Below are 67,042 nucleotides of genomic sequence, written 5' to 3'. Positions count from 1 at the left end.
ACTAAGTGCCGCTGAATGGAGAGCACTGAGCAGTCCATACGTTGCTCAAGCGCACACCCCGAGAGCTGAACCAGTTCCTGAGCAGCACAATTTAAGAACGACTTTCTATCCAGTGACGTAACAACTTTTGTAAGCGCCTGTAAATCATTAACCAACCAGAAGCTGCGCTACGCAAACTCATTGAATATACACTGTATATTTTGCATCCAAATATAAATAAATGACTGACCATGAATTGCTCCGATGCTGCCTTATCTTGCAGTCGCTTCATTCGTAAAGCCTGACCACGGATGAGTCAGGCGCTTAACTTACTGTGCTATGTATAATATGAATATTATTTTTGAATAAGCTTAACTGAAGATGCTCTGGCTGATCGAAATCCATCTTAGCTCTTTTTGATAGAACTGACTCGTGTAAAAATAAATTCGTTTGTATTACAAAACATGTAACCGAGTCGTTCATATCAAGCATTGTTGTGGGTTTGACACCTGTCAGAAGATATTTCATTTTCTTGATTTTTACACTAAGCTAGCTTTTTTTAAGTGTTAGTGCCATGGCGACTTATAGATCGTCATGACTAAAAATTACAGTTTAGAACTTATATATTTGAGCTGCATGAAGGTGGATTTTATTTTAATTGTAAAAATACGAAAAGAGGAAATTTGTGAAGTGCTTAGCCTAGGTATACCCGGAAGACATGTCCTCCAAAAAGCAGACGTATCATGGCAACTCCAATCATGTTGTACTGACGATTGAGAACAACCAGTATATTTGGCGTCATTCGAGAATGAAGTAGAAAAGGCAAGAAAATAACGTTCTATGATGGTTGAAAATGAATTAACAGTTTAAAATTTCCTATAATGTAAGATAGGTAGTTTTAATAAATAAAATAAAAATAACAACAACCGTTAAAAGTCTGCAAATTATTGTTTTTCGAGTTAACACGTAACAAATCATCAAAAAGGTGCAGAAAAATGAGTGCCTTTCCCCATCACTTTCTGAGTGCAATAACAAAATCATTATCCCACAAATAGTTGAGTGATTTTCCGCGGAAAACGGCAGCATTATTCAATACATGAACTGAACAGTGTGAATAATATGGAAGAGCACAAGCCATTCGAATTGCCTTTCGAGTGCTAGCAACCCAAGTTGCATCCCATTTTCCCGACTTTTTCGAATCAAAAACTTGCAAAGGAGATGCAGCAACCACTTCATAGCGTCCTGTTTGGAGCTGCCAGTTTATGAAAAATTGGAACTGCTGAGATTTATTGGAAGTAGGCTCAAAGTTACTGTTGAATCGATAATGATGTTCTTGAAGTTTAACTTTTCCTTTACGGGGAGAAACATTCAGAAGGGCAACAATTAAAATCACTACAGAATGCGTATTAGCACAAGTGTCTATAATTTGAACATCATAGTCTATGAGGTAACCAAATTTGTAAGTAGTGTAACAACGCGTCCTCAACACATCGAAAATCACATGTTCAACATCTAAAACAAGATGTTGACTGTATGCAACTGGCGGATGAAAGCAGTCAGATTTGACAGGGCTCAAAGGCATTCCACCTGCACCTTCGAAGGTGACCGGACCATAGAATAAACTATTTTCACCAACTGGGACCGTGTCTTCGCTGCCAATCACAGGCAAACCTCTGGAGCAGCCATATAAAGTTTCAAAGAATGAGACAATTCCATCCGTCCTGTGGCCGTTTCCTGACTTGTAACTGATTTGAGAAGCTGTGTCACCAGTACAGTACACACTTCCACTGCTTTCGCTTGCAGATGGGCTTGGAGTGGGGGCATTTAATTCTAAATAGTTTTCTTGAGCCTCTCGTGTATTACGAATTGAGGAAACAATGAGAAGTTTAGATGGATTTCTCCCAGGTGAGCCAACCAATGGTGAACGAACAGAAGTGGCGGGGATCTCTTTCTTCTTTGTTTTCCAAGCTTCTTTAACCGCGCTTTGCTCACATATTTTTAAGCCACAATAGGTGCATGTTCTTTTGGAAGACTTGGCAGAAGACTGCTTGGTATTTTGTAACAAAGTGACACTTTCTAAGCACTGATTTCCATTGGCATTGCTTTTAAGAACAGCTTTCTTTAATTCTTGCTTGGCTTTTAACTTGTCGGGCTTGTTGTTTTGAAATAATGAAACACCGTGCTCACTGCACCTGCTATTGGGGGAATAGCTGCAACAGCAATTCTCACTTGTCTTATCAACTTTTGAGATAAATTTCAAGTCTGCTTGATCATAGGGATTAGCATCTGCTGCAAATGAATCAAGGCCTGTTCCATCACACATATTTTCATAACCCCTTTGAAGTAGAACTATGCTTTTAGGTTCTGGGTCAACATATGGATCAATACTGTTTGTAGTGTCTGTTTGTTGCAGCCGTTTCTCTGTTGTATTGTCTGGATCGTCTGACCTCTTGCAACTGCAAATCTTGGAATAGTTAACAGTTTCATCAACTGGGATGCAATGTTGTGTCAGTGACAAGCTATTTGAAGATGCAGAAACTATTGAATCATATTCTTTAAATGGAGGGGAATTGGACTGAGTAGTTGTATAAGTGTCTTCAGAGCTTTCAGAACTTAATTGAAATGAATTGGAAAATTCTGCCATAAATCTATTACCATTATTATTGAGACACAAGTTCGGCTCAGCATCGAGAGAGTATTGAAAAATTGCATTGCAAAGATGGTTTGCATTAAGCTGGGAACTTCTACTAAAATCCAATGCTTTATCTATGTTGGAAGGAAAAAATAAATCTTCATTTTCTGATAAATCAGGTTTGTCCTCATAAGCAGCTCTTTTGATTGAACTGAGTGGTAGATTTTCAATATCCTTAGTGTCATTTAATAAACCCAAACTTATCACTCCAATAGAATGACCCATGTTTAAGACCATTAAATTGTTTATTTGCAAACCACTTGCATTCAAAACAGAAGATAATGAAGAAACAGATGTATACTTCATGTGAGCCATAAATCCATGTTCTAAACAAGATGTGTGCATACGATTTCCAGAACCCTTGCTGCTTATGCACATTTCACAACGAATCCTAGGTGGTACAGCAGAAACGGTGATGTAGCAATTTTCTGAGTCTTTACTACAGCCATAAACAACAATTTTACTCTTTTCTTGGGGCCATTCTGCATATGAAAGCTGCAAACTAGTCACAATTTCCTCATTGGCAAACAATTGAACTGAACTAATTTTGATCATTTTCTTGTTTAGTCTAAAAAGCCACCAATGCAATCGATATATATAAGATGGTAAACCAGTTTGGTCTAAAGCTTCTAAACTCTCTGTGTATGATATAACAAATGTGCCATCACCGCTGAAACCAAGAAAAACATGTGCTTCTTCCATTAAAATATGTTGATCTACGATTTCCCGTAAAGAAAATGCAAGCCTTGCAGGTATGCTTAAAAACAATCTTCCATATGGAGTCACATAACGGTTGGCACTTCTTGATGTCACTCCATAGATTTCTCTATAACGTAAGTTTCGAATTATCGACTTGCATAAGATGGATTTTTGTTTCTTTTTGCTGCTGCAACTTTGCCACATTGCAAATTATATTGAAATGAATCCACTTAAGCAAAAGAGAAAATACTGTGTAACATGGACTACATTTCTGAAAGAAAATATACAATGCAAAAGTTAAGGTAGACCTTGATAGCAACCATGTTAGTGTAGGGGCTTGACTACAGATAAGTTTTACATCATTTTGGTCCATTTTTGTGTATTTTATGGCCCAAGAATGAATTTTACTTGACTATAATAATCATTGAAACTACATTTCTTTAAAGGCTGTGGCTATATTTACACTATACAGTGTAATAATGTTGATAGTGTTGCCCATTAATAGTGTTGCCAGATAAGGAATTCTGCCCTAATTTGAGAAAAGTTTAAAGCTGTTGAAAACAAAAACTTGCATTTTGGAAATTTTTTTTTAGTCCTGGGCAAAGATCAAAACCCTAATCTTATTCCTAATTCTAACCCTTCCTAACTTTAATACCAACTCTGGCAACACCTGATTGTAATCATGGCATTAAGTGTGGAAAAATAGCCACTTCCTTATTTGAAAGTAGGGTTACCATACGTCCTCTTTTTTCAAGAAAAATGAATTGTCCTCCGAGGACACTAAAAACTGCTCAAATGTCCCCTTTTTTGACAGATTGGGTTTTCATGCTTATATTTTCAACAGAATTATATTGCTTGATGACATTTCAGCAATGACTTGTAGGCTATTTGTCTTTTAAACATTTCGTATACCAAAGTAACATGCTGATTTATAAATTCTACAAGAAATTGGCGCATTTTATGGAACTGTTGTTAAACGTTCATTGCCTGGTTCACTGTAAGACCGACAACATTTTAAAGGCCATGCTCACACTTTCACAAAAATTATTTATTTACCTACATACGTTATATATTGATACAATGCTGGTAGACGTTGTTGATTACCAACTCAGTTTGGTTTGTTTGTTACTTGAAACAATTCAAAACAAACGTCTAAAAGTGCAATGTGTATAACACCTAACCTACAGCAAAAGAAATTGTGGCACGGATAGGCTTACAGCTTTGCAAGGAAAGGAACAGCTTTTTAGTTCAGACCGTTTTTAGCATCTTAACGGTTATGTGCAGTGCAGCCTACTGTTTTAATCATATATTTCTTGCAAATTAACAATTTCAAACTTAAGGCTGTCCATTCCTTGTTGAAAAAAGTTAAGGCTTGACCTGGAGGTCGTCCTTGATTTGTCACATTTTAGAGATTTTTACGATCATTGCTGTCTGACTGAAACAGTCTAAAAATTAGATATTTTTTCACTTTTTGCTGACTCTTAATGATATAAAATCATTTGTTGTCTTGAGGAAGCACTAACATTAGAAAAAAAAAGTTAAACGTTCTGTCAATCTGTTTTCTTGTTTTGGTAACTTTTGCTGCATAGGCCTACTGTAAGAGAGAGAGAGAGAAGTTCTTTTATTTGCATCAAGAGCACATGTGGAAAAAATAATACAAGATTACAATGTGAACTGGGTTGTTTTAATGTTTGCTGATGATGATGGGAGTGGCAGAAGGACCGAACTGGTCATCAAGTCTGCCACACCCGTGTGGTGTCATAACTTATTTGACATGGAACGATGTCGGAGTTGAACGCAAATATATATTGTATACATTACAACATAAAAAAACAATACACACACGAAATTTAACAGCACAATATAAAACAGAAATACAAGAAGTGATGCAGAAATACAAAATGGCATAGGCTATACATATAACACAGCATACTGGTAAGACAAAAGCGAATATAGGCTACAGTAATTAGTCAATGTAACATGTAACAATCTAAAAAGATTCTTCAAGCGTAAAATTCTACTTTCTGGCAAAACGTGTCCTCTTTTTAGGCGACGAAAATATGGTAGGCCTATTTAAAAGCTTCTTTCAAAGGTAAAAATTTATTATAAAGGCTGCAATTAGTCTGTTTGCCATTTTCACCATGACAGACAATAGCATCCACAATGTGCACAAACTTTGGTTTGTTTAATTTCTGACAAGAAATTTCAAAAATCCGATTATTGTCAACCATCCCCTATAACAGTGGTTCTTAACCTTTACTAACCTACCGAACCCTTACGTTACTCTGCAAGCTTTTGTTGAACCCCAAATTTTCGCTGAGTCACAAAAACAAAAATCTACCACATTTAATTTAGTATGAGACTTCTGTTGCCGTTTTTTCTGAGACCAATAGTGAGATTCGAGGCTTTGTCTCGGAAACAACAATTCTAAATAGAAAACGCATGCTCGGATAAATAAGTGGTTAGTTACGAATGGCAAGAGAACTTCAAGGGCAACTTTTGTAGTAAAAAGATAACTCCATTTGTTGACACCAAAACGATTGAAGATTTGTTGTGTTAAGTTTCTTTTTTGCATCTCACTTTGTTGAAGCTCGAGCTCGATAATTACTGTTCACTCAGTTACATTTACAAAAGCACTCATTTACTGTTCAGCTTCTATTACATTTTTACTCCCTCCTTGCATTTGGTAATTCAGCTGATTGAGAGCACCAAAGATGTCAGCCAAATAAGCCAAAGTAAAGATAAAACTTGTCCTCAATGTATTTTGAATGCCGATGGTTGTGACTTTTCAAGCACTCCAATAATTCTGCACGCAAAGCAAAAACGCAATTCATCACTTTCCTCCTTGATAGCCATCGTACTTTAGTGTGGTTCAAAAATATTTGCTGATATAGCCTACCATTCATAGGCCGTGTGTTAATGTTTCAGAGGACGATCGCGCCGAATCCCTGAAACAGCTTCGTCGAACCCTGGTTAAGAACCACTGCCCTATATCAATGTTTCTCAAACCCAATGTTTGCTGCAGCCCACAATTTATTTTTACCATTATGAAAATTATATTTCTGGCTCATATGCAAAGGTGGACATCCCCTACTTTAAAACTACAGGCGAATAACTGCTAAACAAAAAATGATGATATAGCCTAAGGGAACGTTCAAATATTACGTAACGCCTTCGAGGGGGAGGGAGGGGTTTATGCAAAGCGTTACGTTAGCGTCACATCGGGGGGGAAGGGGGTTCAAGCAAAACGTTACGTAACGCTTTCGAGTACGGAATGGTAGTTTTTGTGCTGAATTTTTAGTGAAAAAGCGTTACATGGGGAGGTTGAAAAAAGCGTTACGTTGGCGTTACATGGGGGAGGGGGGGGGGGTCAAAAATTCGGAAAAAAAGCGTTACGTAATATTTGAACGTTCCCTAATAAAAACCAATAAACTAATTAACCCAAGTACCAACCAACCCCAGATACCAGTTTTCGAATTTACTTTACATTGCAGTTTGCAGCCAGAGCTTCCACAATTTTATTTTTATTTCCTCATTTCGGAAACTAATTTCCTCTCATACAAAATGCATGATATTAACCAAAAAATAGGTTATTTTTTAAAAATATCTTTCAAAATACCGAACATACATATGTAATCTGTAGCTTCCAAGTTCTATATGTCGAGAAAGTTTGCATGTTTATACAATATAATTAATTAGGCCATATATGTAAACCATAATTTCTATTAAAATATCTGTGTTGAGTAAACCACTTGTAAAGCCTTTCAAACAGCCATGGAAAGATGTGTGAATCAAATGAGCCACATTCACGTACATACATTGCAAAAATTAATATTAATTAACTCGAAGAAATGTTGATACTTTGGAGTTACTCTGATAGCCTCTCTCCGACTCCATGATGAACTTCTGCCAGAACCTAATATAACGACACTGCCATTCAATCAGAGCATGTTGCCGTCAGTGATTATTTTTAATGGATAAGCTGCAAAAACGCGTTATACATTAGACTGCATTTATCAATTTCATGAGGGTAGGCTAGACCGCAGACTTGCAGCTTATTAGGACGAACCGCCACTGCCCACCTGTGACTCTTCTAGCACTCAGCCCGAGAATTGATCTTTGTTTTCAACTTTTGGTACCGTAAATAGGCTACAAAAGAAAAAGGTCGGGGTGGGAATCGAACCCCGGTCACCAAAATGACTACTCCCTAGCCAAGCAGCTGACGGCGAAAACGTACCTTGTGATTGGTTCGAGGTTTCCGAGCGAGAAGGAAGTTTCCGCTTGTTAAAGTGGTGCCTACTTCAACACGACAAAATTCAGCCGCTGAAACCTCGAACCAATCCAAAGCTAGGCTACGTTTTCCATGACGTAATAGTTTCGTCGTCAGCTGCTTGGCTAGGAAGTACCGTAGTCACTTCGGTGGTAACTTTCCAAAAGGTACCATAAAAATCCCTTATGTTGAAACTTCGAAAGAACAAAGGAAAAACGCAAATCCTAGCTAAAAAGTTATTGGTTTGCCATCGGCTGACTTGGCGCAGAGTGTTAGAGCAATGGTAGTCATTTTATTGACGTGAGATTGATTCCCACCACTGCTATTCGGTAATTACCAAATCATAACTGACACACTCCGTCCAACACCAATCTCCGACCTCTATAACTTAGCAACTATAGCTCCACCTCATATCCGAAGAGAAGTCGCTACAAAAAAGGAAAGAGTAAAACAAATATCTGACCAACGCCACCCTCTCTATGAACACAAACGTATTCCAACAAGACTCAAGTCACGCAAGAGCTTCATCAAAGTCGGCCCATTGGAACACACAAGCACGGCAGCTGCACGGTTAGAAATGTGGACCTCTGAGTGAGCTTCATCAAAGTCGGCCCATTGGAACACACAAGCACGGCAGCTGCACGGTTAGAAATGTGGACCTCTGAGTCCGATAGGCAGTGCCGGTCTTATGGTATTTCGGGCCCTGTGCGGAATATGCCTTGCGGGCCCCAATGACAATGATCCAATTCAGTAGCGTAGCTAGGTATTTTGAAAGGGGAGGGGGTGGTTTGACGGTCGGCGGGCGACACCCAGCGACGGGAGTGTGGGGGGCATCCCCCAGAAATTTTTTAAAAATTTCTTTAAATTTGGGGCATTCTGAGGGCATGTTCAACAAAAATTTGGGTATGAATATTACTGTAAAATGGTGCTGTCCGGTGGCATAGCAAAAGGATAAGATCATGCTTTCTTTGGCATTTTTCGGAAATAAAGCTATGTTTCTATGTTGAGTCTGGATGCAACCTGTGTCGTCCCCTGAAAAATTTGTACCCCGATTTAGTACCGTACCCTAAAATCGTCTAACAAAATCAAATTTCGACCTATTTTGTCCCCTGAAAAGATCGAGAAAAATTTTGAAATGTTTGCGGCAACTCCGATCAGCGACTTCGGCTCTATTGTTTTTTTCTCAATCTTTGCAAGGTACGAAATGCTCAGGGGACGAAATAGGTTTCACCCGTTGAGTCTTTATGTTTTCTTGTAGCTAATTCTTTTGTTGAATTCACTTTTTGAATTTTTCTATTGAAAATGACAAAATTACTGCATTTTCTGAGCAAATTGCGGGCCCTGTGCGATCGCACAGTTTGCACGCCCCAAAGACCGGCACTGCGATAGGACACTGGCAATCCTGAGAAGAACGGAAAGGTCAATGGTGAGAGCAATGTGTGGGGTGAAAACGAGAAGGGAAAAAAGGACTGAAGAATTGTTGGATATGCTAGAGATCAGAGAGACCATAGACCAACTGGCAAGGGCAAATGGAGTAAGATGGTATGGACATGTGATAAGGAGGGAGGAAGGAAGTTTTCTTAGAAAGGCACTAGATCTAAAGGTGGATGGGAAGAGGAAACGCGGTCGTCCAAGAAGAACGTGGAAACAACAAGTGAAGGATGAGTTTAAAAAAGTCGGACTGAAGGAGGAAGATGCAAGGGACAGGGTGAAATGGAGAAAAGGGATTAAGACAATTGCTGCGCGGAAACAATCGGCCACCCCCACTAGTGGGGAACAAACCGACGATGGATTATGATGATCCTGCCATCCCAAGTCCTTCCGAAAGTCTCCAACAAACTCCCACCCTTGAAAGAAGAGAGTGGTGCTGCCTTAATAGAGCCCGCTGCGGAGTCGGGAGAAATAAAAGCAATCTTTTCCGATGGAAGATGACTCCTGACCCAACGTGTGATTGCGGCCTAGCAAATCAGACGATGAAGCACATCCTCACCAACTGCCCCCTTAGCCCTTCATGTGATGACAACGACCTCAAAAACATCACAAACAATGCTCTTACCTGGCTCCGACAAGCTATGAATGAATTACCAAACAATGTTTGATTGATTGAATCTTTATCCTCGGACTGGGAAAGCTTCTTGAAGAGCTTAATCCTGGCAGTTTCGCATACTTGTAGAGGCTTTGAATCACTGACGCAGGCCCGGTCACCGAGATTGACAGAGTGAAGTTTCCGATTGTTGAAGTCTTGTTGCCGGGGAGCTATTCCATCCATTAGATGCCGCTGAATGGAGAGCAGTCCTTAACGTGCGTTGCTCAAGCGCACACCCCGAGAGTCGAACCAGCGCCGCTTGATCTTGAAGCTTCTTCGTTCCAGAAGTGACGCGCTAACCAATTGAGCTATCGGGCGGATATAATATTAAATAATATTAAAATAATATTAAATGTTAAAGTGCCTACTGAGTGATCAGCGCGACTCTGATTGGTCAAATTTCAAAGTAGGGAATTTTTTATGGTACGGTACAGTACTTTTTGGGAAGTTGCGACCGGGCATGCGAGAATAGTTTAAACCCAACAAGTAGCCTACGCGAAACTGCCAGGATTAAGCCAAACCATCAATGAATCTTTTCTGTCCGACAAAGATAAGATTCCCACAATCAATCTTTATATGCTTCTACAGGAATCGTTTGCATTGACAAACCAAAATAAAACAACTTGTTGCAAGATTTTAAGAAATAGAATAATCACAAGAACGAATTGCGCCAAATTAGATAACTTAGCATCCTACTATAGCTGTAGAATTCCTACACAATATTGAAAAGAAAACCCCATACGAGGGGCGCGATGCAAATGGCTTACTCGCCCGTATGAAAAACCACCAAGGTTTGACGTTTATTTTAGCCCACTACAATGATATGTTAGCGCAGTTACAATCATCCGAATTTTCCTAATGTTGCCTTCAAATCGGTCACTACGAAATTCGCAGCAATCACAGGCAAACCACCAAGTCATCTTGATCAACTGCCTTATAAATGCTGTCACCGGATCCCTGCAGTGTAGACTACCACGTCACAAACAACCACTTCATTCATTGTACAGTGCAGTTACCAACATTTCACGTTAAGTTTTTTGCCGCACATTGATCCAAAAGGTGGTTATTTTAAAACAGAACAGGTCTTGCCACATGTTTATAGGATTATAGCTATTAATTAGCTTACAACCGGTTAACGAACAAAGAAAAGACGACAATATCTGTGTTCATGCAATCCATAATCAGCTTATTTGCACATCCAAGTATTTTTGTCGTATTCAGGCTTGCAACCGGTAGTTGAAGATTTAGATAACTGGACGGGAAGGCGTTGGACACAATTTTCGTATCCACCTTTAAGCAGTAGCGTTGACATGAGGTACTTTTGAACCCGAGATGATTTTAAAGGCCCCGGAACATAAAGAAACCACCGCGTCGGCTATTTTTGGATATAGTGCGTTTTTTCTTAAAACTGCCTTAATACGAGGCCCAAAGATCTCACTGGTACCGGGCCCAAATTATCCTCTCAACGGCTCTGCCTTTAAGTGTCTGCAAAGCATGTCAAATGTCTGTCGGCTATGCACGTTGACAATATGTGGAAGCTATACCGTTATGGTTAGCGAATCGCAACTGCTCGCTGTACTAGTGAGTGCTCAGCCTTGTGCTGATAGCCGGGAAGAACGCCCCTTTCTTCACAACACACGTTGACAAATCTTAATTAAACATTTATGCCATAACGAGATGCCTGCAATAAAAACGTTTTAAATCAATCACAGTATCAATGGTGCAGATGAAAATTAAAGCAACTAGCAACGTATAGATTGCCACCAAAAACAACAATGATCATCATTTCAATTTAAAACAAAGGAGATTTAATTAGAATATGTTTGATTCAAACCTGTGTTTATAGGCTGCATACAAAAAGCCTACTTAAACTGTGAACGATAAAGAGCACAAAAAATATCATCCACCGCAACTATAGCATTATGACGTGAATCATCAATTAACGTTTCTTAATTGTAAAATATTATAGTGTTGCAAAAAAACACAGCAAGGACATCACATTAATCGGTTTGGTAACATTGGTTATGCGTTATTTCACGACAAAAAAACTAATCACCAATATTCAATCACCAAACAGTTAATCATTGACCATTTGCCACACTATTGGTAGACCACTTCAACTCATTGAACTATATACATGTGATAATGTCCATAATATCAGCTTTTTTCAGTCACGAGTAAAAAAAAATTGTCTATTTGTAGTTGTTATTGGGAACTCTATTTCGCAATTCCGTTCCATCTTCCGCATCAACTTTGAGAGGTTTTTCCGATTCATCACCAACGTCTGGGACAGCAGCCTTCAAAGCCTACACGAAATGCAACCATTAAAGCTAGCGACGAGGCATAGGTTGACAAGAAAACTATATATTGGAAGTGAGTTTTTTTTAATTTCACAGCTTCGTTGGAACGTACCTTCTTGCTTCGTTGTTCGTAAGCAAAGATGATAATAATAAGGATGACAACCTCAGCAACAATGCCCAAGAAAGGCCACAAGGCGGCAAGCCTGTCCTTCACCCGTATAAGAACCTGCACGAGAAAATATAAACAGCAAAGCAATATATTTGCGGTGTTATTGCGTACTTAGGTATGCGATTACACGCAAAATTTTATACTGCGCTTTGGCAGACAATTGTAGGCATTTCATGCTGCTTTAGTATATTAGTATTCTCAATCAGATTCAAGGCCATATTCATCAAGTGATGTAACATTACTGCACTTTGAGACTAACATTGCAAAAGCAAAGATACTCCCTCTGTTTGATTTTAGAATGAACAAAATAAAACCGATTTAAATTTTAATGAGAGAAAATGATTGAGTAATGACAAACAATAGTGTGATTTTTTTTCAAGTGCTCAAGTGACATCACGGCACAGCTTTTGTAATCGACTCACTTCTATAGTATCGTTTCCAGCTGAATTTTCGATGTAGCAATCATAGTAGGCCTGGAGGTCAAATGTGAGGTTGTGGAAAAGAATCGTTGAGCTGCGTTACATTAATTAAAGTACGGTATTGATTTATAAATCAGAAAAAGTATTCGCATCGAAACGTCACGTGTGATCGTTCTTACCGATTGCATTGGTCACACAAAATAAAATCAATAGATAAAATTTTAAAACATTGCTCATAAAACACCAATCCAAAATAAATGTATGGTTTGTGCTGTACATCTGCATATATAAATAATTGCCTTTTTTGTTTTTGTGAAAGCTTGCTCACTGCGGCTGGATTTGTAAAATGATGCGGTTTATAAACTCAAAATTAGTTGTCTTACTAATCAAAAAGCGTTTGAAAAGTAACCCACTGTAGCCTACTTAGTCTATCATTTTACAGTACATGCCAACTTGCCAATGTAAGCCGAAACGTTAGCGAGTTTTTTCAAAGATGACAAATACCACATTGGTTAGTATTGCCTATTTATGGTTCAACAAAATACTATGGTTGTATTTTACACTTGTTGCATTAATTGTCTTTTAGTATTGAAAGCAGTGACAGATTCTACAAATGCTAGGTACATATAGAAGAGGAGACAACAAATATATAGTTACCTTTCTGCAGTTTCCGTTATATTAATATTGGGATCTGAAGTAGAATTTAACACAACAAATGCATCTTCAGGTGCATCTTCATTTCGACGCCTCCATTTGAATTCAACTTGCGGGTAAGAACCTTCAGATATGCATACTAGCTTGCGTTCAGTGTCTCCATCATTGAATGTAACAGACTTTTTAGTATTCTAAATAATGAAACATAACAGTGACAATACGTATCCAATACACATGGTTAAATTCTCAGTATCAGAAATGCATTAAGAAGTTTAAGCTGATAACAAAATAAAGCAACAAATGCTAAATCTGTGGTTTAAGAGTTTATTCAAACATGAGTCACAGGCTTGTATGCCTCGGAATGGCCCGTTTCGGTGAGTCTGATCCCTTAACGGGGGATTTTTTCAATTTTTTTTTTTTAATTATTGGATACCGTAGCCTAATTATCATTGTCGTTTTAGGGTTTGGGTTAGAGGTTAGGAACTCACCGAATAGTAGCAGACCGTGTATGGCTATAGTGCAAGAAACCAAACTCTTCAAGTTAATCATATAGAAATTAACTTCGGCAATATTTATCACAAATTAATATTCTGTTTGATATGGTTTCAGTGCAAAGCATATCAACAAATTTCATCACTTTGTAACCGAATATTAAGTGACAAAACAATACTTAATAAATACAAATAATTTGCTATAAAGGGACAGTAAGCTGAAACTAAGAAGCTTAGTTGTATCCAAAAAACAAAACCAAGCAACACTGGCTTGGCTCTCAAAGTCTGTGCTTGAGCAATGTAAAGACAGCTCTCCATTTAGCAGCAACTAATGTAGGCGTAGGGGTCGAGAACCCATGGCTCTTTTGATGACAGCATCTGGCCCGCGGAAAGCTACATCCTAATTTTTTATTATTTAGAGCTGAAACACCCTCAGAGTGCACCAATTTAAATGTAACTTTTCAAACTTTTTTGGGAGAGGCCCCCATACTCCCCTCTCCCGCTGCTTTTCTCATGTTTACAAACATCACTTTCACAACTAACCAGCTGCCACTGCATGTTAGTTGTATTAAGTGTTAAAGCATTATTTACATGGCTCTCAGTCTCTTACCTAAAACGGTTTCATGATCTAATGGGTGGAATAAATAATTCATAGACAACAATCAGAAACTTTGCTCTTGTCAATCTCGGTGATTGAGCTTACGCCAGTGGTTCAAAACCTTTATAACTATGCGAAACTGCCAGGGTTAAGCTCTTGAATGTACGCTTACTCAGTCCGAGTTATAGATTCCCACAATCACATGAACACAAAGGAATGAAAGCCAATCATTATGTCCATTTTTGAGCATTAAATGCCATTTTAAGACAAAGTCACATGTTTGAAAGCTGTCCTTGTAAGCATAAGCAATCAGTCATTATGAGCCCATATGCAAGACTATATCATACATTAAAATGTAAATAAAACATACACAATAAATGAAATTTTGTATTCATTTCATGCACAGTAATTTGACCAAGTATTACAAAAGCAATCAACGAACAATTGTTTACACCTACCTGGATTATAGGGGGAGATATAAATACAGCAGTTATGATCTTAAAATCAACACTGTTGACATTGCAAATATACACACCAACTTCAGTGGTACTAGTTAGGTTGACAGTCAATGTATTAGCATTCAGAATTGATACTACTCTGGTTGAATTGGTATACTTCCAAGTAAGGTTATCATTAGCAAGAAACCCATCATAATCACATGAAATAGTAGCAGGATTAGAAATACTGGTCTTTGATGTCAAAGTAACTTGATTTTCAGTGGGGATGCCATAGACAGATACTGCTAAGGTGATCAATAGCATGTACTTATGTATAGCCATTTTAAAGATATGGTCTACACAAGGCTTATTTATCCAGTGATCATTTTCTGTAAGTGGTGGGAGAGGAAAATGATTAAAAAGCTAGGCTGATTAGCTAAACACAGAACCTAATATTTTATTCACATAAAGTAAACAGCACTTAAAAAGTCACTAAAGGTGAAGTTACTGCACCGTATTTTATTTTCTGAAAAAAAAAGCTCTTTTTCTCAGCACATCATCTAAATGTGATACCTTCCTATCAACAGTGCTCACTGTTCATTAGAAGACTACAGTAAACCAATCTGTTTCAGCAGCTGCTTCTTCGCTCATATCTTTCCTGTACACCTGATATCCGTGTACTATTTGTTCAACTATGCGGTTGAGTAAATGTCAATTAACGTTCTCAGCAATAACCCCAGTAAAAAACTAACATGTAAAGTGCATTACATTTTGCTCTTTAAATGAGTAACAATTCTAAATAGTTTTCCTGGCAGCCGATTGTTGCAACAATTGACAGCATTTGACACCGTGTTCCACCTCTGGGCTCACCAGTATCGCACCACTAATTCTGCCACAAACTACTCACTACTAAATGACTGGCGTGGAAGCTACACCATAATATGGTTAGCAAAATTTGCTTGCTGTATAAGTGAGCACTCAGCCTTGTGCTGAAAACCAGGAAAAGATTTAGTTTGCAATTTCAAATTTTGATAAAATAAAACGATTGATATGTTTCAGCAGTATGCCTTCAACCAATTTCGTCTGCATAAGTTACTTATTGTGCAATGTGCAGGCAACCAAAAAAATTTTCCTGCAAGTGTGTGATATATTTCATTTCAGAATGGTTCAGTGCCCTCATTCAAAATGCAGTTATTTTTTACCAAAGGTTCTAGTTCAGGAGCACCCAAGCTTTTCTAGCCATGTGAAGCTTTTTGCAAGTCCGAGCGGATCGCATCAAAATTTTCACTCACTCTCTTCCTGAAAAAGTTAGTGTAAGCTTTAAGATGGTGTATTTTGGAGGCCAAATGGGGGCCCACAGACAGTGTTCTTGCGAGTCACACTGTGGTCGTTGCTTTGCTTTGGATATACTTGACAATGAAAGCGTTTATGAAATCGTTACCGGTATCCCATCCAAAACCTATTGACTATTTCTATCAGTTAAATATTTCATTTCTAGCACTGTTATTATTGTAATGTTATAGTTGCATTGATGTGGTTTGATTGATTGCTTTATGCTTCAAAACATAAGTAATGCATAAAATTAACTATGAGGTATAAAAAAATAATCTTCAATGAAAAGATGGAAAATCGCTATTTCCCAGGTAGAAGTAGCCTACCTTAAAAATCATGCTGATTATGAATGCAACTATTAATTTAAAAAAAACATTGTGCCAGAACAACTGCTTTGTACTTACGTTTGTTAAAAGCTTCACATTAGTTTATGCCTTTCAGTGTGCAGTAGTAGACATTAAAATAAAGTTTAGGAAAAATGTGACCCAATACCATAAAATTGATGGCAGATTTGAAGTCAGCAATCTCAAATGTCAGAAAGCAGGACTTTTATTCATGTTTTCGATACTATCTTCCAAAGACCATGTCTAAATTACCCACCAAATAGGGCATTGTGGTAGTTTTATGTAGGACAACATACTTCTACAATAATCAAATAAGTTTTAACCTAATTCCAGAAAAGTGATGGATAATGATGAAATCCTGATACTAGTGACAGTAGGCTATGATAGCCAATGCGCCTTTGATGAACTAGATGTTTAGCTAATGTTCCCTTTGTTGGGCAGTGTCCCAAAGTGTTATTGGTTAGCTGATTGATGTATTTCGTTGAAAATTAGATACAAATGTTGTTTATTGTCTGCCATAAGCACGTCTCCCGAGAAGGCAACCGCTTAGACAGAGATTTTTGAATTCTTCTTTTCAGATGATGTGACCGAGAAATTTGAGTTGCCTTTTGAGTTATGTTGTTCAATAGTTTCCTATCTTGATTTGTGATGTGATCAGTAAGTGAAACCCGGAGCATTCTTCTGTAAAACCACATTTCAGCTGCTTCAATGTTGCACCTAGTTTCTGTGTTGAAGGTCAATGTTTCACAACCATACTGGAGAACAGACCACTTTGAGAAGCCGCACTTTCAGAGGAATAGAAAGCATGCGAGCCAATAGAATAGGCCGTGGTCTATTAAAAGGGTCTTCAGCTAGGCACAATCTTCTTCGTATCTCTTTCTTACATCGCGCGTCTGCTGTCAAGAGAGAGCCAAGATAGTTAAAAGAAGACACTTGTTCAATTGTGCTGCCTCCCTGGTGAAGTGCAAAGTGGGGTTTAAGACTTTGTTTGGAGATAGTCATGCATTTTGTGTTTTTGTTATTAATTTGGAATCCATATTTTGTGTTGATGTCTGAAGTTTTGTTAATTAATGTTAGCAGACCGTCCCGGGGTATCGCTATGAGCACTTGAGCAGTGTCATCAGCATAGCAAATATTGTTTAATGAGATGCCGTTCACTAAAACTCCCTCATCAATGACTTCCATTTCTCTGAGAACCATGTCACTATACAAGTTAAACAAATCTAGTGACATCTGACCCTACCTGATAAATACATTTGAATGTGCAAACATTTGTGTCAAAATAATTAAATAGGCAATATACAGATGAAATCGGTTAAGCACATACTGCTGAAACATATTAATTGTTTTAAGGTATTGAAATCTGAAATCTGTAATCAAATCCTATCTAATGTTAAGTAAAACTATTGGATTAACGTATCCCATTTAAAGGAAGGTATCAGATATACAAGTGTATCAGCATTTGCTTCTCCTTTGCATACTTCTCAAACTCAAAATTGTTCTGTAGTTAGGCGCCAGTCAAATAGGCGCGCACACTGGGGCATCAGGATATTTAGGTGCGGAGCCCGGTCATTTAGGTGCTATTCCTAGTAAAATCTGCAGATTATATCACCTTGGCAAATAGGGCAATGCTTTTGATAAAAAATGTTGTATTGAACAGAAAAATATACTATTTTTTTAATGTGTGTGCATTTATTTGTTGTTAGTCATGGCTTCAGAGAGTGAAGCTGCTTTATTTAGCAATGCTTTTCACACAAAATGTTATATTGACAGAGGTGGGCAGTAGCGCACTACTTTTGTAGCGGCGTTACTTTTCTGGTGAAAGTAGCGGTAGCGGCGCTACTTTTTAGTTGGAGTAGCGGCGCTATTCTTTTTCCAAAGTAGTGGTAGCGGGAGAGGAGCAACTTTTCTTCAGTTGCACTCCCGCTACTTTTTAATTTAAAATGAAAAAATACTCGTTTTTTGGCAATGCTGGCGTGGTCAAGCAGCTATATTATATAGCCTATTTAATCAGTTTGGTTGCAAAGTTTCGGTCTTTTGGGAATCTCGTTTTCTGGTGTGGAGCTGCGATCTTGCCATTACAATTTGCGCAAAGAAGTTGACCGAGATCAGTGATCTTGTGAGCTGTGAGGAGTTGAGAGTGAAAGTCCTTGAAGGGTTGAAGAAGCGATTCAACAAGTGCTTCAACGACATGAAATGCGTTATGTCATCATGTCTTCATCCCTCTTTCAAGTCGTCATGGCTACAATTTCCACGGATGATGCTGACGCACTGTGAGAGAAAAATCAAGACAGGTGTAATTCGACTGTTGCGGGAGACATCAAGCCATGTTTATACCGAGAAGAGTGACACCAACAACATAGTGTGGGCACATTTGTCATGAAAAAAGGTTTCGTGTTTTTTTTTTGTTAAAAGCAAAAACTTTCTTGATTTTGTCAGATGATACCATAAAGATTAAAAAAAATTAGGGTGGCATTTTTTCTGTGCACTCTAATGACCTGAAATCCCCTATCAAAATGGCCAAAATTTCATTTTGGCCCTATTCATTTACAGTAAAAAAATATGCAAAAGTGCTTTATGACGTAAATACTTTGTAACAAAGTTACTTTGTGACGCACATACAGCAAACTTATTTAATCATTTTAATCAGCTGTTTTTTATAACTTGTGACGTCATAGATGAATGACAGTAGCAAGTAGGCTACTAGAGAGAACCCAAGCTTGTACAGGTATAACGGTTTTTACAGGTTTACTCAGGCTGCTGGATAAAAATAACGAAGAAGTGATACTGGAGTAAAGGGCGAAGCAGCCTGTTAAAGCCAGGGACATCTTCCAAAACATTAAACAATCGCAAAGCACTGCAAACAAGATTTAGCGATGAAACAGTTCGAGACTATCCTCCAATTTGTTCGAGTCACCAGACAACTAGACATATAGCTGCGCATGCAGAGTTTGGAATAACTCATAAAGTACTTCTTTGCCCATGATCATTTAAATTATGCACGCCTTTTACCACTTTACATTTCTACAATGCAGCAAGCAGAAAAGGAGCACCCAGAGATCTGGGCAGAATTCATGAAAGGGAATTTCTGCGCATCGGTAACCAAAGGTGTTGTTGGATTCACATCAATAGGTGCAGACCACGGGATTGAACAAGAAAACGTGAACTTAAGATTATTGGAGGCATAGTTCGAATTACACAGAATCAAAAGTCACTGGACAAATACTTTCTCATCGCACCCGAAGTCTCAAATTTGCAGCATGACTTTGAGAAAAAGTACTACTCTGGTAGCAAGGCAAAGAGAATGCAGCACCACGAGCTTACAGGAGGAAAACTCTCCCGAATGACGCAAAATGCTATCAAACTCAGCGTAGTATTTCACGAGCATAGAAACCCACGTGAATCCTTTGACGAAGATGAAATTTACAATTTGCTCACCAAAGCAGTTACGAATGAAACTGCTACCAACGACATCCTTTGGCGTGACGAGATTGGGCAACAGATTTTCGAAAGTTTCGTCACTGAACATCTTGTAGAAGGAAAACTTTCCGTGTGAGACAAAATGACCAGGAAGAAACTGTCTACATTCAAAAGTGCCAATGCAATTGCAAAAATCAGCATGGGAGACAAGGTAATCAAAATTAAAGAAGAGCGAGGACTGTTGCAGCGGTTCATTGTAATATCAAGAAGTCGACCAGAGCTCAAGGAATGCATCGGAACGTATGAGTTTGGTGTGGTGCCTCGATCACTGTTTGCTGCAGATGGATGCCTCCTGCTGGCATATGATAAGGCATCAATACTTCGTCATTTTGAGAAGCTGGATACCGGTAGTAACAGACAACGGGTAGGCTACAAGTTGACAGGAATGAGGTAGCTGTTACTCAGCTGTCCGATAACCATTCATTCTACGTACCTTTGACACAGCAGTTGAATATACCACTGTAGACCCACCAGATGAACTGACAACTCACCGAGTGATCATCATTGATGGGATGGCTATGGTAAACGCAGTTACCGAAACGGATCAAATGAAAACGTGCCAAGACTTTGCCGAAGCCTTTCTTCAGATAATTTGTAACATGGGTAGTGGGCAGTGGCAGATTCAGAACGTAATTTATGGGTGGGCCTAGGAAATATGTTGGTGGGCTATCACCAATAATGCCATGGCGGACCAGCATACAAAAACTTAGTGTTACCGAATATCTCTTACAAATGCTGTGACATAGTGATGCCACAGACAATTCAGTGCCACTTGGTTGTTCGAGTGTTGAACATTAACATGTTTTTTTTTATGAATCTGATTTTGGGTGGGCCCACTGTCAATCTGGGTGGGCCTTTACCAATCAGGCCCACCCGGTAGATCCGCCCCTGGTAGTGGGTACACAGTATGACGAGATTAAGTTGGTGTTTGATCGGCACATCGAAATATCACTCAAGCAACAGATGCGGACAAAGAGGACCAAGGGAAAGTCAACATAGCCTATTACCACGTGAAAGACAACACTTTAATCCAGAATATTTCCTTGAAGGACTTTCTCTCAGATATCCGCACCAAAGGAGAACTGACCGAGTATTTAGATGAAAAGGTTGTACATCACACCAAGAGCTCCAACAACAGACTGAAAAAATACTGGTGACATCGGAAACACAAACCAAGGTCAATGTTAATATTCCAGACTCATTCCTGACTCACAGCCAAGAAGAGGCAGACACTTTGATTGTTCTGCACGCTCTAACTGTTTCCTATGAAACAGAACCGGTTGTCAGTTCCCCAGACACAGACATCTTGTTGTTGCTCATCTACATGCATCCACACTTACCCGGGTCTACAACTTTCCTTACGGGAAAGGGCAGATTAAAGAGGGACATTTGTGTGCGAAACATATACAACAACTTGGGACCAAAGTGTGCTTCTGCACTTCTAGGTTTTCATGCTCTGACTGGTTCCGATATGACTGGGAGATTTGCTGGCAGAACCAAAGACTTATGCTTCAAGGCATTTATGTCTTGTGATGATGAGATCTTGGATGCACTAGCAATGCTCGGGAATGACATTGATCTTCCTGCTGATGTATGCTCGCAGTTGGAACGCTTTGTCTGTATTTTGTATCGATCCAAAATCTACACGAAAGTGAATGACCTCCGTTGGTTCCTCTTCTCCAATCGTGCAGCCAAAGGAGAAGACTTCCCACCAACTTTTGGTTCACTAGATTTGCGCATTCACCGGGCTCATTATGTATGCATGATTTGGAGAAAAGCTAGCAAAGCCCATCCCTGCTTTCCGGCACCAACTGCATTTGGTTGGACGTTTGATGCATGTTCAAGTCACGTCACGCCAGATCGTTGTTTAAACCCACCAATTGCAACTCATAACGTGCGGGTGTAAACGTGGATGCGAAGAAAGGTGCAACTGCCACAAGAACAATATTCCCCATGTAGGCTACAGAAGTCTGTGGTCTCAGCTGTAAAAACAAAACTATCCAATCAGTGATAAATGAAGACTGAAAATTTTGAAGATGAATTGCTTTCTTTGACATTCAATAAATATTATAAATTCCGTAGATGTCGGTTGTTAACGATAACTGCCATTTAATCAGAAGGCCTAAGACTTCTTACATCTTTCGCGTGTAATACGACTTAAAGGATCAAACATTAATTCAAGTTTCATTGTATTTAGATCCGTTCATTGGCTTTCTAGTTGCGTATTCTTTGTGAAAAATGCGTGCATTTAAGTTAATACAGTCTTTGGTGCAAAATTACAAAATTACGCAGGTAGCTTAGCATAGCCTACTCTTCGGGTGCGCGGGAGCATTTTGAATAACATTTTAAAATTTGGCACTTGTATGTCATATTATGTAACCTAAATTCGATGATTCCATTAGATTTCCTGTCTCAGAAAACATATATTTAGATATTTTATTTGTAATTGTAGCCTATATACTTGCGAAAATATTGTTTAATCATTGTTATGCCCCATTTTGGACGCCATCTTGGATTTCGTGCCCCAAAAATGTTCAGAAAAAATGCCACCCTAATTTTTTTTTCAACTTATCATGTTTTCTTTCAAAAACAAGTGAGTTTTTGCTTTTAACAAAAAAAAAACACGAAATTACAAATATGCCTACACTAACAGTCACGACTCCAAGGATGAATTTTTTGGTGTGTTGGCGCAATCCCGTGAAACGTCGGTGCAGAAGGAAACAACAATTGTGGACGCCTTTTTTCGGACAGGAGCAAGTCCTTGAGATTTTCGAATACCGAGTTAAAACGTCTGTTCATTAAATACAACACCCCTATTCCTTCCAGTGCTGCGGTGGAGAGACTTTTCTCTGAATACTGAAAAGTTTGGGTGTTCATCAGGACAATTATCGTTTCTAGCACTAGTTGCTACGTTCATCTGATGAAATTGAAAGTAAAATTAACAACAAACAAGATGGTTTATTGCTTCACTGACGTTTCGCGCACCATGACAATGCGCATCCTCAGAGCGAATAACATACAAAATAAAATTTCACCAGGTTATATACTGCAGTGCGATTGAAGGCAAGAAAAAATATAAAATAAAACACGCAATATTTTAAAAAATTGGCCAATAATGTGTGAGCGGTTACTTTCCTCGTTAAATTACGTAAAAACTTCCAACAATAGACATAAAAATTCGAAGCGGTGACGACCAACAGAAAAAGTGCGATTGAAGGCAAGAGAAATAGAACACAATGTTTTTAAAGATTGGCTAATGATGTGCGGTTACTTTCGACGTTAAATTACGTAAAAACTTCCAACAATAAACATAAATTCGAAGCACTGAAGACCACTAGAAATTCGAGACAAAATTAGATTGCAATGACTTTTCTAACTGTGTTTAAGTAGGCTTGAAGCCTGCATGTCGAGACAATAGTGATTTATAAGGTTTTGGTAAAAGGTTTCCGTCGTTCCGGTTGAGTACATTGCAATGTTTGGATGTGATGTTGATGAAGCAACTTTCTGCGGTGGTGCGTTGATAATAATTACTTTCATTTTTCAAAATTTTTGTTTCTGACCAGTTAATTTTGTGATCCTCTTCTAACATATGTGAACAAAGGGCTGACTTTTCATGTTCCATATTTTTGACAGCTCTGCGATGTTCTTTGACCCGGGAATTTATACTACGTTCAGTTTGGCCAATATAAACTGCGTCACAATCATTACAAGGAATTTCATAAACAACACCACATTTATTGTCAAAAGGGGTGGGGTCTTTCGGTAGTGATAAAATATTGCCGATGGTTCGAAATGGTTTCATAGCGACTTTAACTCCGGCGCGATTCAATGCTCGTCTTATCGACTCAGAAACTCCCTGTATGTATGGAATGGTGGTGAAACTGTTATAAGTTTTGCTGTTGCTTTGTTTGACCTGACGTTTGGTCGAGAAATGGGTGTGCCGTTCTGCCATTTTCTTGGGAAATCCATTAAGTTTTAAAGTGTTATAAATTTGTTTGTTTTCGTTTTTCTTGTTCTTTGCATAGGTGACCAAGTTGTTGGCGCGGTTGTAAAGTGTTTTGGGAATAGATAATTTGTGTTGAAGAGGGTGGTGTGATGTGTATTGCATGTACCTGTTGGTGTGTGTTGGTTTTTTGTAAATCTCTGTAGCTAATGTACCGTTGGTTTGTCTGGTGACCTTCACATCAAGAAATGCTATGCTTTGGTTGTTTTCAACTTCTTTAGTGAATTGGATGGAGTCTGATATGGCGTTTAAGTGTTGATGAAATTGATCTATTGCGTGGTTTTGTAGTATAACATAAGTGTCATCTACATATCGAAGCCAAATTTTGGGTGGTGATGAAAAAGTGTTGAGAGCTAATTCTTCGATGTGTTCCATGACTAAATTGGCCAAAACCGGCGAAAGTGGCGACCCCATTGGTGTTCCAAAAACTTGCCTGTAAATTGTCGTTTTGTAGGTAAAAAACGATGCATTAAGGCAAATCTGTAGAGCACGTTCAATATCCGGAATTGTCCAATCAGTTCTGTCTGAAAGAGTGCAATCTTGGGAGAGTTTATCTAAAGCGATACTACGGGCCATGTCGACAGGTACGGAGGTAAACAAACTGATTACATCAAAGGAAATTTGAACTTCATTGGGATTTATTTTATAATCGGCAATAATATCACAGAACTGTTTTGAATTTTTAACCGAGAAATCGGTGCACCCAACCAAAGGATTGAAAATATTGGCCAAGTGTTTTGCCAAATAATAAGTAGGCGAACCGACAAACGAAACAATTGGTCGAAGAGGAACTTCCGGTTTTGGAAAAGATGTGCTTAAGCCAAAGCGGGCAGGACATAATAATTCTCATTTTGAAATGATCGTGTTTTTAAAAGATGCGTAACAATAAATTTCCCTTAGAATGTGTTTTCTATAACGACGTTAAAATGGCAGTCATTTAATGACAGGTCATTTTTGCTTCACTAGGGACTTGAAGAGTGTTTTCTAGTGTCATTATAGACAAAAATAGCGGAAAAAGTAGGGGAAGAAGTAGCGGTAGCGCGCGCCACTTTGGTTTGAGTAGCGGTAGCGCGCTACTTTTGTAAATGGGTGAAGCTGCTTGAACCGGTAATGCTTTTCACACAAAATGTTACATTGAACAGAAAAATATATTGTAATTAAACAGAGGTGGGCAGTAGCGCGCTACTTTTGTAGCGCCGCTACTAGCGGAGCTACTATTTTGGTAAAAGTAGCGGTAGTGGCGCTACTTTTTAGTTGGAGTAGCTATTTTTTTCCAAAGTAGCGGTAGCGGGAGAGGCGCTACTTTTTTTCAGTCGCACTCTCGCTACTTTTTAATTTAAAGTAAAAAAAATACTCGTTTTTTTTCGCAACAATGACGTGGTTAAGCAGTTAAATTATATAGCCTATAATCCTATATGATCGGTTTGGTTGCAAAGTTTCGGTCTTTTAGGAATCTCGTTTTCTGGTGTGGAGCTGCGATCAAGGTATGAAATCGATAATGTTCATTTTAATTTTGATAATAGCCGAAGTAAAGTTGTATAGAATATAGACTACATGCAGTGAGCATTGCCTCATCAGTCATTACCTATGTTAAGATGTCCAAAAATAAGGTTTTATCGTATTGGTTCAAGTAGCCTAAAACTGTTGACAAATGGTTAGCTAAGATATTTGTTGCTGATAAAATTTTCTTACACGATGGTTTTTGTAAAAAGAAATCATTACAGGGCAATTTTGTGTGATTTGTTTTGCTTACAACTTTGAAGTTACAACATAGTTTGTCTTATTTCTAAACAGCTCATTTATTTCTAGCTGACGTCAACTTCTTCGGCGAATATCTCCGTGTGATGAAGCCTATCTGCCAGGCTTTAGACATTCTCCAGGGCGAGTCCAAGGCGTATTACGGAGTCTTGCTTCCAATCATTACAATTTGGGCGAAGAAGTTGACTGAGATCAGTGAGCTGTGAGGAGTTGAGAGTGAAAGTCCTTGAAGGAGTGAAGAAACGATTCAACAAGTGCTTCAACGACATGAAATGCGTTATGTCATCATGTCTTCATCCCTCCTTCAAGACGTCGTGGCTACAATTTCTGCACTACGTTTCCACGGATGATGCTGACGCACTGCGAGAAAAAGTCAAGACAGACGTAATTCGACTATTGCGGGAGACATCAAGCCAGGTTGATACCAGTTGAGAAGAGTGACACCAACACCAGTCACGACTCCGAGGATGAATTTTTTGGTGTGTTGGCGCCATCCCGTGAAACGTCGGTGCAGAAGGAAACAGCAATTGTGGACGCCTTTTTTTTCGGACAGGAGCAAGTCCTTGAGATTTTCGAATAGGCCTACCGAGTTAAAACATCTGTTCATTTAATACAACACCCCCATTCCTTCCAGCGCTGCGGTGGAGAGACTTTTCTCTGTTGGAAAAGATGTGTTTAAGTCAAAGCGAGCAGGACTTAGTGACTCATTTTGAAATGCTTGTGTTTTTGAAAGATGCGTAACAATAAATTTCCCTTAGAATGTGTTTTCTATAACGACGTTAAAATGACAGTGTAAACAAATGATAACATTCGTTTTCAAGGTCATTTTTGCGTCACTAGAGACTTGAAGAGTGTTTCCTAACTTAGTGTCATTTTAGACAAAAGTAGCGGAAGAAGTAGCGGTAGCGCGCGCTACTTTGGTCCGAGTAGCGGGTAGCGCGCTACTTTTGTAAATTGGTAGCGCGCGCTATTATGGTCCAAGTAGCGGTAGCGCGCTACTTTAAAAGTAGCGGGTGCCCACCTCTGTAATTAAAACCTTTCAGCCCAAATATTACCTGTCTCAGTCTAATGTACCGTATGGTATTGGTTAAAAAACAACTATGGAATACAAATGATACAAGAGTTCATTATGCCATGATGTATGACAGAGACAATAGTAACTATCTCAAAGTGTAATTTCCATCCTTGCTTTTATTTTGTGATAGGCTAACAAACTAAATTAACTACAAGTTGTACATAGAAGCAAAGTAAGTACAGTGCCTGTAACGTTTTCAATCCTTTTTAATTAATTTAGCACTGCCCTGCTTACCTTGAACATACACTGTCCTGCATATCTTTGAACTGAAAAGAAAGTACTGTAGAAAAACATTCAGCTGACTGAATGTTTGTATCATGATGATTTGTGCCACTGTCGCAGGAAAGCACAAAAGAGGCAAACTTGCAAAACAAACCAACGAGCAGCGAAAGCAGCGTTGCCAGATGCTGGAAGCTGCTTGGCACCAAAAAGTAACTAAAATTTCACCAGATTGCATTCAATTTCACCAGATATTTAAAACACCCTAAATAAAGCAATTTCGCCTAAAAATACAAATAGTTTTTGAGACATAAGACTAAAATGAAACGAATATGCAAAAGGTATGTTTTGTCACACACTGCATACACGGATTATAACTGTAGCAGTCATAATTATCAGTATAAACATCAAAAGTTCTTAACCAAAAAAGTTGTTGTTTTTACTTTAAAAGCGGAAATTTTTACTGCCAGGGTTAAAATGCACTCCAAGATGCAATAACATCCCGATGAAAAAAATTGAAAGACTTTTGGATATCCATTAAAATGAAACAAGTGGCCACTGTATGCATGTGTATTGTGTAGCGGCCGTAGCCTATGTAAGGTCACTGATGTTGATCTACGAAATCGGAGTGTCTAAGGAGCTAACTTTGTTTAGCCCCCATCTTATGGAGATGCCTCAACGTGGTGTAGAGGTGAACCCAGGCTGAAAATTAGGCTCATTCCTAGCAACTCCTGGGGCTAATAGACACACGTAAAAGTCCCCAACGGCAATCTCTTTTTGGCGGAAGAGGGTAGTGTCTGACGGGCCTCAATGAACAGAGCACCCGGCAACCCGTTGCACCGGTTCCCCTGAATCTGCACGTTCCGATCTTATTGGACCGCAGTGGACATGGATCTGGCCAAGAGTGTGTGCGTAGCCCTCGCGTAGTCACGACCACCTTAAACAACCACACAAGCGAATGACCTTTGTCTCAAGTTGGACCAGGACCGAACAAAGCCCAATGGCGATGATATTACGGGTAACGGGGGCAGGCTTGGTAAAGCTGGAAACCTCCAGCTCGGTCTCACACATTGGCGGCGGATCTATGATGATCGTCTCCCACCCTCCATACAATGTGACTTTTGCCCACATTTTTTCCATCATAAACTGGGCCTCCAAAGCCACATAGGCCTACGACATCACCATCCAAAACCAAGTTCAATTTGAAGACAAAACCAATGCTCAGACACGAGCTGCCGACGAACGACGACGATGTAAGGTCACTGATGTTGATAAACTTCTAGTTTTGGGGCAAAAAACAACCTCCTTCACTAATTTTAAATATAAAACTTGCCTTTTTGGACAGTTTTTTAGTAAAAAGAATTCTCCAAAAAGAATTGTCTCGCCACTGCCTGCAACCATGCCAGTAGCAAAAGCTACACGTTTGCTGGTAGGCTACAGTGCTGCTGTCAGATTCAAAAGATTGATTGAAGAGCGCAAATTGGTCAATCAATCAATCATCAATCATTTTATTTTTCGTCATTAACGCGTCCGGGACGAAAAAGATACTAACTACAAAAATCGATATAAACCTACCAGCACGTTAACGAACGGGAAAAGGTGGCAAAACCTTGAAAGGTTTAAAACGTGCCTGAATGAAAAATTATGTAGTAGGCTATATATCAGTAGTTAGCACGGCCACAAAACCCAAAAAAACAAATAGCAAAAATAAAACAAAAACAGAGAGAAGCACACATGTAGTAATAAATGACAGCCTAATGAAAAGTGTTGTGGATTGAATTTGCCAGTTCCAATATTGATGTGGATGAGCAGTCATAATAATAATAATAGGATGGAGATAATAATAGGATAATAATAATAATAGGAGGGTCACTCTGAACTTGCAACACACTGCCATCACGCATGCGCAAACCTTTTGCAAAACATTTTCTGCACGAGCAGAGATTTTTTGCTAAAAAGTTTAAAAAATTTTGGAAAAACTTGAGTGGGGTATCTGCTTGACTCGAAGACCCATGGTCTCTTCGCAGATTCCCGTTGCTGGGAATTCCTTTTTTATTGCTGTATTTATTGTACTATATTTACCTACAACGAAATAAATCAATCAATCAATCAATGGGGAATATTTCACCAGATTTCACCAAAACATTGTCTGGTTCCAAGGTCAAAAAGCGTGGTACCAAAGACCACTAAATTTCACCAGAATTTTTTTATTTGGTATCCTATTTCCCCATCTGGCAACGCTGAGCGAAAGAGCAAAACATTTTTTTTACAGTTAAAGTGAAAAAGGCGCTGAATTGCGAGATAAGAAAAGAAAAAAGGTTCAGTTTGCAAATCAGTCAAACGATGAAAACAACTTGCTTCGAATTCGCTGTAACGAATTACCGACAACACCTTTTTTCATTTTTCATTCCCTGCAACAACTGCAGGGGAAACAGCCTATGACCGAGAAATAAGCTGTGACGGAGTGGTGAAAATTTAAAACGATTTTAGTTTGCAATCAGAGTTTGACCTTCGTGATGTTTACGTATTTGTTGTGTTTTTGTCATATTGGCTACACCACTGTTTTAATTTAACTTGAGGTAAAGGCAGCTCCATCTTTGTTATTTTCTTTCATAAAAATGATAAATGAAGTGATCCAAAGGAAGTCCAATTTTGTGAGAATGGACTAGTATTAAATTTAAAGGCATAACCAATGTTTAAACAAATAGCACCATAAAAAAATAAATTGTTTAACAGATAGAAAACAGCAAAAAAAGTATATACAGTAAATTAGTCATGGAGTATATCAGTCACCAAGTCAGTTGCTTCCCATCTTCTCAATGTGATAAATGTTGTAAATGTTAATAAAATAGGTAAATGTTAAGCACTTGCAAATTAATTATTTGCAAACTAAGCATATTCGCTTATGTAACTTGAAAAAGTTATGGATGAAAAGAATCTGAATGTGATTTATCTTACACAATGAAGAGTACCGGTAGTTATTTTTTATGGAGGCGGACAGCATTGGGAGTTGGTGTACTAGTTTTCATCCTGGTCAGAAGGGCGATCGACCAAAAAGATGAGATATTATGTACATCAGAAAAATGAAAATACACCTGGGGGCTTATAACATCTAATATATTATTATAGTAAAAAAATAGGATAAAGTGTGTGAATGGCGCTTTCTCATGTTTGCCTTTACTTTGCTATTTTCTGACAATTTTGGTTGAGAAAATAGCCAGGGTAAGGTAAAGCAGTGAAGGCAGAAAACAACATTCACATGGTTGAATGGTAATGCTATTAAAACACTTCACACTATATTTCTTGGTCGATTTTAATTTATGAGGTCATAGTATTTCGACTTGAGTAGCGACTTGTACACCAGCTCCTGTATTTGTATCATCAGTATTCTGTGCTTGTTAGTTCATACAGACGAAACTGGTTAATCGTATCAGCCATTTGCCAGATGTTTTGATACGATTATCGACTTGATACATATAACCAAGTTGCTCAAGAAATTTTTTTTGTGATCAGGCATTATTGTTGGGAATAGTTGCATTAGGCTTCACAAGTGTGTGGTTTAATCCTACAACTGTTTGCTAGTTTAATAAAACTCGGAGGAGTTTATTAGTGCATTGTTACAAAACACAGTGCATTGCCAGCGATCGGTTGTACGATTAAAGCATTGCCCCGCAAACTGCAGTAATCGGAATTGCTATTTTTAGTTTTGTTGCAATGTGATTATTTCCTTTGTATGTTTTTTCGCCTTAAAGTTTAGCTGTGCAAAGATTAGATTTTTGTGGTGCAATGTCTTGCTCAAATCACAGCATTGGACTACAGTAGCTTGTTTTCTTTGATGGCACGCATCTGTCTGGTGACCTTATTTTCGTCACTTTGCTTTTGCACGTGGCAGACATTTACAAATGCAAAAGAAAAATTGACATTCTTTTTTCGCTTACCGGTAAATGTTGGCCATGTGACTCATTATCTTTGTCCAGATGTTTGTAAGCAAAAACAATATTACGATTAAATGAATGAAGTATGTCAGCGAGAATCAAATCCTGATACACTTATCCGATATATTCCTTTAAGTGGGATACAGTAAAACCAATAGTTTTGTTTAACATTAGATTGGATTTGGTTTTGGAGTTAAGATTTTGATACCATAAATTAATTAATACATTTAAGCAAGTATGCTCTTAACCAATTTTGTCTGTATCATGTAACTTATGAACAAAGCTTATGGTACTGTAACATGACTAATTAAATATATAATGGAGACAGGACGTCACTGTTTCGAACTTTAGTTCTCATCAGTGCAGTAAACGTACACTAGACTTGAACGCCTTCTTACTATATAAGTAATTCAGTGCTGGTAATTTTTCCATCTGTGGTACACAAGGAACCACATTTGGATATGTTCACCCACCTTGCCAGAGTGCTCAAACTGCCCAAGCGATGAGCTATGTGCAATGCTACAGCAAGGTGTCTGACTAGCAGATATGTTTTTTTGCAGTGTTTTTTACAGTAATAGCACATGCATCATCAATTTTAAACTCTGAACAATGGCGGACTTGCAAATGTATGCAGATCATTTTTTAAAAGAGCTTATAAATGAAGCTGCGCTTGGTGTAGCTTATGAGGTAATAACATTTTGACAAATAAAAATTAGAATGGACTTTCAAGGTTAATTCATGTTTTTGTTGTTAGAACATTTCATTGAAGAACATAATGTTACATTTAGTTTGCAAAAACCTGAAACAAATAAAAAAATTATCAAATTTGCATAAAACACTTCAATTTTACAATACCGGTAATCTACTTTGAGATCTTATATTCAACTTATAATCAGTCATATTCGTATTCAAAAACTCTTAAATTGCCATGCTTTGCTGATATAATAATAAAGAAAAAGTGACTATAAATTACACTTCATAGGCCTATTGTATCATGAGATTGAAATACAACTGCTAGATTTTATTATGAAAAACAAAATGCTCAATGAAATTACCTGGTTGAATATTTTTACAGGCCCATCGTTCCTTTTCTCGAGGCACACTGTTTTTGGATGAAAATATTTCTGATGAAGCAGAAGATAAATACAAAATAGTAGTTGAAAATGGACTTGATATTTTTGGACAACCCATAGGAGGCTCAAAGAAAAATGTATGATTGATAACATATATATTAAGGGTCCATACATGTGAAAAAATTGTTAATTTATAATGGAAGTTTTTGTGCATTTTGTGATGGGGAAATTTAATGTGTTACAGGCATAGAGGAATTTGATAAAATAGGAGAATAATTGTGGAGCTCTGAAACATTTGGAGTTAGAGATGTGTAGAAATAAATAAAGTTGTGTCAAAAATGTTTAGCCTCTCATTGAGCGGCTACTAGTGGATGGAATAGTTTACAGGCAACAATTCAACAAACGGAAACTTCCTTCTGTTAAACTAATTGACCAGGCATATGTCAGTGGCTCAAAGCCTTTACAGTTTACAAGTATGCGAAACTACCAGGATTAAGATATTTTCTCGGTCCGAGGATAAACATTCCCGCAGTCAAATATATATAGATTTTTTGCACAAGCGTTTCAGATTTTTTGTTGTGAGGAATTGCATGTGGATTGTTGTGAATATTTGCATACTTTACCTCTTGTAGGTAGAATGCCTTTGTCCCAATTGCAATCGTAGCATAGCCGCCAGTAGATTTGCCCCTCATCTTGAAAAATGCATGGGAATGGGAAGAAATTCAAGTAGGATTGCGTCACAAAGGATTGCCAATAGCGGGTAAAGCTGTTACTGAAAGTTTTTTAAGTCTAGTTAGAAGTCACAAACTGGATTTGCATTATATCACAACATCGCTACGGGATGACAGTGCATAAGATGGCCTATCTCTGGTAGTCAATGTGTATCAAAAATGACTACAGAAATTTAATTGAGCTCAATGTCAAGCACAACACATGGGCTAGGACTTAAGGTACTCAACATTAGTCACGTACATCTTGAAATATTGCGATACATGTTTGATTTTCATTGTGTGTTAGTCACGGCAAGCCTGAGGAAATACGTGTTTTTGTCAATTTCAGAAAATTTGCCTCATCTGTGAATGAAGCTCTTGGAGTAGATGATGACCTGGATGATGCTAATGATGCAGACTGGCTCGCTGCATGCGAATCCACATCTTCAAAAAAGGCGAAGAAGCGCAAGGCTGACCGAAACAACGGGGTCCCAAAGAGTTCAAAAGTAGTTTCGAAATCAAAAAATTCTCCTAAAGTGTCCAGTGGACACTCCAGTCAGTCGGATATTTCTCTGAAGTCAGAGCCTAACAGTTTGGATCAAAATTTGAACCCACGTAGTTTGGATGCTGTGCGGCATAACATAGACTCCAACAACGAAGCTCTTCCTCGCGCATGGGAAGAGCACATAAACGCCAACACATCCAGTCAGTCCAAGACTGCGGACGCATCGCCTGCTTGCTCCGCTTCGGGAAGTGGAATCGTAAAGAAATCGAAGAAAAATTCGAAACATCCGTATGCTAAAAAGAACAAAAAACGACCAATCACTTCGCAACAGCAACTCGGCTTGTCGTAGGTATCATGGTCATGGCATTTGCTACGTTTACAAGGTATGGTCTTTACTCGTTGCGGAGAATTAAGGAGCTTTGTTCTATGCAATTTCTTTAGTAGCTCTTTTGGGCAGTCTCTCATACAACCGCACGTGAGACACTACATTTTCTCTTTCACCAATTTCGGATTCGTTCTTTCAATACAATCGTTTGTCAGCTCCGACTGGCAATGCCTGCTCAACGCTTAGAGCAATTCCGATTAGCAATTGATGCGGTCGATATCTCGTAGGGAGCGGCTGCTGAAGTGTAAGGTACACCAAGTTTGCCATTTATGCGCAGTTTTCAATGAAATTTTGTTGTTTTTCACAATTCAGTTTGTCTTCTTGAAGCTTCGTGTTGTTATTAATCTTTTTTTTTTTTTCTATTTTCAAAGGTATGTACCAACCACTGTATCTTGCTGCTGCGTTGTTTGCGTGATGTTGTGCTATTCATTTCAAGGTCAATGTTTGCCAACTGCCTGCCTGATGTTCGATGTTGTGGTAGACATTGTTTCCGTGTCAATTTCCGCTTTAATGCGGACTATTTGTGTTAGCCAATGTGGCTCTAACCGTTGTGGTGGTTTACTCCAGCTGGAAAGAAATGGTCCATGATTTGTGCCATCGTTTTTTTTTTCAAGCCTTCCCAGACAGCATAGTCCGTCTGCAGACGTTGAATCAACGTGAAAAAGACGGATTTTGCTGTCTGGGTTGGACACTTACACGGCCTCCCATGGAGAGAGTAGAATTTTTGGAATACCGCTATACGTTTGCTGTGCCGTCGCCAATAAGAAGAGTGTTTTTTGTGAAAGTTTGATCTTGAACGATGAGATCAGGAAGTTACCTAATCAAGGTTTGCTCCTTTAGTTTGTTCCTTTTTTTTCTTGCAATTTTCTTTACGTGCCACATGCATTGTGATCGTGTGTTTATTTATTTCTTATATTAAAAATCCCCTTTGTTTATTCACTGCCGTTTTGCTGAGTAACTACTCTGCTGCCTGTGATGTGATCAAGACACATTTGAGATGTAGCATTTGAAGAATATTTTAAAATATTGCTTGATTTATTCAAAAGTTTGAACTTATTTGCCCTCATTGCAATTCTATTGGATGTCCGACGGCGTTCCATTCTCTGCTCGAAGCCGTATGGTAAGAAAATTTTTACAATCTTATCCTTGGAATGTGTCACACTTCTTTCTATCTCTTACACGTAAAGAGACTTTGGAAAGATTGATGACCTAGTTTATTCATCAGGGTATAAACTTTAAACAGTCAGATAAATAGTAAAATTGTTCTACTTGTGAGATGATAGATAAAATATTTGAACTGACGAATGGTTCACCACTTCCAGCAAGTATAGAAATTAAATTTTGAACTGTCGATTTCAAAAATAGTTATAATTTACTACCGGTAGGCCTACCGTATTTGCAACAGACACTTTACAATTGGCAATAATTTTTACAATCTACTCAATATGGGCTAGAACTCTACAATCATCTTCGACATAGTCTACTTTAGGTCCGTTAAGTCTGCATTGGTTAATGAGACCTCTTTTCGTGTTCTAGCTAGGAATGGTGTGGACGTATAGTCATGGACGTCCGCCTGTGTGACCAGCTCAGCCTTTGCATCGGACAGATCATTTTCCACAAAATTACTGCAAATTGTATCACCTTCAAGGTGTAGTGGAGGCGTGCCAGCGATAGGTGATGTAGCTCTGCTGGAGGACCACCTTACTTGCTCGGTTCGTACCTTTCTTTGTTTGTAGCGTAGGCTACTCCGCCTCCGATTCAATACACTTTTGCATAAAGTTTCGCTGTCCCACGAAAAACTTCTTTTTGAACCGATCCTTATCGCTCGACGCAGTGGTCTCCTTTTTTCTGAAGATGCCAAACTAGTTTCTTTCACAAGTTATCTGGTTAAAAAAAGATTGGCACGTTGTGGGAGTTCAGGGGATAGGGAGAATGATTGTGTACTTTTGACAGAGCTGCCTTAACACCAATGAAATCTACGTAGCTTAGCCATTTATACTGGAATATGATTTGCACTGATCCAGTGGCGGCTCGTGGTATTTATAGCAGGGGGTGCTGCAACCGGAGGTAGCCTATACGTGAAAGAGCGAGCGCCAAAGGCGCGATGCCAAGGGGTCTAGGGACAAGACCCCCATAAAATTTGACCTTATTTTAGTGGTATTTCATGAATTCTGAGGCTATTTTAGCACTCAATTTCCTGATGTTCAACACGTTTAAATAGGCTGTTTTAGCATGTGACCTTTGGCCTTAACTTATTGTCGTACCGGTAAGTTAACAATGAACCTAGGTAAAATTTAATTTAACAACAATAATGAAAACCTAGTCTAAGCTTTATCTTTTCGTGCAGAAAGTAAAGCATATTAGTCTAACCATGTAACAGCATCAGTCGCAGCCACCTAATATCGTGCTTGAAAACAACAGTATTTGCAACAGTAGCTGGCCTGACCACGTGACCAGCAACTGCAAAATTTGCAGTTCGAAATTGTGGGATTTGAAGCAACCTCAGCCAAAATATGACGTCACAATTTCTCTTTGTTCTTCTTTTATAAGATCGCAACTGCAGGGCTTGCAGTTCAGAGCTGCCAAATACAAAACTTAAAAAATCATAATATTTTTTAAAATCCAGAAATTATGAAACTTCTAGTCAGTAGGATCTATAGAGAAAATGAAAAAAAACGTGAAATTAATAAAAAAAATAAAATTCTGAAATGTGCAGGGGGTGCTGCAGTTCTGCAGTTTCTATAGACGAGCCGCCACTGCACTGATCTATTGCCATTCTTCGATCAATTCGCTGTAAACTGGTTGTCTGACGATGCTTTAGTGCATTTTGTCCAGGGATCGGAAAGTGGTCTCGACCTATAGTTACCATCAATGTCACTCTTGAAGCGTTTGTATCAACCCGACAGTACAAAATTTTTACTGAATCGTTCCTCTACTTTTCAATAATTCTTTGATATGATGCGTTTTTTACGAAGTGTCTTGATTTGAGTCCAAGGATCTCATTGGTATCGGGCCAAAATTATCCTTCCAACGGCTTGTGTCACGCATCAACTAAAATAGGAACGACTTGAAATGAATGTGCCACATATTGATATTGAATAGTTTCAACATTTGACACGTCTTAAAATTTTCGGCACCGTCGGTATTTACAATTTATTTTTTTAAGTCGGTTGGGTAGATTTAACTTTTTGTTCCCGTGCCATTATTAATTAGTAGGAAAATATTCGACTCTCTGTATTCGACTTAAAACCTGTCCACAAATATTTCAATTCTGCTCCAAGAAAAACAAAGTCCGCCCTGTTAGCTCAGTGGTTACGCACCCGGCTGAAGTTCGACTCTCAGGCTGTGCGCTCGAGCAACGCATTTCAGGACTGCTCTCCATTCAGCGGCACCTAGTGAATGGAATAATTCCCCGGCAACAACACTTCAACAATCGGAAAACTTCACTCTGCCAATCTTGGGTAACCGGCCCTGCGTCAAGAGCATCTACAAGTATACGAACGCGAAACTATCAGGAATAACCTCCAGTTCGACTCCAGCCACCCGCACTTGCTGTTGTTTCTCTAGGCAAGAAACTTTACGATAATTGCCTCTACCCAGTGATCGATTTCGAGTAATGGGTATTGGGTAGTACCAAACTTAAGTCATAAACAGAGTAGACAACCGGAAACAGACGTTGCAGTCGGCTGCAGCGTGGGTCAGGTGTACGTCGGAAGGCGTACACCGATGCATAGCTCTCAAGTCCGCTTTCCCGCAATGCAGGATAAATATAAACAAACAAACCTATCAAGGCTTTGTCAGTCCGAGGATAAAGATTTAAAACCAACCAACAGTGAAACAAGAAGTCCATTAACTGGTTCTACTTCTATGCAATATGTTAAGAGATGTTCTTCTAATAACGTGGCGCGGCTGCACAGCAAGGCTTCAAGCTTTGAAGCTATACAAAATGTTCCTTATGTTGCTGTGCTAGCGTAAAAATTTATATCGAATAGTTTTAGCCTTTAAAGATTTGACAAGTCTCAAAATTTTCGGCACCGTTTTTACGATTTATTTTTTTTAAGTCGATTGGGTAGGTTTGACTTTTTGTTCCCGTGCCATTTTTAATTAGTAGGGAAACATTCGACTTAAAGCCTGTCTACCGTACTTCAATTCTGCTCCAAGAAAAACAAAAGGTGGTTAGAAACCATAAAAAATTGCACAGTGCTTCTGAGTAGCTCAACAATAAACACGAGAATCTCAAAGGTCACTGTAAACGGCGTCAAACAGATCGCATAATGATACGTACGATAAGCAAGATGCAAAAAAATAATTTTAAAATACACAGAGCAAAAAAGACGAGCGCAAGCTTTGTCTGTTCAAAACTGGATTACCGTATCGGGATTAATTTGTAGGGCTTCCAAAATCTTGGATTGATGCTCAGACCTGCCCCTGACCTCAAACTACTTACGACCAGATTAAGTTTTATGACTAATGGAAACCTTGTTTGTTCGTCCCGACGACACAAATCGCACCTTACACATCCTTTTTGCTCTTGTGATCTGTTTGCAGTGACCTTTGAGATTCTCATGTTTATTGTTGAACTTGTCAAAAGCACTATGCAGTTTTTCTTCTCTTCCTTTTGATAAATTTAACCATTGTATTTTGTTTAAATACGTTAAATTTGCTTACGTTGCCGGGCTTCGTGTGCCTATGGTTCCACAAGACAAACTTTCTTTCAAAGCTCTATCACTTTAAATATCCAGTCTTCGAAATTAGCCTCGGCAATAAAAATGCCGAGGCCACACGAGCGCTTGTAAGGACCACAAGATTACAAAAATAACCCTAATTTTCTTAGACCACACCAGGCCCGTAACTAGCTTGGAGCAGCAGGGGGGCAAAAAGTATTCTAGGGGGGGCCCAACTTTTACTTTCCGTATCATGTACGAAAACGACGTTTGTACACAATGTGGGTATATTTACGCAAGAACATTAATCGTAGGCCTAATACAACGTTTACATTAGACTAGTTTATCATAGAACCAGTCAGTGGCGTAGCCAGGAATTTTGAAAGGGGGTGGGGGTTGACGGCCGACGGCGTCTTCGCCAAAGGCGACACCCAGCAGCGGGGGGTCTGGGGGGCCTCCCCCAGAAAATTTTGAAAAATTACTTTGAATTTGGTGCATTCTGAAAGCATTTTCAACAAACATGTGGGTATAAATATTCCTGTAAAATGGTGCTGTCCGGTGGCATAGTAAAAGGATAAGATCATGTTTTCTAGGGCATTTTTCGGTAATAAAGCTAAGTCTCTATGTTTTCTTGTTGCTAATTCCTGGCTGAGATATTTGAATGTTTGGTATTGGCAAAACTCGCTCTTTTAATGCAGTTTCGTTTAAAATTAGGCAAACTTTGTTTTAGAGACAACATTCTACCACACCCTTAAACACACAATGCTTACAATTAAATAACACAAGAAAATTGAGTATAAAACTGAAAAGTCAGCGAACAGAGCTAATGAACATAATTTTTTCCAGGGGGTGCCAACATTTTTGCAGGGGAGGCTTCGCCCCCCCTAGTTACGGGCCTGCACCAGACTAGGAGGTTGATTCAATCTTACTATTGCTTGATGTTTTTATTTGGGTTACTTTCTACTTCGCCGGCGCTTAGACACGTGCCCAGCTGGGAGAATTGAATCTTTTATAGAAATATCACCCTATTTGCATTGATTCAACGCCAGTAGACGTCAAATTATTGTAAGCATTTACTCCTTATCGCGCTTCGCCTTCCGTTATCTCGTCCAGCTGTATCAGAAACGATCGTGCTGCTTTCACAACGAACGAACCACACAACATCAACAGACGTCGAATCCATGTAAGTAATAGGTTAACCTTTGAGTGAGCTTTGTTAATTGCGGTTTGTGATAGATGTCTGATTGGTGGTTGCGTAATAAATACTGGCTTAATTGTTACGCAGAAGTTATTCTTTCATCGAATGCTTGTTCTTTACCAGTGTCATTTCCAATATAAATCATGGTAAAGGAAGATGCATTTAAAAAGTGGAATTTACCTGCTATAGGTTATGAAACAGAGGGGGCAGAAGGAAAAGTTAGTGTAGTATTTTGCAAAATTGGTAAAGAATTTTATGACGGAAACAAATCGGAATTAGAAAAGCTACGGGGCCCAGTTAAAAAAGTAGTACAAAATCGGATAAATGGTACTTCGGCAGTAATGCTTCCGATCATATGACATCGCGCGTTTATGAACGGGCAATTTTGCGTCTTAAGAAATGACGTCGTCATTTCTTATTGGGCATTGTTGTTACGCAATACAAGTATACAACCGGTCGGGAAAATTAAATCGATTTGTGCCGACTCGAACGTTGAATCAACCCAAAATTAACTTACTCCCCCCGTGAGTTATTTAACATGAATTATCGTAACAGCGTGCGTATTGCGTTGCTCGCTACTTTTGGTATTATTACATCACAACAAATCAAACAATGCGGTCTTGATAGACTACTCTATTATATTTTTCGCTTCTCGTTTTACATGTTGTGGTAGCCTACAATTTTTTCGTAATAAACGTTCAACTTTTGCCGTTTGCCTCGGCAACGTTTTTGCCGAAGTAAAAATATGCTAATTTCGAAGACTGAATATCAAAGCAACTAACCCGATTACAGTTCTTGTGTTTGTAACATCAGATGAACTCAGGCGAAAATTAAACAGTTCCTCTATTTATAACCGGCGACCGACTCCTGTTTTCTATTTTTTTTTTAAATTTAGGTTACGATCAAAACTGCGACTTTTCCAAAACTGGTAAGAACAAACACTTATATTTTCTGGTAAAGTTTATGAGCGCAATACAGAAAACACGAAAAAAGATTTTGAAACAAGATTGCAAAGAAAACTTTTATTGTTTTGCGTCAAGTCAGATTCGGCCTTTTTTAAAGACGCCAACATGTCAAAATCTTTCCGACTTCAAAGCCCTGATTTAACTTCTACCTTGCAATCTAAAGCGAAAAAATATGACACAATACAGTTTTTGTAGTATGTATTGAAAGCACGTAAATTTAGATGATTCCAATCTTGTTGGCTACGTCTAACGCATCGTAATCAGGAGCCAACTTGACGTAAGCCTTCTTCAAACCATCCGGTCTAATCAATGTGTTTACTTTGGCAACATCAATGTCGTACAGCTTTTTAACAGCTTGCTTAATTTGGGGCTTGTTAGCCTGAAAAAAATTACCGTACATGAATATTAAATGAGCTAAGTCCTAGTATACCTTAAACAGGAGATTCTAATGATACAGGTTTAGGCAGTGTCGTGAAATAGTATCCAAAAATCTAGGTTTAGTCCTCCATCACCTGAGTACAACTGTATTTTCATCCCATTATTACCAAGATATCACAAAATAAAGGTTTGACAGATACAAAGGTGTATCCTGAAAGCTAATGCTATACAGGCCAAATTTCTTTTAAGAATTAGACTACATCGAATGCTAATATAGTACAAGTAAATTGGCCCTTAAATATTTTCAGATCATTCATACTTTTATGAGTATTAAGGCAATGTCTCAAGTTTTGGTTTTATGAACTGGATCAATATAGTGAAGGTAGAGTCAGGGCTTTTTCAACTTTCAGAGCATACCAATAAAACATAAACACCACATGTTTATTGTGAAATAAAATATATACTTTACCTTAATAGCAACAATGAATACAAGAGTGTTGTTGTCTTCAATCTTCTTCATCGCGCTTTCAGTAGTTAAAGGATGTTTTACGATAGCAAACTGATCCATTCTGCAATAAAATATATTTTGATAGAATTTTCGATGCTTATTTAAATGTAAGTTCCAATTTTACCCCACCAAAATCGAATTCATTGCCAAGTAAAAAAAAAACGAGACATCACATATATTATCTTCAACAGTATCTTACTTGTTACGTTTTTCAGCACTTTTTCGAGGATATTTGGGTGCTCTTGGTAAGGAAAGAGTTTTTGGTCTCCTGAAGTGAACAGATCGCCTTATTTTCTTCTTGCGATGTGACCGAAGGCCTTTGAGAACGGCCTTCTTTGCATTTAGAGCCTTTCCTTTAGCTGAAAAACACATTGACCACAAATTAATTAATCAGACTATACCTTATCGCATAAGTAGCAAACGCTTGCAGGTTAGTGAACTTGAATAATATTAACAAATAAAAAAATCATAAATCTAAATTAACGAGCACACTCGGGTTGATATCGACTACAGTTATACAACACAATCAAGCTGCATAAATTGTATGTCTTCAAAAGAAAATTAACTTTTCATTGTTGAAGTTTAGGATGCATGAACATGTCATTTGTTTGGGAAAAGCTGTAATTTTTGAATGATGAGATGTCACTGATACCATTGTATAAACACATTAAGTGCCGGTATCACAATTGTATAATGTTCATGCATTGAGAAAGTGCTATTCAATTCATGGAGGTGCTCACTAACCATGCATTTAAATGTTGTCTAAACTTCATGCTTTATTAATTTATGCATGTTTAACAGTCTAATTGAAAATTCGTTGACTTTAAGCGCAGTTGGTTGTCCGGTATTTTGAATGTCACATTATGTTACCCAGACATTACAAAAGGCCCTCCATAGCTCAGTGAAATTAAAAAACTAGTTTGAAGCAGTGGCGGCTCGTCTACGAGAACTGGTTTCTTCCACTCTAATTGTGTTTGTGGAAGAAAGCAGCTTAAGTAGTATTCTATATAATCGATAGATTGGCGTACTCTAACTATGTATCCCTCTTTTATTATTCAAAAACGCTTTGTTTTAATAAAATCCTTGCACCGCAGCTTACTCAAACTATGTTTTCTACATTATACTATTTGATAATGCATTGTTTCTGTTAAACATGGGATGTATTGCATCGCAGTGTATGATGTTTGCAACATAAACCATGTTTTTTTTAAGAAGACAACGGTTTCCTACACAGTGATGAAAAATATTGCGGATTGAGTTGAATAAAATTGTCGAATTTAGAACTTATATACGCGCTTCTTGTCTTTTGCCTTGAAAGAGAAAAAGAAAAAAAGTAACTGTATAGTGACGTCATGACCGGTCAAATAGTGTTTCAGATTCAAAGACCGGCGCCGGTCAAATAGCGACTGCCAAATTTAAAACACAGCGTTAATGGTGCTTGCCTTAAAACCTATTCTACTGACTTGCAAACATAAGTTTATAACACAGCATACGGGTACTTTGATATTGTAATTGATTGATTGAATCTTTATCCTCGGACTGGGAAAGCTTCTTGCAGAGCTTAATCCTGGCAGTTTCGCATACTTGTAGAGGCTTCGCATCACTGACGCAGGCCCGGTCACCGAGATTGACAGAGTGAAGTTTCCGATTGTTGAAGTCTTGTTGCCGGGGAACTATTCCATCCATTAGATGCTGCTGAATGGAGAGCAGTCCTTAACGTGCGTTGCTCAAGCGCACACCCCGAGAGTCGAACCAGCGCCGCTTGATCTTGAAGTTTCTTCGTTCCATAAGTGACGCGCTAACCAATGAATGGAAGGGCAGGATAACTTTTGAAAACAAGAGATTACAGTACGTTCCAATGATTGGCCACATTAAGGGAGAGATACATAACATGGGAAAAAAATGAAAATGCGAGCAGCTTGAAATCTACAAGCTCCATTTATCAGAATGAACGCAAAACATGAAATTAATAGCCTAAACAGCCCAACAGATTTTTAAAAACACAATTTTTTTTAATTTTGGCTGCCGAGGGTGAAAATTTGGCCGCTGGTTAGTAGTTTTCTTCTAGGCTGTGTTTGGTCGCCAGAAAAATAAACAAGCTTAGAGGCCTGTATATATGGTACGGTAGCTTTAGCCACTGCATTTCTTTAAAATCAGAATACAAAATGATCCTTGAGCTGCTGACCATAAGAGATCTTATGCAGAGTAACTAATTCATCTGCGTTAGAAACTTTCCACCGTTTGAAATCTCAAATACAATAACTTACCTCCTTTGACCGCCATGTTAATTCACTAAAAAAGAAAGATATCGCGTGGATCAGTGAAACGCCACTTAACGGTAAATTTATTTATCTTTATAATGCGTCCTTGTTGAAATTGAAAGGGGCTCAAATATACATTGCTTTTAAATCTTTATTAAGTAAATTTACTGTGGGGTTTGGTTCAATTTCAGTTTGTTTTTATTTCTGACAATCACAACGAAAAATAATATTTTCCAAACATAGAATTCTGTTCAAATTGCTTCAGAATTCTGTTCAAATTGCCTAAAATTTGCAGCATTAGTCACATCCAAATAAACCACAGCGTGAACACTTTTTATGCCCTGCTACGGAAGAGCATTGCTAGCTTTGTAAATCGGTGTTGCAGCTCTTCTAACTCCTATATCAAAGCGTTAATGACCTCTGAGTGTTTCGCCCGTTCAATGTATTTACCACATTATAACCGTAGGCTACAATGCTTGTTGTTTGATTTTCAATTATTTTATTTGTATGTGTGTGCTGGCGTGTTTTTATGGACCTCTATCTTCTGGTCTGAACCAAATAAATAAATAAAATAAAATAAATAGCAGAAATCTAGAAAACATTTTGTTTTAAAAACAAAACAAATAATTTGGGCTTTAAAACAATTTAGTAGATTGCAATCCAAGACAAGTTGGCTGCTTGTGCCGACGATTGTTGCAGTGTGACTACAAACCAAAAATAAATCACGAGGTAGTTTGTTTGATATGGACCAGACTAACACAGTGTTTGAAAATATTAAGTTATTTTTATCAGAAAGATTTTGTATTGTTTTGTCATTTCACATCCCATTGTATTAATTTTTCTTTCCTGGTGTCAATAGTGACCTTAGCCTACACATGGGTAAAAAAATCAGATTGACAACCTAGACTCTAGGTTGTAGAGAGTAGAGCCCATCAGTGGTTCTCAAACATTTTTTTTTCGTGACGCACCAACCATATACAAATACCTCAGAATTGTTACACGTGAACGTGAAGTGTTACTTAAAGAGTGAAGTTTCCGCTTGTGTTGCGCAGTCCTGAAAAGCGTTGCTCAAGCGCACACCTCAAGACCGAACCACTGCGGCTTGATCTTGAGTCGCGTGAGTATCCACTGAGTTAACGTGGCAGATGTTTCAATAGCGTTACAAGTCAAGTCAATTTATTTTGTTTCAACAGCGCCATATACAGTATTAACAAACAAGTAGAGTACTGTACCGTAGCCTAAATGTAATTGTAAAAACAATGCATTGTACAACTGTTGGTTATACATAATGGCGCAATCAAGATGGTTGCAAAAGATCACATCAGGGATATCTAACGAAGGGGATACGAACAGGGGCGCCGGAAGCGGGGGGGGGGCAGGGGGGCGGATGCCCCCCCTGCCCTCAACTTTTCTGCAGATGGAGGGGCAGGGGGGGCAATGGTGCCCTTTTAAAGTCATGTAAGCTACTGCACATTTTGCAATACAGTAGAATTCGCCTATAGTGACTTTAGCTATAGTGACACTTCGCCTATAGTGACACCTGTTGCAAAGTCCCGTTTGCATACGCAACAGTTGATAGAATTCGGCTATAGTGACACTTCGGTTATGGTGACACTTTTTTACCTTTTCCGCGGTCCCTTCAGGTGTCACTATAGGCGAATTCTACTGTATAACAATTTCTGCTATTCGCTTTTAACCTATTTATAATCTTTTATTTTTGCCTTAAAATAATATTTAACCTACGGCACAAAATTTTGCAACTGCAACACAGTAGGCTACAGGCCTTAAAACTAGTTTTTTTTCAGCAGCCATCGTGGCCTACCGGGAGCTCCTTCTCGGCGGCCAAATCTGCGTGCTTGGAGGCCAAAATACAAAATAAAAATAACGATAGCACAAGTAAATAAAATTAAACTTGCAACAATGCTAAAATGGTCACTTAGCGTTGTTGAAGTCTAGGCCTGGGCGACGTCCTACAATAGAATCGTTGCACCACGCAGTAACTGCTTTATCGGGATTGTAATCCAGTACTGCAGGACTATCTAACGACACTCGCACGAGTGTCTCCAATGTGGCTGATTTTAAGAAGTTCGCACTGCCCTAGAATTCTTTTTACCAACGAAAAACAACGTCCGACATGTGTTGACGGTGACGACAAGGTAATAAAATAAGTATTTCAATGATGTGAAGGACATTACTAAAAGAAGCATAATTTTTGCAAAATAACTTATGATCAAAAAATTGTTCCCCTCGGATGTCAACTAACCTAGTTCTCCTTTTTAACAACGATTCAATGTGCGACAACATCGAATCGACATAAAAACGACAATATTGCCAGCCGATGTAAATTAGCATTTCGGATTAAGACTTTGTTAAAATAAACGTCGGGAATTACAAACAAGACTTACAGCGCTGGTGATCGCAGATGGATATATTCCATCAATAACAAATATTCCCGCACAATGCAACAGTGGCGATTATGACGCGCTGACCTAATTTTGAGTCACTCTTTGATACAACATATTTTCGACAGTTAATCCACGATCATTCTATTGCGAAATTAAATAATTGGCTAGAAGAGACTGGCGGCCAAACTTGGCCGATTGAGGAGGTAGCACCGGCGGTCATTCAAGCACTACTTAGCGGCGGCCATGGTCGCAGGCTGCTTTAAGGCTTAACAGTAGGTTACGTCATTATAACATAGCATGATGCCCTTCTTTGTATACCGGACACTTGTAGGCTATCATTACTCAATAGCCTACATAGTGAGCTGATAGATTAGCATTATCGCTATATCTTATCTTAAAACTTGAAAAAAATTGGCCTTTTAGTAAACAAAAGTGCCCTATTTTTTGTAATTTTGCCCCCCCAGTCAAAAATCGCTCCGGCGCCCCTGGATACGAAGGCTTTCATTACGTCTGACAATAGAAGGGCTTTTGTTTATCGTAAATAATCTGTCTTTATTGTAAAATGATAATTAGCACCGATAGTAGTTTAATAAATCTTGTTATGATAACTTGCATTGCGCTATTAGCATCAGACCTGGATATTACTACATGCTCATGGTCAGTGATGGGCATTATCGGCGATAATTTATCGGCGATAATTATCGGCGATAACTTTTTATCGCTTATCGTTATCGCTCAATTATTTTTTCACTTATCGTTTATTGTTATCGCCAAAAGCAATATTTGATTATCGCCGATAATTAACCGCTGATAAATTTTATTTCGGATCAACACACAAGTGGAAGGACCATGAAAAGTGATAATTTTACTAGCCACCTAGTTAATGAAATTAAAATTGAAACCAGTTCTTCTTCAGTGCCTGAAGTGTGTGTGCACAGGTAGTTGTCAGAGGAGGATGCACGCCCCCCTGCAGCGACGGCCCTGACAACACAATAATTTTTAGAGTTGTAAATTGCAATGAAATGCATGCAACAATTCTCTTGTTGTTTTGCTGCAATCGGCAATCGCGAGTGAATTTTACAACTAAAATGGAAGCGCACAGGTGCACAGCTTCCTTTGAAGCGAAGCGAAAGAAATTGGCAACTGGTTTGTGAAAGTGTTGCAATACGAGCAGTCGCGTAGCCAGAAACAAAATTTGGGGGGGGGGCAACATTTGATGAATTGAAGAGAACAACAAAGTGTTTGATTTAAGCCATCGCCACTTGATATGCAATGGGTTGAGCATGATGGGTTGAGCAAGGCAAGCAATGAAACTGGTAGGGAGTTAGAGCGTGCCTAAGGCACGCGTATCCTAGGGGGGTCCGGGGGTATACCCCCCAAAATTTTTTTGAAAAATTACACTCAAATAATGGATTATAGCGCTTTCTGGAAACACTTTTAGGGTAATATTTGTATGAAATTTATTAGCAGGTAAACAGCTATTAACTTATTAAAGGTAGCTCTTACACACGAATGGGCAAAACTGCGGCTAAAATTAGAGAACACCAAAAATTCAGCTACACAACAACTCAATAACTACACAAAAGCCCAACAGAGTAAGCCATTCTAAAATTGCTTCTGCAAATTAGTTCAAAGAAACGTAAATCGCGTAAATTTTGCGCGATTTGCGATTTGCAAAATTTATTGGTGTCTTTCTGTGTGTCTAAAACAAGTCCTTGGAGGTGTTAATAGCCAGATGTCTTGAAAAACGTAATAAATTTCTACAAATTTTATTACATTTTCAACAAAGGGCTCAACTTCCGAATCCAAACTTGGAAAATTTGGAGGAGCCATGGCCTCTTTTGCCCCTCCCCTGGCTACGCTTACGAATAGGAGGCCGCTTTCAAGTAAGCATTGCAGCAGAAAGAGAACTCTGATTGCAGCATCGTGCATTTTACCGCACTTTTCAAGATCAAGACTCTGGAGAGTGGGATTTTATTGCATGGCCTAGGCTTAGATTAGGGACGTAGCAAGTTAAAAGTTGTTTCTGTTTAAAGTTTAAAAAAAACTAGCCATGCAGTAAGTATGAAGTAGATAAGCTATGTATGACCGTCGAGAAAAGATGCAAGAACAATACAGTAGGCCTATAGTTCAGTGCTCTCACCAGAGCGAAAAAAGTAGGGAGGGGGGGCACCTGCCCAAAGTGAGAGAGCACCAAAATGTTAACCTAATAAACAAGTCATAAAAAGCCGGTCACATAATAAACGCCATATGTTTTCGTGGGGCAACAATATTATCAATGCTGAATGGTAATTTTGCAAATCAGAGTTAACAAATAACTATATTCAACATAATAAGAAATCGGTTTATAAAGAGAGGCCACAGAGACAAAAACGTAACAAATAATAGCCTAGTGAATTTGAATGAAAAATCATTTAAAATTCAGCCAGAGAACTGGGGAAGCGCTGCAAACTCACTCAGTGGAATCCGAGGATCGGAAGCTCAGGGAGTTTATCAGAGAGTTTATGGCATTAAATGGCTAATTTTAACATTGAAAAATCCGAAATTGTTGTTTCGATATAAATTTCGTTTGATTTTGCGTTTTTTGGAATTTTTTTAATTATTGCTGACTTTACTGTAAACAGCCCTTTAAGTAGAAAGCAAATACAAAGTTTGAATTTTTTTATGGTATTTTCATTTGATTTAATTATTTTGCCTACTGCACGTAAGCGGCAGTGTAACTCAATTGATAAAAGCATCCAACTGGTATCTGAAGGTATAATTGTAAGCACGGCGATTACCTCAGTGGTTTGATTCTGGATCAAGAGGTTGAAGATTCGATAACCACTGCCGCTGTTGCGATTCTATTCATACATAACTTACAAAAAGTTTTGTCCCTTTACAGTATATTATGTTCGATTTTTCGTCATGTTGATGAAAACAGTTCGTGCTGCATGGGATGGGGCAGCGCTAATCAAGAAAAAAAAAAATATCGTTATCGGACATTATCGGCGATAACTTATCGTTTATCGTTATCGCTTAACTTTTTTTTGATTTAGGCTATCGTTTATCGTTATCGCTTTAGGCATTTTTCGTTTATCGATTATCGCTATCGCTTAACTGAAAAATGAGTTATCGCGCCCAACACTGCTCATGGTTGCTTGTTGATTCAACTACTCATATATTTGCTTTACATCTAGCCTTCTGCAAAGGTTTTGTTAAAAAAACCCAGCTTACTGGTAACTTTTCAACTATCTTTGTAAACAAGTATTCTTTAAATGTGCTCTACGTAACATTTACTAACTGTCTTCTGTGGCTCATTGTACCAGCTGCACTACAAAACTTTCTACGATTTTAAAAAGAACCACATGTTTAAAGCACTACAAACTACGCCCTGGTGATATATGAGAATAAGGCAATCGCTGCGAGCCTTCGTATCCCCTTCTCTAAATATCCCTGGATCACATGTAAACAAATAAGCAGAAAATTAATAACAACCCAGCCAGCAAGCCCGACTGATGGGGCCCAGTAAAAATTCAAGTGAGCACTTGGACTTGTGGGCACACCATGTATATTATTTATGGGTCACAAATGGGTTAACACAAGTCTAGTTTTTCCTGTTCGTTTACTTAATTGCCATAACCGAGCCATCTCTTAATGTCAACTTCTTATTTTTTTTTTTCAGTTTAAAAAAACAGTAGAAAATATGAGCACTAATGTGGGTTAAATTTGGGCAGCTCAGTTGTAAAATCACTTAAACAAGAGTGGTAGCCTAAGTGAGTTGCCTAATATTAAAAAATATTTTTACAAAACAAAAATATTTTTATTGTCTGTTGTTCCAGACGGTTGTTCGCCTGGTCAAACGTCATGTAGAAACCGTTCGGGTCTACTGAATATTACGTCATGGAAATTCCTAAAACATGAGCCAAAATTGCACCATCGTCCGTAAGACTCGTGTCAATCCTGTTGAAACCGGTTTAAACATGAAATGTTGCGTCGCCTTTGAGTTATCACAAATTTTTCTGATTCATTCTCGAAGTTGTTTGTTGGAAGTCGGTCGCACATTTAACTGGTTTATTTGGTGCTTGCTAGCTGGACAAATTCTCCGTCTTTTATCCAAGTAATCTGTATCGTAGTGACAGTTTTGAGGTGTAAGGCGTTGCACCAGTCATTTCGATAGCCGCGGGCTAATTTTACAGAAATACACTGTTTGAAAAGAAGTTCAAGTGTATGTTTCTTCGGTCATTATATACAGACGAACGGATTCGGGAACTTTATGTTAAAATTTTCCCACGAAGAGATTATGGTTTACCGCTGTGACCATAAAAAATAAAAGACGAGTTCTTGTCAGTTGGTAGGTCAAGAAGAAATTAAAGCAAGAAAAATAAAAGACGATTTTTGTCAGTTGGTAGGTCAAGAAGAAATTAAAGCAAGAAAAATAAACGACGATTATTGTTAGCTGGTGGGCCAAGAAGCACTTGAAGGCATAAAAATAAACGACGTGTTTGTTGTCAGCTAGTGCAGAAGAACTAATTAGAAGTACAAGAAATAATAAAAAGAAGATTTGTTGGTCGGTAGTCTACACTCTTACAGAAGCAAAGAAAAGTAAAGACATTTCTTCTCAGTTTGGTACTGAAGAATAATAACTTTGACAATCATTGGCAAGAAAGAAGATTAAAGACAATCCATCTGTGCTTGTAGATTCAAGTGGAAGAATCCAAGCAAGTTTGTGGACTTTAGGACTTCATACTCGTACAGCTACGGTATCGTGCATTTAAATTCTTTTTTGTATTTTTACTGTCTTTGCAGTTAAGTTTTTTATAACTACTGTAGCCTAATAAATTTGTGTGTTTGTGTAACTTAATTTTTTTAATTGTTAAATTTAGCCCCAACATTTAATATGTCTACACTCGGTGGCGACAAGGACTCGACCGCCGTAGACTCGACTGAGTTTAAGCCTGATGATGTTCTTTGCGGTCGGGCAGGCCATTCTGGGGAGGGACCCATTAACGATGAGGCTAAGTCAGTTCGAGAGGCCCGGCATCTTAGACGGGATATTTTGACTCAAATTGGGAAACTTTCTGTAGCCCTAGGTTCTTTGAGTGATAAGCAGGAACTGTTAATTTTTAGATCTAAGTTATCTACTTTAGAAGAGGAATTACGGCATTTCCATGCTCTTTTGACTAAAATCTTTAACTCTGCGATCTTGGCAGAACTTCGTGATAGGGTAGACCCCGAATTTAACTCGTTAAAAAATAACTTTGAACAAAAAGAAAGTGAGTTCTCAGATATGTTGGATGCTGACATACATCCTGAGGATAGCGCCTCAAATGTAAGCACTAGGATGTCTATGACTTCGTCACGGATAGTGGCACAAATTAACCTGCAGCTAAGACGAGAGGAGCTCCAGATACAAGCTGAGGCCGAAGCGAGAGCTGCTGAGGCTGCCGCGAGAGCTGAGGCCATTCGAGCTGAGGCTGCCGCGAGAGCTGAGGCCGAAGCGAGAGCAGCTGAGGCCGCCGCGAGAGCCGAAGCGAGAGCTGCTGAGTTCGCACTCAAAGACGCTCAGTTGAGGGCTGAACAACGTAAAGAGGTAGTTTTAGCTGAATATCGATCAGAGGTGGGCTCTCGGCGTAGCTCTAAGAAGGGCTCTTCTAGGCATTCCAGAAATGAACATCAATCGCAGTTTAATTTACATAACCTTTTCCAAACGCCCGTTCAACCTGTGAGTGGACCAGGGCAATCCACACGTTTTCCAGCTGTTTCAGGAGGTCTCGGGGCCGCGGCTAAGGGTCTTCCGAATGCTGTAGAGCCAAGGTCTGCGAATTACAACCGAACTCCTCCCCCAGAGCGTACAGGTCACGGGGCCGCCATTAGTAGTAATGCTTTGCCCCCTTCACAGTTTTCTGCGCCGCTAGGTTTTGATCGCCCAGCTACACGTAATTTGGGTGGTTGTGAGAGACATATCGCGTCTCCTGATTTTAACGTGTGTAAGGATCGTGATCGGGCTGTGCACGTGACTGAGCCCACTCAGCCCCTTAAGGGATATAGCTTGTCTTCTCCCGCTAAATCGAGTTCTCAACAGCAGGATTGCTTTTTTGAATACCAAAATAGTAGGACGTTTTTCGATAAGGCGGCCTTGATTGGTTACGATGGTAATAATATGCCATTTATCTTCTTTAAAAATCGTGTTACGGCCTTAATGGCAGCTTCGCCTTTTAAGGGGACTCGTTTAACTTTGTTACAAGCAGCTTGTGTTAGAACAGCTGCGCAAACGATTGCTAATTTGGTTTCTGACACCCCTGGCTTGTCAGAGGAAGACAGGATAGAAATGTCGTTAGCTCGCTTGTCCCAGCGTTTTGGGGTTCGTGGAGGTCTTTTTGCAGAACCGGAAATTAGAAAGTATCGCTATGGTAGCAAATTGACTTCGACCTCTTCCAGTGATCTGAAAGAGTTTAAAGATGAATTATCGCAGTGTTTGCTTTACGCGCAAGCTTATGGTCAGCGTGACAAATTGGAAGGACGTTTTGTTTTGGATTTGGCTAAGCGACTCCCGTTTGACGCTAAGCAGCGTTATCTTGACTTTTTAGGTGATCAGTATGGTGGCACTGATGAGCCTACTTTTCAGAGTTTGTTTAAATTTGTAGTACGGGAGGAAACGCGTAAGTCGACTGATTTTAGCATTATGCTAATGGGCGATTCTGGTGAGTCGCAGCAATTTAAAAAGTTTGGCAAAGGAAAATTGCCTTCATGTCCGGTTAGGCAGACGTCCGTAAAACCCCATGATGATGTGATGTCAGGGAGTTCGCAGTACTCGACTGTTGTTGGCGCACCGCGCGGTGGTGAAGCCAGACGTAAAAACCTACCGGCATGCATTTGTTGTTCGTCACGTGGTCAAGTTGAATATCATTTTTTGTCTAATTGTAAAGAATTTTTGCGCTTGACACCTAAAGATCGGAGAGATGTCATTGTGAAAGCTGCCAAATGCTTGAATTGTTTGCGCCAGCATATGGTTAGGGATTGCGTTCATGCAAATAACTGTCGTAAGTGTGGGCCTAACAACGATAGGAAACACTATTTTCTTCTGCATGATTTTTATGTGACGTCACGTGATTCTCTGGATTCGGTTGGGAAAGATGATGCTCGTGCCAGAGTTCCTGTGCGTAATGTTAAGATTGGAAATGTTAAAGCAGCCTTTAACCGCGTTACTGCTTCTCGTGTTTTGAATCCAATGACTGGCAAATCGAAGTTGGTGTATTGTCAGCATGATCCTGGTTCGCAGTTGACGTTTGTTTCGAGTGATTTGGTGTGTGAACTTGATCTTAAACCGTACGATAAAGCGTCGTTTAAAATGGATACCCTGGCTGGTCAGAAAGCTACTTGTGCTGACCTTGTCAAACTCAACATCCAGTCGTTAGAGACAGATGAACTGTTTTGTGATATAACTTCGGTGGTTAACCCAGCTTGGGCTGACGATGTTAAAACTTTACCGCATAAACAAGATTTAAATGGTTTCCGTCATTTTCATGACGTGAATATGTTTCATTTGAATGATTGTAGTACTGTAGATGTACTGATTGGCAACGACAACGCTTATTTGATGTGGGCAAAAGAAGAACGTGTTGGTGAAAATCGTAGTGAACCGCATGCTTTACTCACTCCTCTCGGTTGGTTGGCTTGTGGTGGTAAGTCACCCTTAGATGAAAGCGTTGCTAAAGTGTGCAGAGTGCAGACGTCTTCAGAGTCGGATGTCATCTCTGGCTTTCAGCGTAAAATTGAGTCTCGTGATATGGAAATAGCAGACCTGAATAAAGTCATTCAGGATTTGACGTTGCAAAATGAAACCTGTGAATTGTCTCGCAATGATAAGTTGGCTAGAGAACTTGTTGAACCGAATATTGAGTTGAAAGATGGTCGATTTGAGATACCTGTTCCGTTGAAGGAAGATATTGATCTACCTAACAATTTTGTGTTGGCGTCAGATAGAGTTGCTGCTTTAAGGAAGAAAGCTTTAAAACAACCTGAACTTCGTGATTTCCTTACTGACACCATGAAAGATCTTAAATCAAATGGCTATATTGAGCGTACTGGTGAAGCAGGAAATGTCAAGGGATTTGAATGGTATTTACCGTACTTTGTTACGTCACAATTAAAAAAGCGCATTGTTTACGATGGCAAGTCTGAATTTCGAGGAACTTGTGTTAATGATGTAATGTTTTCGGGTCCTGACTTGTTAAACCCTCTGGTAGATGTCTTGGCTAGATTTCGGCTTGGTAGATTTGGTCTCATGGCTGATGTGACTAAATGCTTCTTTCAAATAAAGTTACCTGAGTCGCAAAGGGATTTGTTTCGTATATTGTGGTTTGAAGATGATGACCTTGAAAATGGTAGGATGGTACCATTTCGTTTTTGTGTACACCCTTGGGGAATAAAGAGTAGCCCGTATATCGCTTGCTTGGCTATAAAGAAAATGATCGAGCAGAATCCCAGCAGTGCTGGTGAATTGACTCTCTGCAATATTGCAAATAATATGTACATGGATGATTTTATATTTTCGGCTGATAGCTTAGAGGAAGCTCAGCAAATCACTCATGAATCAATTGCTTTGTTTGATAGCCGTGGGTTTAAACTTGGTAAGTGGAGTGCTAACAAGGAGGCTATGATTGTCTTGTCAAATTTGGATAATGAGATGCTTTCACCTTTGATTCGTGACATTGACTTTCAGACTGAAAATATGACTTTGCCATCAGCGAAGACATTGGGTTGTGTGTGGCAAACCGAGTCTGACGAGATGCGTATCGCATGTTCCTTAAAGCCCTTAGCTAAACACACGCGCCGAAGTATGCTCAGTCAGCTTGGACAAAATTTTGATCCGCTAGGCTTTGGAGCGCCATTTTTTCTAAAAGCACGCCTTATACTTCAGCAATTAGCGATAGACAAGTTTGATTGGGACACCGAGGTCCCTGATAGCTTTGTTAAAGAATGGGAGTCGTGGCTTCGCTCTTTGGACCTGCTTAAGGATTTTTCGTTACCGAGATGGTATTTTGCAAACTCTGGTGTGTGCAGTCCGGATGATATTGTTTCATATCAATTGCATGGGGTTAGTGATGCTTCGAATCAAGCTTTCTCTTCTGTTGTTTACTTACGTAGACTGGTTAACGGAGTTCCGAGTGTGTCTTTCGTTCTGGGTAAATCTACCATTGTTGTAAAAAATCAGTTTTCTTGGCCGATAGCTAGGAAAGAGCTTGTTGCCGCTTTGAATACAGCAAGACTCGTGAAGCAGGCCTACGAGGCATTGAAGATGCCCGACTGCCTTAAGTATTTTTGGTGTGATTCTCGTACTTTGTTGCAGTGGGTTAAAAACCCTGATTTACGTTTGAATAAGTTTATTACGCGTCGAGTTGAGCATATTTTATTGTTGTCTGGAGCCCAGGATTGGCGTTTTTGCCCTACCGATATGAACCCAGCTGATGTTGGCACAAGGCCAAATCTTATTACAAAGAAAGAATTTCGAGAGTTGTGGTTAAATGGTTCTAGTCTTCTCTACCAGTGTGAGGAAATTCCATCTGTAGAAAATGCCACTCCAGTACCTGTCCATAGCCTATATCTTCGTGACGAAGAGGAGTCGCTTGACGTTGGACAGGGTGGTCTTCACAGATTGATCGAGGCCGCACCTTCTTTGTATGTTATGAAAAAGAGAATCGCTTATTTGGTTGCTTTTGTTGAATTTTTGTGCTGTAAAACGAGAAAGCGTAGCTTTGTGAAGCCAAAACTGGATGCATCTTATCTTAACAGTGCTTCAGAGTTGGCTGTGAAGTTTGTTCAGAAGAGCGTGTATGGCGATGTGGTACATTTAATGACCAAACGATCGCCGGATGCCCTTGAGGAAGTGATAAAGCGAGGTAGTGTTGGCGCTTCGCAACGTGAGAAGGAACGGTTAAAAGAATTACGTTCACTTAAAAAGTACAGACCTTGTGTAGATGACGCTGGTGTAATCCGCATTGAAGGGCGCTTAAGTAATTCTCCCGAGATCTCTCTTGAAGCAAAGCATCCGATTGTTTTGCCTTCGAAGCACCCCTTCACTAGGCTTGTTGTACTGTCGCATCATAATGGAAATGCGCACTGTGGAGTACAGCACACTTTGTTGTCTACGCGACAGAAGTTTTGGATCGCTAATGGTAATGCCTCCGTGAAGAGGTATCTTAATGACTGTGGTGTATGCGCGATTGAGAAAGCTCGACCTATAAGGCAGCTCATGTCTGATTTACCTTTGTCTCGCACAACTGCGCATAGGAAACCCTTTTTTGATTGCGGCTTAGACTATCTTGGACCTTTAACTTTCGTTGAAGGTAGAAGTCACAAAAAAGCTTGGGGACTCTTGTTCACATGTATGGCATCTCGCGCTATTCATGTTGAGCTGGTTACGTCATTGTCGCTGAGTGATTTTCTACTTGCCTTTACAAGGTTTACAGATTTACGTGGGCAGGTTAATGCTATCTATTCCGACAATGGAAGTACCTTTCAGGCAGCATCTAAGAAGTTACCCGAGTTGATAGAATCAGCTGAATTTCACAACGCCCTGAGACAGAGAGAGATAAACTGGGAATTTATACCTCCGTATGCTCCGGCGCAAGGTGGCGCCTGGGAGGCAATGGTTAAACAATTTAAAATCGCATTTTTTCACATTTTGGACTCTTCAATTCGTAAGCCCAATTTTATTGAACTGCTTACGTACACAGGCAGTGCCGTTCGGATCGTGAACGAACGCCCTTTGGTACCTTTGAGTGACGACCCTAGGGATTTTACTGTCATCACCCCTGCCTCACTTTTGACCCCATACTTAGACCCATACTGTGCTGTTGGGCAACCACATGATCGTGACCAACTAAGAAGGGATTATCGGTTCAATTTGTCACTTTCTCATCAGTTTTGGAGTAAATGGATCGATTTTTACTTGCCAGGTCTTCAGGGCCGGAAAAAATGGCTAAAAATGGCCGAGAATTTGGAGCCTGGTCAACTTGTAGTGGTAGGTTCTCTCCAGGACATTGGTAAACGTGGGAAGTATCAACTTGGGAGGGTGCATGAGGTAGTTCCACAAATTAGGAAAGGGAAGCTTGTGGTTCGTAGAGCTAAAGTTGCCGTCTGCAACTATGATGAGAGTACGGGGAAAGTGAAAGTAGACTATGTGTTGAGGGATATTTCGTGCCTCGCCCCCGTAAAGAACACCTAAGTGTTAGGGTTTGAGCCTGGTTTTGTCTGCGGTGGCCGACACTTGTCTGAGCCCAGAACAGTCGGTTATTATCGCAACCATTGTAGATAGCGTCATTTTTTGCGTGTACCTAATACCTATGGTACCAATTTCATGTATCGTCGTGTTCTTATTGCTGTTCATTCTTTGCATGCCCTTTGTATTTGCGTATTAACTTAAACGTGAGTGATTCAAACAATTTGTGTATCATGTGTTTTTATTCATTGGCTCACAATTGTCGTCAATTCTTTTTTAGTTATGCCATGTCAGACTGTCATAACTAGGGGTCGCTATGTTCCAGACGGTTGTTCGCCTGGTCAAACGTCATGTAGAAACCGTTCGGGTCTACTGAATATTACGTCATGGAAATTCCTAAAACATGAGCCAAAATTGCACCATCGTCCGTAAGACTCGTGTCAATCCTGTTGAAACCGGTTTAAACATGAAATGTTGCGTCGCCTTTGAGTTATCACAAATTTTTCTGATTCATTCTCGAAGTTGTTTGTTGGAAGTCGGTCGCACATTTAACTGGTTTATTTGGTGCTTGCTAGCTGGACAAATTCTCCGTCTTTTATCCAAGTAATCTGTATCGTAGTGACAGTTTTGAGGTGTAAGGCGTTGCACCAGTCATTTCGATAGCCGCGGGCTAATTTTACAGAAATACACTGTTTGAAAAGAAGTTCAAGTGTGTGTTTCTTCGGTCATTATATACAGACGAACGGATTCGGGAACTTTATGTTAAAATTTTCCCACGAAGAGATTATGGTTTACCGCTGTGACCATCTGTATAAAAACAACTTTTCCAGTGTTGTTTTTATGCTGCTATAATAACTATTGCAAGAGTGAATGTGAGATCTCATGTGGGTTCAGTCTGGACAGCCCATTTTCACAACATTTTACAAAATTTAGTCTGAGTTGAATTTCCCACATTAGTTCAGAATATTAGTACGGTAGGCTGCAGTAATTTAGAATTAGATTATAATGGCAACACAGATATTTTTTACATATTTTCTTCTTTCACCTTCCCTTCAACTACGAAGAAAATTTACTTTTATTACCTCTGAACTCGAAGTGTTTTGGCGTGAGGTCGTATCCTTCTGGGATCAAGATAGCTTACCAAAGACATCAGTTCGACACCACTCGTAAGCGTTTTTTTTTTCAAACTGTGCTGCCCAATTGGGTAGGAACTTGAGCAGCAGATAAAGATAACAGGGATCCAAGCGGCAGCCCGATATATTTTAGCTTTGGTACCCAGAGGGGCCCAGTTGTCATTGCTGGTTGGAAATACATTGTAAGTTACAGCTGTTGGTTAGATTGTAGTGCAATCACGATGGTAGCGAAAGATCATAATATGTCATCCCGTCATCACCACTTCAAAATTGCAAATTCTGTTCGTCCAAATTAAAATCTTTTCGTTGTGTTTTTTTTACATCTACAGTAGGCTATGAAAAGTTTAAGCTACGACACCAAAAAAGAAAGAACTACACTAATTTACAGAAAACTTATTTGTAGTTGAAAAACGTCGAGAAAGTGTCCGAATGATAGTCGTGGATGCGAGGACCGTTCGAACATAAGGTGGGAATCATCCCTCATCCGGACATGAGCATTGTTTATAGAAAACATTTGAAAACGGGCAACGACGGCATGGCCTACAAAACAGACATTTAAATAAATTGTTTTGCTCAACACAAATTTGAGCGGTTTCTAAACATCGTCGAGCATAGGATGACCCATCGCCGTGAGTGCGCACCTAATTTACATCGCCCACATCAGAAGATTCTTAGACACAATTTTGACGGAATAATCCAATAACTTACAATAGGCTACATATACTGAAAATATTGGGTGTTCATGAAGACAATTATCTTTTCTAGCACTAGTTGCAACGTTCATCTGATGAAAGTGAAAGTAAAAGCAACGACAAACAAGTTAATTTATTGCTTCACTGACGTTTCGCGCACCCTGACAATGCGCAACCTCACAGCGAATAAAATACAAAATAAAATGTACAAAGTTATACACTGCAGTGCGGTTGAAGGCAGAAACACACATTATTTTAAGACCATAAACTTTTGAAACATGTTTTATTGAAATATTGAAGTTTGTCACTTTAAAGAGGCATTTGACAAAAAATTTAAAAAAATATTACAAATAGAAGTTACGCTGTTGTACATATGTGTACCATTGGTCCTTTAGGGTAACTTTTAATATCATTTTGGTATGGTTTTTAGTGACTCTGATGTCTCTACAAACAAAATAGCTCTTGCCCTGAACATGTCAGAAATCTAAAAAACAAACAAATACACAATAACAAAAGTAACAATAACACAATAACAAAAGCAAATGTTTTTGAAAACTTCAATGAAGGGTACTGCAAGGTCAGGCTCTGTAGACCAATGATCTCGCAGCTGGGAACCCGGTGATAACCCATTACCAAATGTACGCCAAAAAGAGCTTTCATTTCTTCAACATAATGTTGTAAGATTGTGTGCTTTTTGTTCTGAATATACTGTAGATGAGTCTGTGGAACCATAATAATGTCCTTCAGAAAGTCATCAAAACCAGCAACTTTGTTGAAGACATCGTATGGGATTACAGCGACGACCGAGAGTCTAACGTGTCCTTGAGAGACTTAGCCCCACATCCTGCTGATAACACCTTTAACGGGAACGTTGCTGATTCTCTTCAATCATCGGACACAGAGGAAAAGGCATTCGCAGTTCCACACCTACTGATGAGTCGTCTTGCGATGAGGTTTCACCGGGAAATAATTTCGATCACGTCGAAAAAGTTGTTCGCGATCCAGAGATCGATTCGCAATTAACAACGACTAGCAACCAGACCCAATCAAGCTTTTCTAATGAAAATGCAAGAAGATCGTCAAGGTCCACCAGAAAAGTTCTTCCTGTTAGTTATGAGGATCCCATTACTTTTTAGATTGGGAAAATGTTAGGCCTATATTATGTTGTTATAGCCTACGTTGTTTTTATGCATGTTTTTCCTTGTTTCAATTATTACTTCGTTGATGTGTTTCATGCGCGGGCTGTTCTCTATTTTGTATTGCTTGTTGTGGTGAGCGACCTGGCTTCATTTTTAGTATGGTTTAAGTTAGAGTGGTCACATTGTAAGTTAATTAAAACCTCACTGATGAATTCAGCTTTAGTTTCATGACAATTACTTTGCGCTCTTTTGTACAGTGTACTATTTACGAAGAGTTCGAATATTTAAAGAAGCAAACATTACTTTATTTTATTGTAGCATATACTGTATTTTCTTGAATAGAAATCGCCCTTGAATAAAAGCCGCACGATTTGATAAACAATAGAAGCCGCAGAAGACAATGACGAAATCGCTTCTTTACTGATAAAAGAAAACAAAGCAAACATATGTAGGCTAACGACACGCAAGAGCTTGCACATGCAAAAAACAGCAGTTGTCACATTACAGTTGTAGTCAGAGAGTAATAGAATAAAAACTTTTTGACAAAAAAGACCGCAGAATTTTATTGTCACCTAAGCAACACTACCGGTATAGGCTATACTTCCTTTTGGTTTTGTTTGCTTTAGGCCTAACACAGATGCGACAATAATAGCAGCTGTCGGATTGGCGGTTTTCATGGGCTGTATCCAACGGGGGGGGGGGAGGGGGGTGATCACCCCCCCCCCTTATTGGAGTGGTTTAGAATGACTAAGACGATTTTAGTCCACTGTCTTAAAATCACCCCCCCCCCCCCCGAAATTCTAAAAGTGGATAAAGCCCCTGGCGGTTTTACAAAAAGAGACATTAAAATTGAAGCTGACTTACTGTTTCCGTTTTCTTGTTGCCGTTTCTTATAGTAGATAAAGTCGAATGCCCACTGAGCATCAATTAGAAAACAAAAACGTTCATATAAAAAAATAGAAGCCGCCTTCGAATAAAAGCCGCCCTCGAAAAGAAGAATAAAAAACAGTATCCGCTGTTTCTGTTCAAGAGAATACGGTAATTAATGTTTTCATAAACCAGAAGTAGGCTAGTTAACTTTTTAATTGGCAATGTTAGCACATCATGTCAAACCAATTGTCAAAGCCACGTAAAATTTAATTCAGTTTTGCTCTGGAGAATTGGGGAAGGATGGATGAGATTTTCTTGTTTTGAAGCAGAAACTACGAACTGAAGTCGTGTCGGTTTTCTCCATTTTAAACTATCAGCAAGACAGTTGTTGGAGTTATTTCGTTAACTGTTGCTTCGAGGAGTTGTGACTTCTACACATGCTTGGGAATTCGTTGATTCATTTTTTTTCCATTCTGAAAGGGATTCTACACCTGACAATGAAAAGTTAACGCAAATGTTAAGCGAGTAATAAGCTAGGTTGGTAAAAACAAACTCGAACAATAGTCTACTCAATGGCGGATCCAGGGGAAGGCAAGTGGGGATCCGCCTCTGAGTCTACTATACTTCGTACTGGATTGTAAAGTCAGCCACAGTCTACCACAGTTTAGTTCCACAACTTGGAAGGCATAGGACTACGTTACAGCATTTAAATAAAAAGATAAGCGACGCGCAATCTATACGTTTTACGTCACTAACGTGCTCTCTAAAATAACGCAGATAATTTTGACACAACTTGGTTGACAACATTGCCATTGTGCATTGGCTTACATAAAATACAGTCACTGTCATGATCAACAATTTTACAATTCTATAAATTACTCACTTTTTCTGGTTTAGTTGTAAGATTTGTCTCCAATTTGCAAAAGACAAAATAACACAAGTGATATTTATCGTTAGATTGACGTCATATACTGCAAGATATGCAAGCTCTGGCAATACCAAAAATAGTTGAAGTATAGTGGCCACCACATCCGTACATACACAGACCAAAGCGAGAAGGAATACTTTTCGAATCAATTGCTTCATTTTTCTTTCCCTGAATAGAAATATGAGTAACAAGTTTTTGTGAATACAGTAGGCTATTAAGCGAGAAAACGATTCATGTATTTTATGCTTATTGTAGGCTAAATGAAGGGTCTTTGTGAAACTGTCAACTCTTTCCAGAAGCATGTTGTCTACAATGAATAATCAAAATTTATTAATAGAATAAGTCTCAATCAAAAGGAAGAAGTTTGGTCAGACAGAATTGGTTCGTGATTCGTCACGGTTGTTAGTAGAAATGTAACTGTTATAACTTACATAGGCTACAATGGGCCAAATTCAGACTTTTCTTTCTATGTTTAAAGTTTATAGGCCTACTACTAGAATTGTGGCCTACTAACACACTAATTGCCTTTTTTTCTCTGCTTTGCTGGGTTTAGGTCTTGGAATTGATTTTGGCAGTTCCTGTCTTTGAAATAGCGATAAATGCTGGATGCTTCCAAATGAAACTCTTCTTTTTGATGCTGGCACTTTGTTGAAATTACAAGGTAGAGTTGCAGTCTTCCTAAAAAAGAAATATAGCCTAATCAACATGCTTTTACGGAGCTCCATTTTCTTGAAAATAAGTAAATAATCTGCAATCATGACATTGCAAAAAACTTGATATATAGTTTTACAATCACTACGGTCACGTGTTACAAGAATGACAATAGCCTATAACCTCCGCCCTTAAAATCCATGCTCCTGAACCAATTGACATTTGGTTGCTATGTAAGCCTACAGCCGAAGCAACTCACCGCGTGTGCAATGGAGAATTAGTGGAGAAAGATGGTCTGCTTGAGAAGTCCGATTTTGCAGCTTGACTGTGTTGGAGTGCTGAATGTCCCAAGTGGTCCACAAGCACCGTTCAGATATACCAAGAAAAAAGTACACAATTTAATAAAATGTGGCATATATTATGTAGAATTGAAGAGTCTTGTCTACGTGGAATAAAAAGGAATCGGTAATGCGCCAAAGTGCGCTATGTTTACATGTTCAATTAAATTGGATTTAACTTCACGCTTTTTGAACAACCTTTGTTTGTTTGTTTATCCTGCATTGCGGGAAAGCGGACTTGAGCGCTATGCATCGGTGTACGCCTTCCGACATACACCTGACCCACGCTGCAGCCGACGGCAATGTCTGTTTCCGGTTGTCTACTTTACTTATGACTTAAATTTGGTACTACCCATTACTCGAAATCGATCACTGGGTAGAGGCAATTATCGTTAAGTTTCTTGCCCAGAGAAACAACAGCAAGTGCGGGTGGCTGGAGTCGAACATGCAGGCTCTCGACTGCGAGCCCAACGCGCTAACCACTCGGCCACGGCTTCATTGTAAAACAAAAATGTGTAAAGGTTTCTTTACCTGATTGATCCTTGAAAATGTCGTCATTGTCATGACACACCACATCTAATTTTAAGTTCTCAGTTTCATTTGTGTTTTCATAACATAAACGGCTTGAAAAGGAACTTTTTCTAGTTGATTCCACTTTTTGTTTTTCTGTTATTGGCATTTTAATCTTTTTTCTGCGAACCAAAGGATTCAGTAGAAGACCTAAAAGGGAAGCTTGTCCAAGCAGTGCAACGATGTTTACCAACAAAGGAAGCAGTTCAAAGTCTTTCTCGTCATTTGCATCTCGACATCCTGTTTCCGTTGCTTGATATGACCAGCCTGTAGCGCTGGGTATTTGATACAACACGGTGACTACAAACCAGCCAATGATTAACAAAATGATACTTGTGTAGCTTATCCACAGTACTTTCTTATTGTACAAATGCTTCAGCTGATTGCCAGAGTAAAAGTAATGTTGCCTTTTCCACATAAAAAAATAAACTGGAAAGGCTCCAGCTGCGTACAGAGCAAAACTACACGATGTGAATATTCGACAAAAGCTGTCTGTTTGCCAACCAAGAAAACCGACAAAATGATCGGAAACGAAACGTCCAAGTGCAAGTGTAGCACTCGCTATCGAAAGATGTACAAGAAACATTTGCTTTTCGTTTTGTCCTTTGCTTTTTTGTTGCTTCTTTAGCTTCAGCGCATGCGCAACCAACTGTCTGAAGTAATACAAAGTGACCACAGTTACAGCGCTGATTAAAATTTCTGAAATAATCCAATAACTTTGCTCGTAAGGCCGAGAAGGTGCGAACGCCTGCGAAGTGTTCATCTTTTCAAGACCAGCAAACACGAGATAAATCAACTTGTGAACTTCTATTAATAGTTGGTGCCCGTTTATGTGCTGTCCTTATGCATCACCGAGATAAATGCATATGGTCCGATGCGACAGAGCTTTTATATACAGTAGGTCTAGCTGCAAAGAGTTGAGCACGCATGGCGATGAATCAACACTGACGCTGGAAATACGTAAATCTCTATCTTAATGAAAAAAATCTATGCACGTAGGCCTACATAGTGAAGACCAATCAGTGGCATTTACGCAAATTCACCAATATTAAACCACATGAGCATTATGAATTATAGTTACGCATTCACTGCATATAGGCCTGTGTAGGTAGGAAAAAGTTTGTTTGCTGATCTATTTTCGGTAAATTTAACTCTTCAACAGCGACCAATAATATTGCACCTTGCGTAACTTTATTAGCGGATTGTCAGCTCAAACGAGTTTGATGTTGCAATTTTAGAAACAATCATCCATTTGCGATTCTAATCCATAACTAAAGGTTAAACCTATTTCCGAGGCTGATGAGTTCAGGTGATTCATTATTTATCCATTGTTTGTTTCACTAAAATGCATAGGTTTGTTCAATTTTAACGTGGGATAACATATTCAAAAAGACAGACAGTAACGTGGTTATTGCTGTTTGCTCTTCCTCGACAGCACTAACGGCGGCCATTAAATTACAATTGTAAACATACATATGAAAGAGTCAAACATCAAGCTTATCGTAGGCTACGCTGTACTGAAAATACGTTTTAATTGTGAGCTACTTAGGGCTATACCTTGACGATGTCAAACTACAGAAGACTTTGTAGATTCCATTTAGAGTTGTTAAGCTCACCAACACCGTATTTTTTACCTTTAATAGCATTTTAATTGTTATTTTTACACTCACAGTACACGTATGCTTTTTTTTCTTGGAACCTATAGGCCAGTGGTTTTCAAAGTGTATTTTCATATTTTTTCAAACGCATTATGTGAATGCACGAATTTTTGCTGCACCACTTTTTGATAGCATACCTCGCCACCTCGCAAGGCCATGGGCAACTAACGCAAGGCCATGGTCATTACTTAATTGAGCCACCTCGGAAAAATACACGATTTACGTGGACAAAGTTCAATTTTAACTTTCAGCTCAGAAAAGTTTGGTGGAAGGGTCGAGTAATTTCAAATGTATCTGCGCATACTATCTGTTTGCGATTTGTTTTTGTACAATACAAAATTGTAACTAAAAGCAACATGGAGCATTTTGCTTTATTCAGTCTTAGTGGCATTCTCAGACTGCAAAATCCATTTGCAATGTAAAAGGAACAGATTTTACAAATTGGATTTTTATGTCCGGGTAATAAATGGGACTGCGGTAGGCTACACGCAATGCATCAGTCTGCATGGAAACATAAGCGATTGGAATAGCCTGAAACTAATAAGTTACACCGAAATCATTGTGCGGGCGGCATTATAAAATCCGCATTTCTTTGAGACAAAATATTTGTAGGCTATTGGGCCAAATACGCTACGTCGTTTACGTTTTTGTAAAATATAAAAAATTAAACACACTTTCTCACAAAACATGTATTTTATTTATGTATAACTTACTGCATGGTGAAATAAAGCCTATAAAATCACAGGTTAAAGAGAAAGTGAAAAAAATAAAACAGAAAAACACCTGGACAAGTTTTTCAAACGCATAACCTATACGCAAGGACGCAAATCCAGCTTATAATTATAGTGACTTTCTTGTAGCATTCTGTGAGTCAATACGCTGTTCGAAGGCCAACACAACATAAAAAACTTCCAAGTTGCAAGTAGCCTACTCCAAACAAACAAACGTGACGAAACATTAAACTGACAATCAACAGTTAAGAAACGCGGGTGTGTGTAAAGTTAATTTATTTGATGGAAGGTGAGGATTAGGCCTACATAGGTCTAATTTTTAATTTTGCAAACCGTTTTGCTTACAACAGCTTATTGAGACTAGGCAATATGCCAGTGGATTGTTATTTTTAAATAAAAGATGAATTTCAAAAATTGATATTTCAACTGATAAACCATTTCCTTTTTGATTTAAACTTATTCGTATAGCAGCTGTTTGTGAAAACGCTACTTCCTCACCATTTTCTTTCGGAGAATCTTTGGTGCTTTTCAACGAAATGATCGCCTATACCTTTGGCGTAACGTGCGCTTAAATGAGATGAAAAGATCGCAAATGCACAATATTATCATCAGAGGCATTTTTACTATAATCAACAGGTTCTAGTTGAATGCCTTGATCTGAAAAATAAATCACATTCCAAGTGCAATGAAATCGCCTTTCCTTAAGCAGCGGTTTCTTGAGGCTGCGCCTGGTTGACGAGGCTTTCCTTCTGGTTATCTTTGTCTTGGTCAATAGCCTTCACAGCGTTGTTTGTTTCTTTAGCAGCTTTCTTCTGCTTTCGTTTGGAAGCAATACCAGTGGCAGTCTTGGGTCTGCCAGCTGAAAAATAACAAACAGTGGTACGTTTAAAAGTGTTCACCAGGCGTTAATTCCATAACACGATATCCTTTTCTGGTGTAAATTATGTCAAACTATCACAAGAGGTTTCACATGTTAATCCGCATTTATTCCCACGTTTCGGCAAACAGAGACGACTGACTTCTACAAAGGGCTAGATCAGGATAGTTGAGCTGATTTTAGACCAGAAGAGCGTATCATATTATTAAATTGCTGCGTTTCATGCCACTGTATCGCCACTGTTTTAACACATTTTTGAC

General features: G+C 38.9%; 6 protein-coding genes across 7 annotated transcripts in view; 1 reads left to right on the top strand and 5 right to left on the bottom strand.

Moving 5' to 3' along the window:
- Positions 1-538: 538 nt before the first annotated feature.
- LOC145775636 (uncharacterized) lies at positions 539-3,634 on the bottom strand. The gene has a single exon (XM_082586961.1). It carries the CDS (start codon positions 3,572-3,574, stop codon positions 992-994), a length of 2,583 nt encoding a protein of 860 aa, XP_082443087.1. The 5' UTR covers positions 3,575-3,634; the 3' UTR covers positions 539-991.
- A 7,732-nt stretch (positions 3,635-11,366) lies between these two features.
- Positions 11,367-15,179, bottom strand: LOC145775609 (basigin-like). The gene is made up of 5 exons (XM_082586925.1): positions 14,816-15,179; positions 13,272-13,459; positions 12,618-12,708; positions 12,139-12,252; positions 11,367-12,032 (listed from the first exon to the last, which is right to left on the bottom strand). Exons 1-5 carry the CDS (start codon positions 15,134-15,136, stop codon positions 11,919-11,921), a joined length of 828 nt encoding a protein of 275 aa, XP_082443051.1. The 5' UTR covers positions 15,137-15,179; the 3' UTR covers positions 11,367-11,918.
- A 2,035-nt stretch (positions 15,180-17,214) lies between these two features.
- Positions 17,215-17,670, bottom strand: LOC145776089 (uncharacterized). Its single transcript, XM_082587495.1, has one exon. It carries the CDS (start codon positions 17,668-17,670, stop codon positions 17,215-17,217), a length of 456 nt encoding a protein of 151 aa, XP_082443621.1.
- A 13,828-nt stretch (positions 17,671-31,498) lies between these two features.
- Positions 31,499-34,548, top strand: LOC145775869 (SAGA-associated factor 11 homolog). Its single transcript, XM_082587254.1, has 4 exons — positions 31,499-31,627; positions 32,016-32,150; positions 32,646-32,773; positions 33,073-34,548. The coding sequence occupies exons 1-4, from the start codon at positions 31,550-31,552 to the stop codon at positions 33,575-33,577; spliced, it is 846 nt and encodes a 281-aa protein (XP_082443380.1). The 5' UTR covers positions 31,499-31,549; the 3' UTR covers positions 33,578-34,548.
- A 6,073-nt stretch (positions 34,549-40,621) lies between these two features.
- LOC145775368 (large ribosomal subunit protein uL23-like) lies at positions 40,622-43,735 on the bottom strand. Its single transcript, XM_082586655.1, has 4 exons — positions 43,594-43,735; positions 41,526-41,685; positions 41,288-41,387; positions 40,622-40,819 (listed from the first exon to the last, which is right to left on the bottom strand). The coding sequence occupies exons 1-4, from the start codon at positions 43,607-43,609 to the stop codon at positions 40,658-40,660; spliced, it is 438 nt and encodes a 145-aa protein (XP_082442781.1). The 5' UTR covers positions 43,610-43,735; the 3' UTR covers positions 40,622-40,657.
- Positions 43,736-65,849: 22,114 nt separating this feature from the next.
- The window catches only part of LOC145775252 (uncharacterized), a 14,477-nt gene continuing 13,284 nt past the window's right edge, over positions 65,850-67,042 (bottom strand). For both annotated transcript variants that reach the window (XM_082586508.1, XM_082586509.1), the window contains exon 16: positions 65,850-66,764. In XM_082586508.1, the coding sequence (XP_082442634.1) occupies positions 66,607-66,764 (158 nt within the window). In that variant the 3' untranslated portion in view covers positions 65,850-66,606. The remainder of the gene's footprint in view (positions 66,765-67,042) is intronic.

The sequence above is a fragment of the Aplidium turbinatum genome, chromosome 8 (assembly GCF_918807975.1).
Source record: "Aplidium turbinatum chromosome 8, kaAplTurb1.1, whole genome shotgun sequence".
In the NCBI taxonomy this organism is placed as follows: Eukaryota; Metazoa; Chordata; class Ascidiacea; order Aplousobranchia; family Polyclinidae; genus Aplidium; species Aplidium turbinatum.
Note: the sequence above shows the minus strand (reverse complement) of the source record. Positions and strands in the feature narration are given on the sequence as shown.

Excerpts from the sequence above, each read along its gene's own strand:
- LOC145775636 (XM_082586961.1), bottom strand. The coding sequence starts at position 3,574 with ATGTGGCAAAGTTGCAGCAGCAAAAAGAAACAAAAATCCATCTTATGC.
- LOC145775609 (XM_082586925.1), bottom strand. The coding sequence starts at position 15,136 with ATGGCTATACATAAGTACATGCTATTGATCACCTTAGCAGTATCTGTC. Across the intron at positions 12,253-12,617 it reads CTGGAAACGATACTATAGAA|GTTCTTATACGGGTGAAGGA; the intron begins GTGAGTCGATTA and ends TTTCTCGTGCAG. Across the intron at positions 12,033-12,138 it reads ACGAACAACGAAGCAAGAAG|GCTTTGAAGGCTGCTGTCCC; the intron begins GTACGTTCCAAC and ends CATTTCGTGTAG.
- LOC145776089 (XM_082587495.1), bottom strand. The coding sequence starts at position 17,670 with ATGGTTCTCAGAGAAATGGAAGTCATTGATGAGGGAGTTTTAGTGAAC.
- LOC145775869 (XM_082587254.1), top strand. The coding sequence starts at position 31,550 with ATGGCGGACTTGCAAATGTATGCAGATCATTTTTTAAAAGAGCTTATA. Across the intron at positions 31,628-32,015 it reads CGCTTGGTGTAGCTTATGAG|GCCCATCGTTCCTTTTCTCG; the intron begins GTAATAACATTT and ends ATATTTTTACAG. Across the intron at positions 32,151-32,645 it reads TAGGAGGCTCAAAGAAAAAT|GTAGAATGCCTTTGTCCCAA; the intron begins GTATGATTGATA and ends TACCTCTTGTAG.
- LOC145775368 (XM_082586655.1), bottom strand. Across the intron at positions 41,388-41,525 it reads AGTGCTGAAAAACGTAACAA|AATGGATCAGTTTGCTATCG; the intron begins GTAAGATACTGT and ends ATTTTATTGCAG. Across the intron at positions 40,820-41,287 it reads TATTCATTGTTGCTATTAAG|GCTAACAAGCCCCAAATTAA; the intron begins GTAAAGTATATA and ends AATTTTTTTCAG.